The sequence below is a fragment of the Carya illinoinensis genome, chromosome 2 (assembly GCF_018687715.1).
Source record: "Carya illinoinensis cultivar Pawnee chromosome 2, C.illinoinensisPawnee_v1, whole genome shotgun sequence".
Classification (NCBI taxonomy): domain Eukaryota; kingdom Viridiplantae; phylum Streptophyta; class Magnoliopsida; order Fagales; family Juglandaceae; genus Carya; species Carya illinoinensis.
Window position 1 is genome coordinate 2201595 of NC_056753.1, and position 60948 is coordinate 2262542.

The 60948-nt window shown below is 36.0% G+C and overlaps 5 protein-coding genes across 11 annotated transcripts; 3 read left to right on the forward strand and 2 right to left on the reverse strand.

Moving 5' to 3' along the window:
• The first annotated feature begins 2681 nt into the window (after window positions 1–2681).
• LOC122296578 (autophagy-related protein 101-like) lies at window positions 2682–8511 on the forward strand. 3 transcript variants are annotated; one of them, XM_043106383.1, is made up of 7 exons: window positions 2682–2855; window positions 2994–3030; window positions 4300–4385; window positions 4893–4988; window positions 6203–6371; window positions 6467–6632; window positions 8110–8511. In XM_043106383.1, exons 1-7 carry the CDS (start codon window positions 2823–2825, stop codon window positions 8222–8224), a joined length of 702 nt encoding a protein of 233 aa, XP_042962317.1. In that variant the 5' UTR covers window positions 2682–2822; the 3' UTR covers window positions 8225–8511. The 3 variants fall into 3 exon arrangements, with proteins under 3 accessions (XP_042962317.1, XP_042962324.1, XP_042962328.1); XM_043106390.1 differs by having other exon boundaries at window positions 8193–8511; XM_043106394.1 differs by lacking the exon at window positions 4893–4988.
• A 120-nt stretch (window positions 8512–8631) lies between these two features.
• On the reverse strand, window positions 8632–15094 carry LOC122296567. Of its 2 annotated transcripts, XM_043106373.1 has the most exons (13): window positions 14807–15094; window positions 14579–14647; window positions 14429–14482; window positions 14206–14304; window positions 13622–13708; window positions 12933–13538; window positions 12224–12700; window positions 10897–10958; window positions 10698–10794; window positions 10486–10565; window positions 10058–10387; window positions 9063–9362; window positions 8632–8865 (listed from the first exon to the last, which is right to left on the reverse strand). In XM_043106373.1, the coding sequence occupies exons 1-12, from the start codon at window positions 14861–14863 to the stop codon at window positions 9314–9316; spliced, it is 2067 nt and encodes a 688-aa protein (XP_042962307.1). In that variant the 5' UTR covers window positions 14864–15094; the 3' UTR covers window positions 8632–8865; window positions 9063–9313. The 2 variants fall into 2 exon arrangements, with proteins under 2 accessions (XP_042962307.1, XP_042962314.1); XM_043106380.1 differs by lacking the exons at window positions 8632–8865; window positions 9063–9362 and having other exon boundaries at window positions 10118–10262; window positions 10375–10387.
• Window positions 15095–15131: 37 nt separating this feature from the next.
• Window positions 15132–18321, forward strand: LOC122296562 (pentatricopeptide repeat-containing protein At3g50420). Its single transcript, XM_043106366.1, has one exon. It carries the CDS (start codon window positions 15301–15303, stop codon window positions 17422–17424), a length of 2124 nt encoding a protein of 707 aa, XP_042962300.1. The 5' UTR covers window positions 15132–15300; the 3' UTR covers window positions 17425–18321.
• A 10524-nt stretch (window positions 18322–28845) lies between these two features.
• On the reverse strand, window positions 28846–30155 carry LOC122296594 (dof zinc finger protein DOF3.4-like). Its single transcript, XM_043106400.1, has one exon. The coding sequence runs from the start codon at window positions 29674–29676 to the stop codon at window positions 28987–28989; it is 690 nt and encodes a 229-aa protein (XP_042962334.1). The 5' UTR covers window positions 29677–30155; the 3' UTR covers window positions 28846–28986.
• Window positions 30156–42423: 12268 nt separating this feature from the next.
• LOC122296602 (GTP 3',8-cyclase, mitochondrial) lies at window positions 42424–60448 on the forward strand. 4 transcript variants are annotated; one of them, XM_043106410.1, is made up of 10 exons: window positions 42515–42599; window positions 42911–42971; window positions 43097–43159; window positions 52262–52341; window positions 55589–56197; window positions 57128–57295; window positions 57384–57575; window positions 59097–59165; window positions 59832–59921; window positions 60136–60448. In XM_043106410.1, exons 3-9 carry the CDS (start codon window positions 43129–43131, stop codon window positions 59913–59915), a joined length of 1233 nt encoding a protein of 410 aa, XP_042962344.1. In that variant the 5' UTR covers window positions 42515–42599; window positions 42911–42971; window positions 43097–43128; the 3' UTR covers window positions 59916–59921; window positions 60136–60448. The 4 variants fall into 4 exon arrangements, with proteins under 4 accessions (XP_042962340.1, XP_042962344.1, XP_042962350.1 ...); XM_043106414.1 differs by lacking the exon at window positions 42515–42599 and adding an exon at window positions 42677–42758; XM_043106406.1 differs by lacking the exon at window positions 52262–52341 and having other exon boundaries at window positions 42424–42599.
• The last annotated feature ends 500 nt before the right edge of the window (window positions 60449–60948 follow it).

The following is a 60948-nucleotide window of genomic DNA, read 5'->3' on the forward strand; positions in this document are numbered from 1 at the left end:
GGGGGAGCATTAGTATGTGAGAGTTATGAAGAGTGTTTGGGACTTTCTGCCATGGTGGGAAGATCAAAATACAACACATTCAGAGGTATACAAGAGAGCGTTTGGCGGAAAATAAACAAATGGAATAACAACTTTCTCTCTCAAGAAGGGAATGAAGTTTTGATAAAAGTAGTGTTACAAGCCATTTCCACTTCTACATGAGTATATTCAAACTCCCAAAAAGTTTGTGTAAAGATCTTAATGTGATATTCTCAAAATTCTAGTAGGGAAACCAACAAAAGGAGAGTATAGTGCAATGGAGCAGCTAAGAGAAGATGGGGATACAAAAGAGTAAGGGGGTGATTTAGCTTCAGGGACTTGGATATTTTTAACTCAGCACTACTAAGAAAACAAAGGTAGAGGTTTATTCGAAACCGAAACTCAATGGCTGCAGTGGTGTTTAGAGAAAAATATTACAGAACTTCCCCTTTGCCAGAGGCAAAAATGGGCTATAAACATTCTTTAATTTGGAGAAATATCTGGGCAACTTTAGATCTGTTAAATGAGGATTTGAGGTGGAGGGTGTCAAATGGGAACAAAATTCAGATTTTGGGCCACAAATGGTTATCTATACCATCTTCCTACTATGTTCAATCACCAATTTCGATTCTTAGGGAGGACTTTAGGGTAAAAGCATAGAAGGGAGTGGAATGAAGATCTAGTAAGATCCATTTTTGAAAAAGAGGAAGTAGATCAAATTTGTGGTATTCCTCCAAGCAAAGTGGGCACTGAGGATAAGCTCATCTGGGGTCCTTCCAAAAAATGTTTGTTCAGAGGAAAGAGTGTTTATTTTGTGGAGATAGAAAGGAAAAAAAAGTTAAGAGATAAACATCTATGGAGAAACTAATGGACAATAGATAGAGAAATATTTGGGATCTAAATGTACCTAGGGTGTTGAAGTTATTCCTTTGGAAAGTTGGCAATGACTTGTTAGCAGCAAAGAATAACCCATTTTACAAAAAGATTGTAGATAACCCTTATTGTCCCATCTGCCTCAAAGGAGAGGAGTCACTTATGCATGTTTTGGGGCAATGTCTAGCAACCAATGATGTATGGGCAGAAGACCCAAGTATTGTCTAGAAATGGAATAGTGCAGAAGATTACTTTCTTGATCTTTATGAAAAGATGATGGGGAAGATTAGTAAGGCACAGTTGGAGGAGATTGCTGTAGAAATGAGAAGAGTTTGGCTCGGAAGAAATGAGTTTATTTTTTAGAATAGATTATGCGATCTTAATAAAGTAATAAAGCCAGCTCAGGAAGGTCTTGAAGAATTTTAGCTAACACAAAAGTCCTGAAAGGATAAAATACCCTTAGCAGATGCAGAGAGAAATAAGCAGCAATGGAAAAAATCATATCAAAATTTTGCAAAAGCAAACTGGGATGCTTCACTAGATCTCAAGAATAGGAAAATGGGGATAGGGGTTATAATTAGAGATGAGGAAGGGGAGGTCTAGGCTTTAGTTTATGATCAAAGAAGTCATGTCTATCAACTTGAACTAGCGGAATGCTTTGCTCTATGGAAAGCCATGGAGATGTGCAGGGATCTAAATCTTAGAAAGGTGATACTAGAAGGGGATGCTCAAGTAATCATCAAGGCAGTAAAGAGTGAATATGGAGTTATGACTTATTATGGTCACATAGTTGAAGATATAAAGAAGGTTCTATCCTATAGAGATGAATGGAAAGTACAGCTTGTATATAAAGAAAACAATAGTGGCTCACGAGTTAGCAAAGGTACCTTTATGTTTAGACAATGAGATATTATGGATATATTTCATTTCTAATATTTTGGATAAGGATAATCTGTGTAATGCTTGAGTTCATAAATGGAATATGGAGGAATTATTACTTCAAAAAAAAAAAAAAAAGATTGCACCCTCTTACTTGAATTTTTGGATTTTTAAGGACAATGATATTTAACAATTATGATGAGATGAGATATAATAAAATATTAAGTTATTTTATTGTCAAATCGATATATAGAATACATCATTTAAATTACTTTAATTGTAAGATTTGATTTATAAAATTTAAATTTAAAAATTATATTTTAAATCAAATTATATTATATAACAAATTTAATAAATACGTTCTACAAATTAGCTTGAGAATAGAAATTTTCAAAGCATTTTCATATCGTCCTAATAGCTCAATCATATAATTGGGTCAAAAGGTAATATAAGAATAAGATTGTGTTTGGTTATTAAATCAAATTTAACTTATCTCAAACTAATTATTAATAGAATATATTATTTTTTTAACTTTTTATAAAAAAAAAAAAATTAAACTCATCTAAATCTATTTAATATGTTTTAACTTAAAAAGTTAAACTAATTTTAATCTAAAAAAATTAAACTCATCTTAATAAAACTTACAAAATATTACTATTTACAATTATAAGACAGCGTTTGGTTATCAAGATTAGTGTAACTCAACTCGATTCATCTCATCTAATTATTACAAATTTTCTAACTTCCAACACAAAATATAATAATAATTCAAGCTTTTCAAATTTTAAAATAATAATAATATTAAAAAATAATATTTTAAACTTTTATCTCAATTTAACCCACTATCCAAACCGGGTCAAATCTTCACCGGGTCTCGTTTATGAATCTTACCCGCATATTCCCAACCCAAATCGGATTTGCTTACGCTCAAAACTTCGAACACTCCGGTCAGGAATGCGATCAATCTCTCTGTAAACTTGGTTCGAGACGGCTAGGGTTTGCGTCTTTTAACTTCAATAAAAAAACAAAAAAACCTTTCGTTACCGGGCACCATGAACTGCGAAGTTTGCCAACTCAAAGAATTGGTAAGCTTTTCCCCCACAAGCACACACACAAAGGGTCAAAGAAAATCATTGGCTTTATTTTATCTGTCTATATCTTATAGAATTTTTGGGTGTTTTTTTATTGGTGAATTGCTATCTTTAATAAATTCTTGTTTATAGGAAGTGGAGCACTTCGAGATAGGGGAAGTTCTACGCTGTAAGATACCGTTTCAAAATTGGCCTGCCTTGTAGAGTTGTTTGTATATGTTTTATATATATATATATATATATATAAGTTTGTACTTAGAATTGTTTGTATATGTAACTACCGCTGTGCCTCTTTCGGTTACTATATTATACTTTTAGTTCTTCAATTTATAAAATTTGGGCAATTTTGCTGGATCCCAGCATCAAGTTTAATTTTATTTGTATAATAATTACGGGTGCATTACTAATTTGAAAATATGTTACCAGTTACTAGACTGTGTTATTGGATAATTTATAGTTTCTTGTAGTGCTAATATGGGCATTAAGATTATGAAGTAATTTAAGCTCAGAAGTGAGCTGAACATGGTAATTTTTTGTTTTTTTGTTTAATGCTCGTCATTTGGACTCAGTATGTGCTTTTGGCATGTGTATCAGAGTCTCAGACCCTTTTGCATTTTACTTTTAAGGATAATTTTTAGGGTGAGTTGCAGCATGATTTGTTCAACTTTGATGGGTGTGAATGGGTTTTCAAAACCAGTTTTATCAGTATGTCATACTTTCAGAGCTATTGAAGATCTGGGGATGATGTTGATAGAAACTTGTTTATAGCATCATAGAAGGATTTTATTGAACGGAACAAGTCTTCACAACTTTTATGCTACCATTCGCAGCACTTAGTTTGTAACTAGGCTCTCTTTGTATACTCCCTATGTACTCAGGCTTTGCCTATTTACGTGGATCAATAAAATCTTTTACTTATCAAAAAAAAAAAAGAAGGATGTTATATCTAAGCAGATTAAAATACAATGCATTTTTGTGTAACATTTATTTTCTTCTGCAGAATGTTCTATGATGAAACAATAGAAAAAATGAGAAGACTACTTGGAGTATTTATTTATTTTTAATAAGAAGACTACCTGGAGTATTCTGTATGTTGTACGTGAATGATGATTGATTAATTATGCACATGGCTATGTTCATGTTTGGAATTGAGGTTATTATGGTTATATGGTAACATAGCATGTCCAATTAAGATGTGTAAGAAATCTATCTTTTGTTTTTCCCTGTTACAAGAAATCTATTGTCTTTGTAAAGTTGCACGGTGCTATTTATACCGTGATAGCTTTATTTTTAGCCATGCCTTTTGCGTTCTTCAGTAAGATCTTCAATTTCTTACCCCCCACCCCCCCCCCCCCCCCCCCCCCCCCCCAAAAAAAAAAAAGAAGGAACACACTACTTGTTTTCATTTTATTTGACATATTAGTGATAATGGGTGCAGGCATACTACACACGATCGTGTTTCATCGGGCTTTAGGTCTAGTGCGGCCCAAAGATGTTGATTTGGAACTTTTTGAAATTACATATGTAAGTGGTTCAGAATTTCTTCTGTTTATTGGTTGTTTTTAGTTGTACGCATCTTCGTTTGCCATGTTTTTATAGTGGTGAAGGCTTACTGAAGCGATCAACAGTCATGCATTCCCCTTCTTATTAGATGTGTAAGAATAGCTCACTAATATTAATAATGTTGTGTTGAATGGCCTTTTTCTTTTCTTGACTGAATAATGTTGTGAAATGAGTTCGCACTGAAATATGCATTCACTTGCCTATATACTCTTAAGACATTGTTAGATGCCACTGTAAATCATGTTGCAATCTACACTGCATATTCCCACCTGTTTTGACACAAGTAACAATAAAATTTCTACATTGTCATTATGCGGTTATCTTTGAGTTGACCTTTATGCAGTTATCTTATGGCATCACATCTAATATATGGTATTTTTTTTAGAGCTATTCATACCTTGCATTTCAGTCTTTTAGCTATAGCACTTTCATTGCTTGGTTGAAGAATTAAACTTTCCTATTGTATAGGTGCAATGCGGAGATGTTGAACTTGAAAAGAAAATAGATGAGAAGATTGAACAGTTCATTAGCTGGGTAGAGAAACACCCAAACAAGAAAAGTCAGGTCCGTGGTTTTCCAGTGGCTATAAGTTTTACATATTAATACGATATGTAGGTAATTTGTGAATATCCTATGGATCTTCATTATAAATTTGTAGAATGCTTTTGAAGGGTCAGACTGTCAATATTTAAAGTTCTATTGGCCACTTAAAGTCTAATTTTTTTTTTTCATGATGGTTCAATCATGTTTTATCTACCATAGACACAGTCTGGTTTAGGTGTATAATGTATATCTAATGCTCGTTTTAGCGGAAATCCAAAATTTGGTCTCTTTCCTATAGGGGTGAAAACCGACAGCTACGGTTTAGTTTCGGTCCAAAACCAGAACTAAACCGACAACTTTTAAACATGTTTAAAACCGGCCGGTTAAGGGGAGAAAACCGGCAACATTGTCTCGGCGTGAATCCATTTGGTTTGCCGGTGTTCCTTCGGTGGTGTGATGAGAGAGAGAATGGAGATAACGTCGCGAGGAGAGAGAGAGAGAGAGAGAGAGAGAGAGAGAGAGAGAGAGAGAGAGAGAGAGAGAGAGAGAGAGAGAGAGAGGCAATGCTGCTGCGTGAGACTCAAAGAGGAGTAAGAAAATGAAGAGAGAAATGATATCAGGAGAAGAAGAGGGAGGGGAGGGGGGCCAGGGGTATTCAAACCCTAATTCCAAACTACGCCATTTGGTTTAATTTGGTTTATTAAATCAAACAACGTCGTTTCTTTTCTTTCTTTTTTTTCCTAAATGGTACATGTAAAACGACGCTGTTTTACGTAAAAATATATATATATTATATCAGCTGGTTCGGCGGTTTGAACTAGACCGAACCGGCCGACGTCAGTTTCACCAAATTCCTACCGCCTACCCACCGGTTCTGGCCGGTTCTTGACACCGCGTCTGGTTCCAGTCGGTGACGGCCGGTTCGATCAGTTCCTATACACCCCTACTTTCCTAGGATTTGGGATTTTTTGCTTCCGAAAATTCTATTATCACTTCATTTCATGTTGCATACTGTCATAATTTTTTTTATCTTGCTTTTTGGCATTTAGGCTAGTACGTTAAAGAATTTTTGTGATGTGCAAATAGATTCTATAACTGAAAGTGACTTATGTGGGACTTTGCATCACACATTTTATTCTGTGCCAGAGCTTGTCATATTTTATGTTTTCAAGATGTTGTCGTTTCTGCATTTTCCCAACAATCTCACCAATTTTACCACTTTAACAATGATGCAGATATGCTTATCTTTCTATGAAGAGAAGAAAAATAAACAACCTTCTTGGTTCAGTAATAAAATTGAACGCATACATTGGGAACAGTGGTATATCAGTTTGAATGTGGCCCAACACACCAAAGCACATTCTAGCAAGTCTCATCATTCCAAACTTGCGTTTGATCCAGCAGGTACAATTCCTATTGTTCATGAATTAGAGATTTTCTAGTGCTTTGCACTCCTAAGGTATCTGATATCCTTTTTTCCTCATTCTATCTGAGTGCAGAGAGTGCAGTAGAGGAGAGAAGTGTTCGCAGAGCAGCACTTGAAGCATCTCTCCGTGAGGTAATGTTTCAAATCATAAAATTTGCGAATGAGAAGAAGGATCATGTTCCTCCTATACCAAATCGTGAAGGCATTGTCTCATTTCCCTATGAAATCACTATCCCAAGGTGAGTTGCCTTTTTGTCTCATCTCATTTCAGTGGTGTCCCTATTAATTTAGTTTTCTAATGTCTTTATTTGAAGTCTACTTATTTTAACATTTTCATGCTTGCCTTTTAGCCTTTCCTAGTTCCTAGCTTGTATTTAGGTGTTCTCTCTTATATACTTCCTGTGTACTTGGGCTATGCCTATTTACTTGGCAATAAAATTATCTTATTTAACTTTCAAAAAAAAAAACAAAAAAAAGACTTTATTTTTGGTTCAGTATCTGAGCCTGTATTTTGTTTCAGATAGTTTAATTCCTACAACAAGGAGGATAGGGGTAAGATGTTTTTTTTTTTTTTTAATAAGTAGGGGTAAGATGTTTTGAAGGCATGAAATTGTGATTTATGTGTGAGGGCGTCCAGGAAGAAGAGTGGCTACAGGAAATTTTTGTGCATCAAACGAAAGATGGAATTGTATCATAGTGATAAAGTGGCTGTACATATGTGGTTGTGATAATCTGAACGGAATTTCAGGGAAATTGTGGACACAGTCCATTTTTTGTCAGTATAATAAATTATATGATTAATATAATAGGTCATGGACGTAGATCCAGCTTGAGGAGTAGTTTTTTTTTCTATTCTTGGGTGTCCGGGCCAGCTTGCGCGCACCTCGATTAATCCCATGGGGCTTTGAAGTTAACGGCCAGGTAAACCTCCAGTGGCCCTGAGATGACTCGAACTAGTGACCATTGGGGAGCAAACCCAAGGCCTAACCAATTGAGTTACCCCTCAGGGTTTTGAGGAGTAGTTGTCACCCCCTCCCCTCCCTCCCCCCACCCCACCAAGGACAAAAACAAAACTCTTTTTTTTTTTTTTGGCTTTTCTTTTTTAAATTCCTTCATAGTTGGTTATGAAGCCTGATAGTTTGTCGTTACAATTACTAGAAACATGAAATAACATATTTACCAGAGAAAGGCCATTAGAAGGCAGATATCGATGGCTATGTTATGGTCTCTGATCCTTGGTCCAGTTGGTCATGCCTACAATAGTAGTTTATTAAATTATGAATTGAGATGCATAGATAGATGCTTTAGAACTCAAACATAGTTTCCCTCCTAAACTAGGGCCAATATGCATTTACTGAATTTAGTGAAGTTGTGAATTGAGATGCATGTCGTACAAATCAATGAACAAAAAGATTTCATGTGATGACGTTGTTGCATCACTCTCTGTCTACTCGACCTAAACGCCATCCATTCTTCAATGCCCACAGATTGGCTCTTGGCAAGCTATTCTTTAGTTGATTACGAGTTTGTTCTGTTTCTTTAACTTCTTTTTTCTATTTATTGTTCTTCTGAACTAAAAACTGCATCCTTGTAAAGGGGTATTTAAACTTATGTGCTTGGAGTTACATATCAAAGCCTTAAAAAATGAAAATCTATGGGCTTTAGTTGGAGATTTGTTGACTTCCTTTCATGCTTTGCTCTTGCTTTCTTAATTAGGTGCTGTTTCTTAGAAGTATCTCTGATGGTAGTTTCTGTTCATAATTGGAATTTTGAGTTTATGTTCTGCCTGAATTGGCCAGTTCATCAGATTCTGCATTTGGAATGGACATGATCAAAAGGATGCTCCAATCCGGGCATCCAACCATGCTCAGCTGATTATCAAAAGTGCATAAGCTCGACCACTTGTTCCTGTTATGTTCCAGAAGTAAGATGGATTCTTATGTTCATGATATCTCAAGACATGTATATATGAGGTGGTTAAGCTGATGGGCCCAGAAAAGTTCTGATTTTCTGAACAGAAGTTGATCCTACGAGCATTTACATTTTAAAGTTTAGTCATCTTTGTAAAATTAATTTTCTGGTATAAACCTACTTATCAAAAAAAATTTCTGGTATAAACCGGCCTGTCTCCTTTGCATCTCTTTTCCCTATCTTTTCCTGTTGCTCATATAAGTTAGTCTCTTTGTATGGTGAAATGGTACCGGCTTGTCGGAATTGAAGAGCTTTGGTCATGCATAATGCCTCACGAATCACGAATCATCATTGATATCTCTCTCTCTCTCTCTCTCTCTACTCAGTTCACATCGTGTCGTTAAAAACACAACAGAAGCAGCCTCGAAGAATATGCCAAATCCCACACTTCACAAGAATCCATCGGGGGGAATACAATCATACATCCATTTGCCTAAAAGACTTTCTTAAAGTTGAAACTCCGTGGAAAGACTTGCAAAAAGTTGTAACTCCGCGGTCATGCTACACATAAAAAAAGAGTGGAGAAACGCAGTTTCAAATAACCAGAAGTTGAGAGAGAAGCAAGTTCTAACATGCATGCAGACATTTTTCGCTTCGTGATGCAACATTTAACGTCTCTTCCTTTACACATTTTTTTAAAAAGCAAATCTGTATATCAAATTAAATAAATCAAACAAAATTATTTTAATTTAAAATACCTCAATTGCCTGTTTCTGTAACAACACTGTGGAAGGACTCGAGACAAGCTTTTGAGCACAGGGCATTTGCAACTATTGCTGTCACACTTTGCCTTGATCTGTTTCCATCACCAGTAACCATATTCATCTGAAAAATCTAGAACAGCTAAAGCCTCTCCGGCTGCTGATATGGTCTTATTGACACCCTGTACTCCAAAGAAACAAACGACACTCTGCATTCTTTGTCGGGGTTGAAGCTCCTAAATAATTCCTCAAAAAAATCTCTCTTTCTTCAAGCAGAGCTCCTGAAATCTTGTCAAACTGCAAGAAAAGAGTAAGCAGTTGGGATAACTTGGTTTCACCAAGATTTTTTTTTTTTTGATAAGTTGGTCTCACCAAGATCTCCAAGTTCTTTATCAATAGGCCAGTCCATTAGTTCATAAGAGAATAGACATTCAAGAACCAAGGATACATTAAATATTTCCTTTCGTGGGAAAAAAGAGCAAAAAGTATTCCCTCAAACCCCCTCTGCATGAAGTAATGCACAACAATATATTCATACATGAAGCACCACATAGGTGATACAAAGGGATACTTAAATTCAACACCCATCTATTCATCTAACAAACAGAGTTTTAAATTTTAATGTCATTGCGTAAAGGTGTAAGTTGGGTATAAATTGTAGTTATTAATACTCGTAAAAAACAGACTACCACTTCTATATTCTATAATTATTCCTAAAGAGCACAAACATGTATTCACATTGATAAGAGTGTGTCGCTATTGAAGGGGTGGGTATGTTGACAAATACATTAGACATTTCCTTCATATTGTAGACACTAGAAAGAGCATGAGCCAGTTTTAGGTACCTGACTTCAGCAACTTACCATATATTAATTTACAAATTACTTTTTTCATGTAAGTGCAAAATAACTAAAATTAAATTAAATTAAACTAAAATAATAACGATAAAAGATTTACCAGAAGCAAAATGACATAATGGTTATGAAACCCACCGTTTCAGAAGCACTTTTGGATTATACGGAAACAGATTCTTCTCGTGAAGACCTTCAACAGAATTTCTCAACGAAAGCAAACACTCCTTGGCTTCTTCAAATGGCTGTGCTATATACTTTTTATGGCCATATTGATGGTCTCGCTTACATTCCTTCTCAACTGACGTACAAGTTTCGTTGTTTTTCACAAGTCTAGGCATCACATCTGCCAAAACTTTGGAGCCGCCGAGTGTCACTTTTCTTTTTTTGTAAGATGATTGATTTATACCTTTCCCATCCAATGAAAATTCCACAAATAAGCACCATGAGTCACATACCATACGTAAGCACCTATGAAGGAACATGTAAAACAAGAGCAAGTAAATGTCAAAGCCATGCCTGAATCAGAGAGAGATTGCGAAGTGAGCCAAAGCAACCAGTGTGAATACCTTAAAAGATATTCTGCACAACTGATTCCTGTGTCTTTTGAAATAAGGTAATCAAGAAGGACTTGGTGATCATAGTGTAACTACAAGTAATAACGAGAAGAACATTACAACTCCATTTAATGCAACGTGACTTTAGTTCAATTTAAAAGAAAAATACACATAAAAGGAGGAGGGTGTGTCTAGATGTTCCAATTTCTGGATGCAAAACTTGCCTCTAAAAGAAATAGATGGAATAAGTGGATAGGATTAAAAAGGTTTGAAAGATGAAAAAGAGTATCCTCCTCCACATCCTGAAAATTCCCTTTTCCTCTGCGAAGCATAAGTAAAATCCAAGAACTTGTTAAAAATGGTTCCCAGCCACTGAATTACCAACAAGCAACAAGTAAAATGACCAGCATGTTAATTGCTTACTGTTGCTCTGGTAAGAAGGGTACACCAAGCAGTTGCAAGAGCATTTTAAACAGCATATCGTCCTACAGTTTAAGAGAGACGGGAAATTAGATATAGACAGTCTTCAAGAAAAACAGAAAATATAAGTGTTAAGAAGAACGAATAGAATTTGGAAGAATGGTACATTGCAGTGAACCAAAAGTAAAATTCTAAAACAGTAAAAGAAATTCCAATGGCCTTCATATATGACTTTTGTTTTGCTAATGCTTTTGTACATTGATAAAATGATCAATCTCAAGTAGCCAAAAATAATTTCATGGCTTCCGAGTTCATAAACAATATGCCACTGCAACAACTTAACAACCATGACTCCAGTAACCTGTTGGAGATTTTCTTCCTTGCATAGCACAATTTTTTTATCCTATCAACACCTATGCTATTAAAGGTCCAGCATCATCTCAAATGTACCCAAGATTAGAATTCAAGTTTCATTCTGAGCCTGATGACCCTGATTACCCCTTTGCCAACCTAAAGAAGAGAATAGATATACATCATATTAAAAATAGTTTTGGGACATGTCCTCTTCCATTCAAAATTATAACAGCTACCTGGTTGCTTACCACATACGAATACATAGAAAGACATGTGGAAATAGAATGGAAAGGATCCACTTTGAATGATCATCTGGTTTTTTATTGGAAAATGTTCAAAGCCCCTATAATTTGTTGTGTTTCTTGAAAACATGAACCTCTAAAACACCAAGTTGAAGTAGCGTTAAAGGGAAATGGAATTAGCACCCCCCATCCCATATAAATGCCAAACGAAGCAGCTGATCAAAACATACAAGAATACTGAAGCCTCTGAAATCCTTCCTCGCCAGAGGTCAAGAATTTCCTTCTACTACTAAATGCAATGATGGAAATTACACCAGATTTTGTGTGTGCTCACGCGGCCACGCCTGCATGTGTGTGATCACTTACACATTTTGCTACACACACATGAAACTGACCCAAATAAATGGGATGATGGAAAATCCAAAACCAACAAGTGTATATATATATTAAAGTAATAAGAGATTTTTTTTTTTTTTTATAAGTTTATTAATGCAAGTAAATAAGCATAGCCCAAGTACACAGGAAGTATACAAGCTGAAATACCTAAATACAAGCTAAGGACTAGGAACTAGGAAAGGCTAAAAGTATATAAAAGGAAGAAATACAAAATTTCATCATGCACAAAATTCAAGTTGAAAATATGTGAAAATGCAGGATTTCTGTTTAGATTTGACCTTAAAAAATGTAACATGATACCCCCTAAGAATAATTTCAAAGAGTTAGGAGAGACAAACCTCATGCAAGAATAACTGGAGGAAAGATGAGGTAAAGGTTATACATCTTTCAAAATACAATTCATGGTCCAGAAATGTTTCAGCTAGAAGATGCCCTTGAAACCACTTATAGAGCGCTAATAAACCCTCCTTTCTACAGCAACAGTCCAGGTCAGAAGTTAAGGTTAAGCCTGAGTTTGGAGTTATGCATTCACATTGCTTGTCATTGTCTGCTTTCGGACTGATCAAACTGAAGGAATACTTTATGAAAAGAAAAATAGCCTGCCTCTGTATATGGCGTGAGTGCAGGGCACGCATTTCTACATCAGAAACACTCAATAAAAATGGAGAACCTTCTAGACACTGATCCTGACAAGACTCAGGTTGAGTTATGGGCTGCCACAAAAGCTCTTGAAAGTAGGTATAGAGTAGTTGCAACCATGAAACAAGAATGGAACATTTCAGATGTATTTGAGAACTAAGCCTGATCATTAGGACCTGCAGAATACATTTTAATTTATTTAGTTAGACAGGACTTCTTACAAAGAGAGGTTGGACCTATAAAAGTGACAACATATATTTATGGTCCTTGTCCATATACAGGTAATAAGTACAACCATCTTTCCTATAAACTTGAGTAACAATGATTAATTTTGCTATCCTCGTTGAGATTTATGAAGTTCATTGAATTTCTAAGTTTATCAAGCAAAAAAACAAGGTCAAGCCATACCAACAACTTGTGTCTAAAGTACCGAGGGATGCATGCATCGGCATACTCTCCTTGCTTACCAAGGCACCAGTGTAAAAATTTGGGCACGAGGTTCACGATTTTAAGATGAATTGGATGCTTATCTATGGAAACACTTGCGGCTTCCATGAAATCAAGTTGGTCAACCAAGGAACAGAGTAGTTGAAGAAACATTCCAAGAAACATGACACGCGGCTCCAATCCATTGATGTTTCTGAGATATGAAGCATCCGCAGAAGAACTCTTCTGAGTGCCCCTGTTCCTACCCTCATAAATCTCATCCAATAGATCCCAACGCACATTTGAAAGACACGAATCTACAGAATCTAAAAACATCTCAAGAAGGTGATCATCAGCATCTTGCTTCAAATACTTCAAGATATTACGTAGAACTTGAATAATGCCAGCCACTGTAGACAAGTCAGCCTTTTTCAGTCTAGGATTTACAGCAGCATATAAGTTTAATGAATCATGATTTGAGTCTTCAGCTTCAGTGGTTGATGTTACAGAAGGATATGATAGTGCATTGGCAATGGCCAATTCCATGCAAACGCATAGGAAATGGATGAATCTGTCCCATTCACCTTCCTGTAAAACATACATAGCCATGAAGATAATGCACGGCACAAAGTGCATGAACTGAATTTTTACAACTGCAAATTGTAACTTACAGATGCTGCTAAAAACTTTGAAACGAAACTAATAGCATTTCCTGCCAGATGTCGAACATACTGGCTATCAAAAGTTAGCAACACTACCTGCCAGGAAAAATGTGAAATCAAGAAGTCAAATGCGGTAATCCAAACACTGGCAAGAGAGGATTTCCAACTTGGCTAATTTGAATATAAAGAAAACAGAAAGCAACAAGATTTTCAGAAATAACAAATATAAGGGCATTCCTGGAAGGCTTAAGACTTCTGTCCTTCTTAACAGAGTAACATCGTTGGACATACAAACTTTTCCTATCAATATTAGCATGTTACACGGGTGTTGACACAACTTCCTCACCCGTCTCCTTTCAACAATGCCTTAGACTGCATAAATGGATGAAAACAAGACATTGTTGGGCTGAATAGCATCGACCAAGAAGAGAGCGGAAAGAACCATCAAAGAGGAAAATGTTTAATTTTAGTGCTACGATTTTGAACTAAGGTCAAACTCAAATAACAAAAGAAACCTAAAGAATATAATCAATGTAGCTAAAAGAATCACACCGCACAAGGTCAAATTCAGCAAGATAAAAAAGAAATGATACCAAGTTAGCTACGATCTTAGCCAAACAGTGGTCATTCTCGGAATGTGCGCTGCAGCTACATGAGCATGCACTGCTATAGGGCGATTCCACTTTCTTGCCCTGCCCAGACAACAATATTAGGATATTGTTGGATTAAGCTCACCATTTATATTTGTTATTGAGAGAGAGAGAGAGAGAGAGAGAGAGAGAGAGAGAGAGAGAGAGAGAGAGAGAGAGCAGAGACATCATCAGAAAAGCGATCAATTTTTCGAGTCCAAAGCTGAATTTCTTTCACGACCTAAAACAGAAAGGAATTGGGTTACGCTGAATGACAGAAATTAGGGTTGAATGGAGGACGCATGGCAAAGAGTAGTATTTTGAGAAGAGACAGAACCTTAGAAAGAGCTATCAGAATCGCTTTCTCATTCTCTTTGGTTAATGAAACCACCGCCGCCTGTGGTTCCTGCAAACCGTCGTAGAAAGTTCAAGAAACGATGGTCGAAAAATTCGAAGAAAATTTTTTTAAAAAGAAAAAAGGAACAAAACAAAACAAAGAAAAAAAAGTAAAAAGGAAAGTTTATGAAACGAAACCCCCGAAGTGAGTGAGAATCGTAAAAACAACCGTGTATGGACGGAGATACTCGTCGATCAGACTACAAAGACGAGAGGCATCGGACATTTTTCTCAGACTGCAAAGTTTTGCCGGGGAATAAGCTTTGCCGATCGGCTTCTCTACCCGTCCGTTTCGAACGACGTGTTTCGATGCATCTTCCCAGTGTTCAAAACGATGGCGTTTTCGCCTTCGTTTTAGTTGACTAGCACTTGTAAAGGCGACAATGCACAAGTCGTATTTATATTTTGCACTCGGAAAAATCGCACCATTACCATGTCCTTCGTGTTTTAGTTTACTAGCACTTGTAAAGGCGACAATGCACAAGTCGTATTTATATATTGCTCTCGGGAAAACGGCACCATTACCATGTCCTACCCTGAAACCGTAAAACTCAGAGTCACATGCCCGCTTAACCTTTCTTTCTTCCCTTTCAGATTGCAAAAATATATACAAACTCAGCAGTTCTGCTGGGTGAAGTTCACCTAATTATATCTCATCTTTTGATGCCACCATTGTATGAGACATCCACCTTGGCCGTCCTCATACAAAAATGCATAACTATAACCTCATTGAGAAAATGTCGTCAACTCCACGCCCTCATCCTAACTTCTGCCACAACTTTCGATGCCCAAACTCCCTATCTGAACAACAATCTCCTCTCCATGTATGCGCGGTGTGGCTCACTCGAGGAGTCTCGGTTGGTGTTCGACAAAATGCCTCACAGAAGTCTTGTTTCCTTCAATGCACTCATCGCGGCTTACTCTCGAGTCCCAGACCATGCGGTTTCAACCTTCGAATTGTATGGGCGAATGGGAGTTGAGTGCCTGAGGCCAAACGGTTTTACTTTCACGAGCTTGCTACAAGCATCTTCTTCTCTGGAGGATTGGTTGGCTGGCTCTTTGCTTCATTCCCAAGTTGTAAAGTTTGGATTCTTGAATGATGTTTGCGTTCAAACCTCCCTACTTGGGATGTACTCGAATTGTGGGGATTTGGAATCTGCGAAAAGAGTTTTCGAGTTTATAAACGATAAAGATGTCGTGGCTTGGAATTCTGTAATATATGGGTACTTAAAGAATGATAAAGTGAAGGATGGGCTTGAGCTCTTTGGTGGGTTGGTAAGGACGGGTGTTATTCCAACCGAGTTTACGTATTCAATGGTTTTAAATGCATGTAGTAGATTGGGAGATTATCGTTGTGGGCAAGTTATTCATGCCCAAGTTATCATTTCAAATGCACTAGTTGATTTGCCTTTGCAAAATGCCCTGCTTGACATGTATTGTAATGTTGGTGATACCCAAAAAGCATTCCGTGTCTTTCTTAGAATGGAAAATCCAGATTTAGTTTCATGGAACTCGATGATTGCTGGGTACTCAGAGAATGAGGAAGGAGAAGAGGCCATGGCCCTTTTTGTCAAGTTGCAAGAATTGTCTCTTCCTAAGCCAGATGAGTATACTTACGCAGCCATCATATCAGCGACTGCTTCATTCCTAGCCTCAAATAATGGAAAACCTCTCCATGCCCAAGTTACAAAAGCAGGATTTGATACGAGTGTCTTTATAGGAAGTACCCTAGTGTCCATGTATTTCTCCAATGCTGAAGTTCAATCCGCAGAAAAGGTCTTTAATATGATTTTAGAGAAGGATGCTGTTCTCTGGACTGAAATGATTGCAGGTCATTCTAGAATGGCTAATGGGGAGAGCGCAATTAAATTCTTCAATGGAATGTGTCGGGATGGCCATAAGATTGATAGTTTTCCTCTCAGTGGAGCATTGGGCGCATGTGCAGGCCTTGCAATACTGAAACAAGGTGAAATGATTCACTCCCAAGTAGTCAAAAGGGGATGTGATGCTGAAATGTCTGTATGTGGTAGTTTGGTAGACATGTATGTCAAAAATGGTGACCTTCATTCTGCTAAATCAATATTTTCCCAAGTTTCAAACCCTGATTTGAAGTGCTGGAACTCGATGGTTGGAGGATATAGTCACCATGGAATGGCAATGGAGGCATTGCAGCTCTTCGAAGAGATTCTAAATTGTGGTTTAAGACCGGATCAAATAACATTTCTGTCTCTTCTCTCTGCTTGTAACCACAGTGGGTTGGTGGAGAGAGGAAAGTTCCTGTGGAATTTAATGAAGGAAAGTTGTTTATCACCGGGCCTTAAGCACTACTCTTGCATGGTAAGTTTGCTGGGTCGAGCTGGACTATTGGAGGAGGCAGAGGAAATGATAGTCAAATCACCTTACAGAGAAGATAATCTGGAACTGTGGAGAAATTTGCTAAGCTCATGTGTCATCAAAAGAAATATGAGAGTAGGAGTTCATGCAGCAGAACAAGTTCTAAGATTAGATGCAGAAGACAGTGCAACCCATATCCTTCTTTCTAATCTTTATGCTGCAGTAGGGAGATGGGATTGTGTAGCAGAAATGAGACGAAAGATACGAGGATTGGTGTTGGAAAAGGATCCGGGGCTAAGCTGGATTGAGGCCAAGAATGATATTCATGCATTTTCCTCTGGGGACAGTGCACATCCCAAGGTCGAAGAAACCCAAGATGAACTGCTCAGGCTACAGCAGAACATGAGAAGGTCGGAAACTGAAGATTTTGATTCGAGAATCTATTCTACGTAGATTAAAGAGACTGAAACAAGAGAGATTTGGAATTTTATTGAGCATTGGTGACAACAGACCTCTACATTTCGGTTTCCAGCTCAAAACAAATGCTGTTGAAGATTTGGAAATTGATACGAATTCTATCCACTTTAGGTACTCTAAGCACTGCTACTGCTGCTACTGCAGCAGGTATAGTCAGCAGCCATTGATGAGGCAGGACTAAAGCGCAGCAGCCAATTTGTCATAATCCTTTGTTATGCAAATCTTCCATGACAATATCGCTTTTTTAGGACTTACATTCAATGAAAATCATTGCAAGTGTTACAGATGAGATCGATTACTTTTCTTCTGGTAGCCTTGCCGTTTCCAGAATCTGGCCAACCAAGTAAGATAACCATCTCCACAGACTCCACTTCAGCTGGAGCATCACTCTGAGCAAATCAACCATCTTAGTATCTTACCACTTTTATTACCAAGCAAACGAAAAATAAAAAGTTCAATCCCACTTGGAAGAACCTTGGCTAACTCTCCCATAACTTCAACCCAGTAATAATCCCTCTATAAATTAGCAATATGTCTTGACATTTCCATGCCACAACTCTAAGCTGGGTTGGAGACCTAGCTGGCAATGAGTGCTCCAGGGAAGCCAATAAAGCAACAGATTATCTAACAAAACAGGGCGCATGTGGAATAAGAATTAAGGATAGAGTATGACAGCTACATGACCTCATTGCCAATAGAAGTCAGAGGACTGATGGCTTTGGATCGAGCTGGAATATCCTTAAGTCGTGATAAATAACTCTCAATATGAAGTGGAAATATAGTTCACACAATTGCTGTTTTTAGTTCCTGGGTTGTACATATATATTCTTGCTTATGTTTCAGATGATATTGAGTCCAAGATGGGATATTTTAGCACCTTGTTTTTGGGAGGTTATATTCTACAAGATGTTCTATAGATGTAAGCGCATGCAGTATTCCCCCCATGATGAGTGAATCTTTTAAATAAACTACGGATTCTTAATTCCTCTTGACAAAAAATGTGCAAGTGCAACAAATGGTAGACTTCTTAATTATGGTTTAGAAAAATCTGTATTTCAAAAAATGGTGGGTTATCCCACCTAGCTAGTCCTGATTCTCATCGCATGGTTTTATAGTAAATTCCATCTCTTGCACACTGACACTGGACGAGGAGGGGCAAATCTCCTGAATGCTGGTTGGCTTTTACATGAGATATGCGATGGAATACTTGATTGAAAAGCTTCTGTTTCGATCTTCTTTTAAACACAATTGTAGGTTACATGTAGCTATCAAAATCCTCCCGTCCGAAAATGGAGACTCAAACGGATTGTGGACATATTAGTAGCATTAGAATGACATATAATTGTAGGATCAACCAATGGTACTGTATGCAACAGAACTAGTGGCCGCGAGGTACTAATTACTAACATGATGCAGACATGAAATCCTGGCCGGATTCACCATTCATGTACATCTGCATGCAATTGATCGAGACCCGACATTTTTACTTATATAAGGTACACGCTGCCAATAATTAATCGTTTCTGTTTACTACCGGACAAGTTGCAGGTACCTTGGCACGTACAAGACTTGACGTGGAACACAGCAGATCAGTTAATGTAGATCATAAACATCATGCAAGACCAAAGGCAGCTTAAAGACGAAGACGAAGTTGACAGTACTTTGAATTCTGTCGTTGCCATATATACTCAAATCTGTTTTTTTACATGAGTTCCTCTAATTTGACTCGCATTATTCACGTACTATCGTGTAGTATGAAGACCTCGATCTGTGTGCATAGTGCATATATGCAGGCCGATACCACCTTAGCCAATTTTTATAATTAAACCGGACAGCTATCAAAGTGGTCATCATGAATAATATGGATACATAGTACTACTTTCGTCTTATATATCATAGAATACTTTGTTAATTGAAACTGATATTTACGTAAATAATTTTAATTAAATAGAATATCACATCATTGCGCGGTGATCTCTTATAACAGCTAGCTAGCAAAGCTAATAAGTTGTCGATAAGATAATGTTTTGACAGCATTTAATGCATTTTTTAAGGTTTTGTATGGCTGGTAGCAGACATGGGCTGCAAATTGGTACTACTCATCGACTCATGCACGCTGCATAACGAAAATTCACGGAGAAGTCATGCAATGCAATAAGCATCATGAGTTGGACCGAATGCGTGATCATTGATCAGGCTTGGGATCAATATTTACTCCGGCCGCTACCTGCATTGAATTACATCCCACTATGCCAGTACCTCCAGATCCTTGCAATGGCGGCTCTAGAAAGGGTAAGACAAGGGCTTTGGTAAAAAATTCAATTCTTTGAACGAACGCGCGTCTTTGCATTTTGCCTCGTTGGCTAGCTAATATGTCGTGTTTGACACAGTTTTCGATTCCTACCAAGATATTAAGCTTCCTCCTTATTTTTGGCCTCTTTAACCTGTCGATGGAGCTAACTGTACATCATGCTCCAGTTCCTGGATATATTAAAACATAGGCAGATAGAAAAGTAGATGAGAATCCACTGAATCAACCCATTAGAGCACTCACACTGGATTAGTTATCTTCAAATCAAAATTTGGCTAATATGATGACTTTTTGGCTTTTGGTTAATTACTCAAAACTCTCACTTTACATTAGATTAGTCATCTCATTCTCCATCTATAATAATAAAATAGTATTATTTTTTAAATATTCTTTTTAATACAATTTTTTTAGTTCTTTAATTTTTTTTATTTTCATTTTCATAATAGCAGCTCATAGTTGCTAACCACATACAACAACCCCGAAAATACAACAACAGAAGCATATAGTTGCTGCCTAAAATTTACAAAAATTAGCACAAAACCAAGAAGCTTCTTTCACATAGTTGTTACCCACAAAATATAACAACAGTAGTGCCCAAATTATAGCCCAAATATAGCTCTTCGTCTTGCACATAGTGGCTGCCCAGCCACTAAAACCAGCCAAAAAGTGTTCTATTACAATATTAATTAGATAAAACAGCTCAAAATATAGATAAGAAATGGCTACACATCCAATGGCAGAACTAGCAATTGTATTGAGGGTAGGCCAACTTTTTTATTATATGACACATTTATGTAAAAAGTAATGCTAAATACAGGATATGTGTAACAGCCTACTAGAAATTCAATTGTGAAATTTCTATTAACTTTAGGAATCTCGTGAAAAACCCATAAGTTTTCACGAATCCATTAATTGTATAGGTTTTTGTCTAACTACATAGTTAGTGTTATTATTTACTATGGTATCAGAAGTGTATTTTTTATTATTGGAGATAGTTAGAAGTGTCAAAATGTATTATGATTTGTGTCATTAGACTCGGAGGGTTATTTAAAGTCTTATGGCGCAATAACATTTTTTCATATTTTCGGACAAAACGTCTGTTCAAAACTGTAGATATTATTGGATAAAAAGAAATATCTTGAGGTAATTTTCGTGAATATTATTGGGTAAAAATATTTTGAGTTGACTTTTATAGATATTATTAGATAAAAATATCTTAAGTTGATTTTTGTAGATATTATTAGATAGAATATTATGAGATAATCTTTTATAGATATTTTGGGTAGGAGAAAACCACACTCAACTCTCAACTCCAGCCTTATCACCTCCCTTATCTCGTCCATAAATGTGTCCAGCCAGTACCCATGAACTTATCTTCAATTACTCCTTCTAATAAAAGATTATCAAACACTCTCTCTCGGACAGATTTTAGGAGATCTTTTGCACGCCCATTTCGAAGCTGTTGTAAGTGTTTTATCATAAAGTCTCCTTCATATAAGTTGTTCCTTTTTTAGTCTAGTTTACATGGATATCTTATTTGCCCCATTTGAAGATCATTTGGTCAATAAAATATTGTGTAAACTATAGAAAGGTCATTCTGGGAGATAAACTGGAGAATATGTTATAGTTTGGAGTTTTTGACCAAGCTAATGGATAGATATTGGTCCGAAATTTTTATGGAGTATTGTTAACATGTATATGTGACTATTGGTTGAGGATTTTTGCATGATTAAAGGTTTTGATGAAAGATTTTCTTAGATTTAGAAACTTAGAAACTGGAAGAGGAAAAACAGTTTCTGTTTTGAGAAAGTTTAACTCTTTGGTGGTCTAAACCTATTATAATGACTTTGATAATTTTATTGGAGGATCCTAAATATCTTATATACATGTTATATTATTATTTTGAAGATATTTGATGTTAGTTTCAAAAATATGAAATTTTATGCAAAGAGATATTCAGATAAGCCAAAGTGTGGATATTCTTGGCTAAATTTATGTTTTGGTTAATTTCTAACCATGTGATCTTGAATTAGAAGCTTGTATATGTTTTAGGACATCTTTTTAAACCATGTAATGGTTTGGTTTGAAGATCATATATTTATAAGTCATAGATCAAGAGATTTATCAAAACTAGTTGAGGAAAAAGTTTCTGTTTTTGGACTAAGTGTAAAACCAAAAACTCCAAATGTTATTTTGTGATTTTGGTGACTTTAGTTTGATGATTTAAAGCATGGTTGATGTTAGGATGATATTATGAATATGTTAGAAGTAAGATTTGATTTTTGAAATTCTTGGAGATGTTTTGATTTAAGGTCAAAACTTGTGATTCAAGTGCTTGGATCTTTTTACAAAAAAGTTTGGTGTTGATTATTAGCTTTTTCTAAATGGATGTTTTAAGTATGGTTTTGAACTTAGGATTGGAAGATGTTTGTTGCAAAATTTTGGTTTAAACATGAGTTTTGAAGTTGGAATGAATTGCAACAAAGATAAAGGGAAATGGCCTATGGATGTTTCGACCATAGTGTGTTCTTCATAGTTGTGTTTTGTTTTAAAATTTTTCTGAGTTGATATTTAATTTTAGGACAAAATTTACATGAGGAATGTAAATTTTGGAAACTTTTGGAGTTAGTATGCAAAATCCTTAAGTTATGGGTAAAACGGTCATTTTTCCACATGTAGAGAATAAAATGAAATTTTACTCTTTAAGTTAGTATTTTCCATATTTCAAATTATTAGTGATTTAATTCTAACTTTTAGAATCACTAATTACAGTTCCTCGTGATCGCACTTAAAGTTTTATAAGAAACGCGGAGATCGAGGTAAGTTAGCTTTTAACTTACTAGCAGTCTACTGTGTATGTGTGCTAAGTAAAGGAACTATAGTGTATGTATGTATGTTATCATATATGTCATGCCATGCCAAGTTATCACGTAATTATCTATTATACAGAATTTATTATGTCATCAATTTTTATCTGTTACATAATATATTCTGTCATGTATTACTGTACATTACAAGTATGTCATGTTAAATGTGTTGTCTATTATATGTTATGCCATGTTACGAAATGTTTCTATCTCAAGTTGGTCATGTATTTCAAGTTATATTCAAATCAAGTTATGTTACGTCAGGGCTCCAGTCCTTTAGTTTTCTAGTCACGTTTCATCTTGAGTACATTCAGTTTGTGTAGAATACATGGGGCCACAACAACTGTGGAGTATGTATTTAACAGCATTGTGATGTGTAGAATACATGGGGCCACAACAACTGTGGAGTATGTATTTACACGTAGAATACATGGGGCCACAACAACTGTGGAGTATGTATTTTTCATGTTAAGTCAAGTTTGCGTAGAATACATGGGGCCACAACAACTGTGGAGTATGTATTTTTCATGTTAATTCAAGTTTCAGAGTAAGTTCATACTAAGTCAAGTTTCAGATTAAGTTCATGTCAAGTCAAGTTCAGTTCATGTTTCAATTTAAGTTATGTCAATTATGCTATGTTGTACGCTAAATTATGCTTTAATTATTTATGAATTTGATTATACATTTATGCTTTTACTGTCATCCATGCATCATTAGCATGTGTGGAAGTTTTTTATTAACTTGCTGAGATTTGAAATCAAATCTCACTGTGGTAGTCCCAACTACCATTCACCTCGAATGGTAGATCTTGTTACAGGACCTGAAGGAGGATCAGGAGCTGACCAACTAGACACAGTCAATTGAACGACAGTGCGTCGTTAATGTTAATATAGTAGTTAAATTACTACTTGTACGATGGAGTTGCATCTCCAGTACTTTTGGATCATAACTATTTTGGACTAGTGTTGTGATTTTAGTTGTTCAATAGGTTTTTATGTATGGAGTATGTTTTAAGCATTTGGGATATTTTCAATTTGGTGCATAGTATTGCTAAAAAAAAAAAAAAAATTATCCGCTGATAATATTGCATATTGTTAGATGCATGTTAGGAACATTGCATCTTATATGTCATGAACGGGGGCAGGTAACCTTGTGTTGCATGTCTCGACGCTTCAAATTTCTGTTCGATCCCAAATGGAATTTGGGGGGCGTCACAATATGCAAGCTCTACGCACTTATTTTAGGGAAGAAAAAAAAAGTGGAGTTCACTATTAAAAAATAAATTTTTATTATTTCTCCTAAATTTAATTTTAATTTTAATTTTAGAAAAGCCACATCTTTAAAAATAGATAATATATAGATATTAAACAAAATTTTGTAACTATAAAAAAAATTAGAAAGAGACATTTCTACATATATTGAAATTTTTAAAAAAAAAAAAAAAAAGTTAGAGAGCATATGGAGATTATAATTGTTTTAGGGGGGAAGGGGGCATTTTCTATATTTGTAGAATTATGTATAGAATCTAGGAGTTATTATATGATTTCAAAAAATTGCGGGGGTACAACGTGGTTCCGTCACTGTACACAACCCCAAAAGGTTGAGATGAATATGTAGATGTAAATGTTGATGAAAACCACCTCTTAGATTCCTCAAAAATTTCTTTTTGAAGATTTTGAAAATACTCTCACTGCGTTGCATTCATACCAACAAGATCCAATTTCATTATCTCCATATCAGTCTTCCTCTTCTTTTAGGCTATTAATTCAGACCTATCAGAGTCCACGTTGCTAACCACTTGTCTTCTCTCCACCATGCACATAGTTCTTGCCTGGAGATCTCTCAATCAATGTTCTTACCTACTAGATCATCTACTAGTGGAGTCGAGTCCACAATAGCCAAACATTTCTCAGACTATTTCCTTCTCATTGACAACATTTGACATATGTTACTACCATTTTGGTTGGACCAACAAGGTCTCATAGTGTAGCTGGATTTCTCAACCTCTCTATTCATGATTTTGGCAATCTCAATCTAAATATGCCAAGGGAGGAGGTGAGAATGTAATTTTTCCAAATAATTTCATATTTGAAACAATTTAAAATTTATACATCATCTTGCTTCGTTGCACTACTTAGAAGCAATGATTCTACTTGAGCTACAGTAATAAAAAATTTATTTGTGTATTTTTTTATCACCAATCACCAATTGGTTAGTGACACAACAAAACATTCTCAATTGTTAGGTCTTTTATACTCATTGTAATAATAAAAAATTCTATTCCACATTTGTGTAGATTTTTTGTCAGTTCCCCGAATATCATTAATGCTAATGTTGAGCCAAGACGACACGAAAAGGTTGTCCCCTCTATGATGAAAGGCATACATCATGTCAATTTCTTACTAGATGGCCTTTTTTCACCTTCGTCGTGTTGGTTGAAGAACAACATTATCATGATTGCTATCCATTAGGGTGTTAGAGATACCTTGTTCACCACTTTCCAATAGGGTGATGAAGAATTGATCTTCATCAAATGTGATGTCCATCCTTAACGAGAGTATTATTGTACAGAGTGGTGCATTCAAGCCAAATGGAAAATATTACACCAGTCCATTACCCAAATATCGAGTGTGTGATATAGGGTGATATATAGTGTTTTAATTGAAGTGTATGATACAGGTTTGCAAACAAATGGTTTTCAATTTTGTTTTGCAATGAAATATCCTTACAACCATATTGAAAAACCATTTTCACAAAATCACAAAATTACTTGTTTTGTCTTAAGGATAATAACCATTTTCACAAAATATAACAATAACAGTTCAGAAAGCTAAGTAGCAGATGATGAATTTTTACAAGACAACTCTCTCTCATATACACAAGACCACTTGGAAAACAAAGGCAAACTTTTAGCTCATGGATACATATAGTTGTTGCCCACATTATCACAGCCTGTGTAATCACTAATCTAAAAATATATGCAGTAATCTTAAAACATGTGCAGTAGGATAGTTTTGTGTCCAATAATATAATGTCAATGTGTCCAACAGACCAATGTGAACATCTACATATGAATACATTATGCACAATATAATGGTGATTTAAAGCCTCTCAATAATTCATGAGAGCATGATAATGCTCAGGATTGATGCAGCAAAACTATATAAGATAAACAAACAACAACATCAATCAACGAAAATAGCTCAAACAAGAACCATTTAGACCTATCATATTTATTCCACAGTGCAGCAACATGAACCAAATCAAAGCAAAGCAACACCAATCAACAAAAATAGCTCAAATAAGAACCATTCTACTATCATCTTGATTTCACAGTGATGCAACACCAACGAAAATAGCTCAAACAAAAATAGATCCACTATCATTTTGATTCAACAGTGAAGCAACACCAACCAAACGAAAGCAAAAAAAATTTTTGATCACACTACCATAATCCAAAAAATGGAGGAGAAGAAATTAGATCTGACCGGAAAAAAAAAAAAAAACTATTGATTAGAACCCAAACAAATCGAGTGAAATAATATTTGAGATTGAGTGCTAGGAAAGATAATTTTACCCTATTGCAGGATCAATCTGGACCTCGTCAATGGAGATAGAGTTGCAAAAAGAGATAACTAAAATTGCTAAGGTGAAGTAATGGATGCCAGAAAGAGACGTGCAGGAGAAGACAACCGTGTGGGAGAGAGGGCGGGAAGAAGGAGAAAAGTCGCATAAAGGAGAAAGGGAGCAAGCCGTGTGGGACTAGGAAGAGAGAAAATGATTAAAATATATATATATATATATATATTTTGACTTAGCTACAGTTGCCTTCATATATAACTTGAAAGATAGATACGCGGTAGCAAATATATTAGATAACTTTTATTTGACTAATCTAATGTAGATTAAATTTGAGGGCCATTAGTTAAATTATAACTTTCACTGGCATTTAGCTAAGTCAATGCCAATACTCTTAGGATTAGGGTGATATTTATAGACTTTTCAAACGATTGCATGGAACTTAGATAATTATCTCTTGCGACTCCTTACATGGAAGAGACAACATTAATTGCTCCCATGTCATGAAAAATGGGGCTTCTGGTGTCTAGTCTCTTATGCCAATTCTTGACGTGGAGATAACAACATTAAGTCTCATTTTTTTTTCACGGATGAGATTAGATAAGATGAGTCGAGATAAAAGTTAAAAATTAAATAAAATATTGTTAGAATGTATTTTTTTTCAAAATTATGATTTTTTTGGGATTTGAAAAAGTTGAATTGTTTATTTTATTTTTTGAAAATTTAAAAATTTTGTAATGATTAGATGAGATGAGATAAGATGTGTTGTGAAAACAAACGAGACAAATTATTCCTTAATCAGAGAAAATAGGGCTTCTATCGTCTGGTCTCTTATGTCTTGAGTGACTCTGTCATCCCTCGTTCCATTTCTATCAAGTTGTGAGTCGTTGTATGTTAAACGTGCTATCATGTCATTTTTGCATTGGATGCTCCCTTTCCGTTAAGGATTTCACGGACAACTTTGTCGCCACTTCCTAGTCTGATGCCAACCGGGTTGAATCGACCTTGTTTGGATAGTAAAAATGTTTCATCTCATCTCATCTTATCATTTCAATTTTATTAAATTATGATATAAAATATAATGAACAATTCAACTTTTTCAAATAAAATTTTTTAACTTTTATCTAAATTTATCTCATCTCAACTTACCATCTAAACACACCTAAGGAAGCACCAAAGAAACGAAGCAAAACAGTCAAAAGCTAGCACATGTTTGATGTTAGAATGCAGGTTGTATCGCGGAGAATCTAAGGTATGGAAAATGCTTAGTAGACAAAGTGTTCGTATTTTCCTTTCTGAAAAGCATTTATGTGTGTTTATTATTTAATATTTTTAAAAAAGATACATAAATACTTTTTAGAAAAAAAGACATAATTTGATTGGTAAGGTAGGGATACTCAGTAATATTAGGGATAAGCTCCTTTAAAAAAATAGATTCCACTTAAAAAAGTGAATTTTTTACATTTTTTGTGGTAACATTTCTAAAATTTTATATACCATATTTTTATTATATTATTTAAAATGTGTTATATCAGAATAAAAATAAAATAAAATAAAAATATAACGTATGGCGTTACTTTTTATAAGAAGACGCTTACAAAATTTGTATATTTGTTACTTGGGAAAAGCTCTTGGGGATCTCGCTGGAGCATACTGCTACCTTTTTTTCTTCTTAATAATTAAGAATTTTTTTTTAATATTATTATAAATTTTTTATATTTTTTTTAAATATTAAAAAATAATTTAAAAAAATATGAATATAAATTATTTATTTTTTACCTAGCGGTGACTCTCAACCGGAGCCGCCACCAACGGTGCCTGTAGCACCGTCCTTTTTTACTTATATATATATCATAAGGATAGTGCTAGGGCCACTGCTGGACTCTCGCTAGGCCAAAATTTTTTTTTTTATTTTTGTGTTTTTTCTTTCACATCATTTTTTTAATGATTTTAAATATTTAAAAAAATATAAAAAATTCACAATAATATTAAAAAAATTTACATTTTCCTATATCATTATTCATATTAATATTTTATCGATCAGATCAATCTTTGCAGGAGCATCTTTGCCTAAAATAAAGGAGAACCACGAGGAGAGATAAAATGAGAAGTCCTCAGCTTTTGGAAGGTCCTTGTGCCGCAATAACTTTTTGCTTTTGGCCCTAATCGATGTCTTATCCTTCCTCATATATAGAAAAATCAGCCAACGAATAAAAAAACAGAAACTACAACAATAAAGAAAACCAAAACAAAATTAAAAGATAATTTGTAAGAAATCTTCTTTGTTATTTGGAAGATTAGAAGTCATTAAAGAAAGCAAAGATGATGTGCATCATGCATGACTCCAATCTCTTTCTTGATTCCAAAGAGGTAGGATGACCTTTTGAAAATACTCATATGAATAATGCTATTAATCTTGGCCTCAAATCTCCCAAGATTTGTGACTCAAAACAGATCCACAATTATGAAATTTTTTAAGGAACTTCTTATGATCATAAGTGGTACTAATTAAGCAACTGGTAACTATTATGGCTCATCAGCAACTAGTAGAATTACAAGGCAAAGTCACTAATCAAAATGGATATTAAAAAAAAAAAATACATGTCACAGAGAGTTGAAAGAGAAGGGAAAAAAAAAAAAAAAAAAAAGTCTACTTTCTTCTTCTAAATCTCATACCACAGTTTGCCCTCAACACTAACAAGTCCACAGTTTCCATTAACACCAAGAACCAAAATTAAAAAATTAAAAAAAAAAAAAAAAACAGAAGGGGGGAAGAACTGTTCATTTCAGACCATTTCCCGGGGTCGAAATTGCCAAATCCGGCCAAGAAAAGCAATCTCCTCCAACAAACCCGGACTGATCACCGTTCTCGAACTGCCACGCGTTTCCCATTCCCGTAGCACCACCATTAGCACCAAAGAAAACACCCGCACCGCCACCATCTCCGACTCCGTTAAAAGGCCAGACCCCTCTGCCGAGCCCGAATCCCATTTCCTCAAACCCGGGACATGAAAGACCAAGTCCGAACCCACCCACCGCCAAAAAAGCAGGCCCCTGAGTGTTCAGCAGCGAAGTGAAACTCCCACAAACGCTCACATTACCCTTCCCGTCACCCCCAAACTGTACTGACGAGCTCTGGTTGGGCGTGAGGGGCAGCAGGAAAGGGGAGGCAGGTAAGGGGTCTACCTGGGAAGTAGCGGTGGAGGCCGTGACGGTGCGAGAGCGCTTGGCGTTCTTGCGGGAGCCGCCGCCAACGGGTATGTCTCGGAGGGTGCCGCCGTGAGTCCAGTAGCGGCGGCAGGACTTGCAGAAGTGGCGGGGCTGAGAGAAGTTGTAGTTGTTGTAGTAACAGAACTTGGTGTTGGTGGAGTCGCAGCGCGGGCACGGAAGTTGTTCTTGTTCCGGTGGTGGGGCTCCGGGGATGTGGGTTGCCTTGGTTTGCCTACGGTGCTCGCCGGAGTCGGAAGACATTTTGGGTGGTTGTGATCAGTTTGTCTGGGTAGCTACGAAAGGTTGCTTTTTTTTTTTTTTGGACAAGAACGTTGAAGAAGATCAAAAGGATGAGGATGAAGATGGAGAGTAGGATGGCTGGCTTTGGTACTTGCGAGTTTGATGGATGGGAGGGATTTTATGGAGAGAGGGATCAGAGAGAGAGAGAGTATATGTTGGTGGAGATGGTGCAGGAGCAGCAGCTGTAAACAGGGGACATAATTGAGACGAATAGGAGCTCAGAGTGAGTAGCTTTTACAGTGTTCTGTTAAGCACGACATTTCAGTCGGCTTCAGAAATGTGGTACTGTTTTGGTCGGCTACACAGCTAGATAACAGAGCGGCTCTTGCCCATTTCCTTTATGATTCTCTATTATTATACCCTTTTTGTTTTTTTCATTCTTCGTTGGTAGGAATTAGGGAATGCATGCATAGATTCTTCCTTAAATATTTAGCCCCTGAACTACTAGATCCCATAATTTTATAACCAGTATCTGTACTCTGCACTTATTTAAGAATATCTTCTATGTTTTTTTTTTCTAATTTTAGAATATTTATTATTATTTATTCATGTAAAAAATTTTAATATTATTAAATGCTTAATGAATTTAATTAATGCGTTTAGCTAAGAATTGAATGTAATTTTATAAAAAAATAAAAAATAACAAATATATAAATATATGATTAGTAGCTGTGTGTGTGTTTTTTCTTCTTGCATGTGTCTTTTACTTTTTCGGCAGATGGAATCTACATTTTCTATTCAAGCGGGCTATATGAGCCAGTTTGTATATGGGAGGTCTAGACTTGTGCACAATTTTCTTCTCTGCCAAAGGAAAATCTAACTAATTCCACGAAGAAAATCTCGTGGCTGATGCAAATTACCAGAGAAGAAATGCTCCCGCCTATATATGTAGCTGCAAAATGGAAATCATGTAGTAGATAAATAGCAACGTGCGCATGCTCAACGACTAAGGCCTGATCATTATCCTATATATGATGCCATCCATACATTCCAATGGAAATATATATATATTAAAAATAAAATTCTATAAAATTATTCTCATCAGTCATTATTTATCATTATACATCACATATTTTATAAAAAATATTTATATATTTTATGAAAAACATCTCTATATTTTATAAAAAATTTATAAGTATATGATATGAAAATACATAGTGGTTGATATATATCACTCCTCTATTTATTATTATTAAATAATTATTTATTATTTAATAATAATAAATATGTTATAATAAAATAAAAATAATATTAAAATAAGTAGAGTAATTATTCAACAGAAGAACCAATTAGAATAAGTAGAATCTGTGGGTGATATTTTGAGTGGATCCCACTTTGAAATGATTACTTTTGACTGCAAGGATATTACCACTAAGTCTTGTCACCTTACATATTGACAAAATTAGCAAGTATACAGGCAATTTGACCTGTTTCAGTTTATCTACCAAAGAATAAGAATAAAAATTAAAAATTAAATAAATAAAAATAAAAGAGCAAACACCACATGACCCAATAGAGATCCAAACATAAAAGGAAAATTAGGTGCATGCATGCAAGAGGAAAGGGGATATTTTGGATCTTGTAGCATTGGTTTTCTGTTCTTTATTCTCTCGCTTTTTTCTGCAAGAAAGAGAGAATTTGATCCAATAATGGTACATGTTGTTCATCCATCAATGAATGCATGGATCGATGGAAAGGAAGAATTGAAAGGAGGTAGGCGGGCAGAGGGCAACACCTCGTGAAAGAAGAAGAAGAAGAAGAAGAAAATGGGTGGTGGTGGGGGGAAGTTGAATCAGTTGATAGGGATTGATGGAGTGCGAAGGTTGGTAGGGACAAGACCGACAAAATCATGAATGTCGAGCAGCGTGGAGGTGCAATTATTGGAATTAAGGGTCTCTCGGCCTCTGATTTCGGACGCGTCATGTCCGCATCAGATTCCTCCTCCTCCATCCTCCGTACTCAATCTCTTCTCCTTTTCTTTTTGGCCTTTTCTGATCGGACATGATTCCCCACCCGACATTGTTTGGTTTGTCATTTGCTGTACTTTGTCCAATGCGTTGAAATTGCATCCCATGTTGTTTCATTCAGTTCAGCCCCTCCCTTATCCCCTTAGATTATAAATATATATATATATATATGTACATGTGTTTAATTAGTTTGTGGGTGTGTAAATCCGTAAATGTGTGTTTGTTTTCTATCATGTGCTATGTTAGGAACTAATTAATGTTTAAATATTTCTCTCAACAGTTAGACATGTTAGTTGAAAGAAATTTACTTGAGGAAAAAGCACCCCAATGCAAACATAGGTTACTATTTTGAGAGAGTAAGATCTAATGTTGAGATGAGATAAAAAAAATTGTGAAAAATAATGAAATGGTTCGTAAATAATAGTGAAATAATTTGAATTAAGATGTTTTATAGATTTTTAAAAATTAAGAAAGAAAAAGTTGAATAGAAATACTATAAAGTTAAAATATTATTAGAATATAATTTTTTAATGTTATTTTTATTTAAAAATTAAAAAAATTAAACTATTTTTTGTGTTTTTTTTTTAAGTCTAAAAAAGTTATAATAATTATATGAAAATGTTGAAAATTTAAAAATAAAAAATATGTATTTGAGAGATATTTGTATATTGAGATAAGATAAAACCATCTCAACATCCAAACGGCAAGGCGTAAGAAAAAAGTGTTGTTTCTCTATTCAAATTGTGCTTGTTTGTGCATTGGAAGTCAATATATTCTCATATATTAAAAACCAGACGAGAGGAAAATGAGATTCAACTGGTTGGCTATCTACTCTTCTCCAAGAATTGTTTTTCTCTCAATTGAAAACTAGTTTTGTAAGTCCAAAGACGCCTATAAATAATGCAAGTCCAAAAGATGATTTTCCTCTTCCTCACATTGATGTTCTGGTGGACAACACTGCTGGACATGGGATGCTATCTTTTATAAATACTTTCTCTTGATATAAGGGGGTTAAGATGGTTGAGGAAGTACGGAGAGATCATGTGTTTATTACCATATCAGGTAGGTAGGAGGGCAGGTTCTATTACAAGATCATGATGCTTTTAGCTTATAAGTTAGATATGAGAAAAGTGAGTTGCAAGAAAGAAAGAAACCAATTACAACAATACCAAATTAAGAAGGGAGGAAAAAGGCTAGAGAGAGGGTAGTTGAAGTAGTTGAGCATTACTTGTTAGTGAGAAAGGTGACTAGTGAGGGATGACCTAACATAACCACCAAAATCTATGACTGTGCTTTATATTATATAACCCTAAGTATCTTAATTATCATATAAGTATATTTGCATGTACATTTGTAGGATTAAACATGGCGCTGGAGAGGTAATTTTGTCTAGTTCAATGAGCAAATCCTTCAACCGGCCGGCATTATATTGAACTGCTAGCTTATAAGGTGATTCCACACGCTCAACCCAATGGATGTTCCCAATGACAAACTTCTGAGCATTACGGCCTATCGGCCACATTTCCGACGATAAACTTCCGAGTATCGAGCTGCATGGCCGGTGAAGTTGGCGGCGTCTGCCATCAAACATATACGTACATGCACGTTGCAAATTTTGCACTATTTATTTAACTAGGCTTGAAGATGCATGGTTGGTTAATTCAATTTACGTACTGCATATGTATTAGTTGGGCCCTCAAGTGGTAGATGATCATTCTAACATCAGTGATACAAAGTCATCTGGGCTTTCAGAAAATCTTTGCTCCAATGGATAGGATTAATGCATGGAAGCGATGATTATAAGTTTGGAGGGCCCGATGCTTTTAGGTCTGAAATAAATAATTGAATTGAGATTTTTTAAGAATACCTTTAATTTTTAATGAAGTGATAAGAAAATGTGTAAAAATTAATAAAAAACCATATAAATTTTAAATTTGCATTTTTCCATTAAAATTGATAATTTTACAACTTAACTTTTCATATATTAGCTAGAATTAAAAGGTGAGGTTAAACTATGGAAACGATCTATATGAGAATTATAAATAATAATAAAACAAGACGTATTAATATATTAGCTCCTTCACAATCTCACATTTATGTTAAGATATATTGAGTCTCTCTCTAAATTTTCATTTGAGTTAGTTCTAACGAGTCAAAACCACCTCCCACACTTCCTAAGGATTATAATTTTGGTATTTTTAATGTTTGGATTGTAATTTTAGACTTATGTAATTATTTTTATATTTTTGGGAGATATTGTGATTTTAACTTTTATGTGAAATTATGTTAATCAGGTCAAATGGATTATTTAGGTCAATTCAATCAATTTACATAAACGAATTGAAACAGGTCGTGCCATGTCGATGTTTTTAATTAATTCATAACGGGTTGTGTCATGTCAATCCGTTATTTTTAATTGGTTGTGTAAGAGTTTGAAAATCTGACCCATTAAGCTTAATGAGTTGTATTTGGATTGACTATTATCATATAATATATATACACAACTTGAGAAGATATGAACAATATCCGTTAACACGATTTACCACCTCAAGTGAGAAAATGCAAATATAGATATGTGTGTATGGGAAAGTAAATCTTTGGTTCTTCTAAATTATGAATTTTTATAAATTTACATCTCCAATTATCAACAATTTGGCAATTCAGATTATTAATTTATATAAAAATAAATAAAACATGATATAGTCTTAGCGATCAAATCATAATCAATTACACAAATTGTATACTATTTTGAAGATGCAAAATGTACTGCCCCTATATATGCATACTTACCTAATTTGGATTTTTATATATAGCACTATATTTTGGGATTTGTCATGTATATGCATAATAATAATAATTTTGATTTTATATAAATCCCTCTATTTGGGAATTTGTTATGTATATGCATAATATATATATACATATAACACATACGGGTGGCATTTCGTGTTTGCTGATCATGTTCGTGTTGTGTCATGTCAAGTTATAGACATTTGATTATATGGATCAACCACCCGACTTGTTAAGCTAAATATGTTAAAGTTTCAAACATTAACCCGACCCATTAAAATAGGTCAACATGAAACGACTCATTTCAAACCGTTTCATGTAAATGAGTTGAACTAACATGCTCAATCCATTTGACTCAATTAACATAATTTCACATAAAAATTAAAATATATTTATTAGTTTATTAGTAGCCACAATATCTAAAAAAACAATAAGAGTACATACTAACAAAAAAAATATTAATAGTTTTAAAATTTTAATCAATAATAAAACTAATATTACAAACCATGCAATAACAAATATGAGCATAGGTCCAAAATTACAATCCCAATAATAAAAACATTAGTATATTAAGAAATATCAATATTACAGCTCAACAATAATAAAATTGTAATTTTGAAATAAAATTTAAACGGGTTATTGCGAGATAATTTAGAGTTAAGCAGATTGACCTGTTATTGTCCATTTATTAATTATATCTTAACGAGTCAACCAGTTTTGACCTGAACCCATTTATATCAAACTCAAACTAGCTAATTTGATAACAACTAGTAATTCAAATGAAATGTAAACATGTAATGGAAAGGAAGTTGATACTATGATAAATCTAGAAATAATAATTACTCTCTTTGAGGGGAGCTACCCTACATGAATAATAGAACAGGATCTTGAGAATTTTTTGGATGATTTCCTCCAATCCCCCCTCAGAGTGTATATAACCACTTAAAAACTCATGCATGACTTTTTTTTTTATCATAACTGATCTTGAATTATCTAAATTATTTGACTAATTTGAATTATTTGACTGGTCAACATACTTAACTATGTGCGTAAGGTTATGTACTAGTCTCACATCCTACTCTAAGAATGGGGAACCATTGTGGTAGATCACATTTGAGTCTATAACTTGCACATCCACATTAATTGCATTGGCACCATACATCTGAATGGTCATATGATTAATCTTAATTTGTGTTTTATACTTGTCTTGTGAAAACTTACATGTTTACACAATGTAGAATGCATGATATGCATAATTGATAAATAACTATAAAATACGGAATTAAACATGATCATGAGTTGTGATGAATGATGCGCTTGCAGATATCATAACATGCATGATACATAAGCATTGGCTTCCAAAGAACTAGTTTTAATAATTATATATCTAACTAGTTAACGTGTGTTAATCCTAATTTTATGATCAAGCTAGTTACATGGCAACGCTAATCTAATAATATTTCTAACACGTAATCGATCACCTATAAAATAGGCATGTAATATATGTCAATTTTTAATCAATCCAATACTTTGTAATAAAACCTAAAATACTATAACAATATATGTTTTCTTAAAGCCTAAAACCTCATAATCCTAAAATATCATCACTCACCAAATATCCACATGATTAAATCCTAAAAATATTTCCATGTCCAAACGTTTATTTTCTCTTGATTTTATCATAAAAATATCATCATAAATAATAAACTCTATGGTCAATACTAAACTGGGAAATGTATTTTTGTAATCTGGCTTTTTCAAAGATGGAGAGAGAGAGAGAGAGAGAGAGAGAGAGAGAGAGAGAGAGAACTAACATGAGAAAGAGAGAATAAGTGAGAGGTGAGAGAGAGAGTGTAAGGAGAAGAAGAAGAAGAAGAAGAAGATGATGATGATGATGGGTACTTTCTACAACCAGACAATGACGATGACACTCTTCTTGGTTCTCCTCCTTGCTCCTCAGCTTGCTCCTTCTACCTTCTTGGCATCGCTCATTGCAATTTCCAAACTGGTGATTTCCTGTTTGTTAAGTTGTTTACTAAGACACAAATTTCATATAACTACTATTTCTTTAGTTATTACAAGCCCAATTGGCAAAGTTCGCTTGCATTTCTCGATTGGATCAACAAAGAAGTTTTGTATTCTCCTGTGGTGTTTGCATACAATGTTGTTATCCACAATGTTATCAGCACGAAGTAGTGGTATATTGCGCATGGACTATTTGAGGAAATGTGCCAAGAGCGCTCGTGCCTGATAGATACATTGATTCAACACATATTGTTTATTTTAGGAAAAAGAGTATTTGTGATTCTGCGCTTCCTTGGCTCCAGCAAATGGAGCAAGATCGTGTGTCTGGAGACCTTATTTTGTATAATAATTGGATTGAGCCTTCATGGAAGCTACGTGATTACTCCAATGCCATATCGATATTTTCACTACTAAAACTTCGTTTTGTTATCGTAATGGATGCACTTAGTCATATGTTGGAGCTTGTGGTTGGTAGTGATTTGTTATCAGGTTTCATGGTGGGAGGGCCTTAAGAAGGCTTGTTACAATTTCTCATCTTTTGTTCGCAGATGATACTCTATTATTTTGTGATATAAATCCAGGCCATGTGCAAACTTTGTGAGCACTTTTTCTTTGTTTTGAGGATATGTCGGGCCATAAAATAGATCCAGGAAAGTCTATGATGGTACCGATAGGCCATGTGAGAAATATGAGCGGGTTGGCAAGTATTGTAGATTGTCAGGTTTCCTCTTTGCTGATTAGTTACCTTATGCTTATTTTGGGGGCTACCTTCAAGGCTAATATGATTTGGGATTGGGTGTTGGAGAAAGTAGTGAGAAGATTGGAAGGGATTATCTTTGTCAAAAGGGGAAAAATTTACCCTTATCAAAAGTATGTTGTTTAATCTTCCAATATATTTTTTGTCTTTATTCCCCATTTTGATTGGTGTTGTACATCAGTTGGAGAAGTTATTTCAAGACTTTTTGTAGGGAGGTATAGGGGAGGAAGCTACGTTTCATTTGGTTAATTAGGATAAGATTTGTACTCATTTGTCGTGTGGTGGGTTGGGGTTTCAGACGTTGAGTATCTTTATGAAAGCATTACTAGGGAAGTGTTTGCCGAGGTATCATCAGAAGTGTATTTTTTGTGGAGAGCTATTGTTAATTCTAAATATGGGAGTGCTTAGTGGGTGGGAGGGTAGAGTTCTAAGATGCAAGAGGTACTTATGGTGTAGGCGTGTGGAAAAATAGTAGAAGAGGTTGGGATGTTTTTGTAAAACATGCCATGTTTGTGGTTAGGAACGGCTTTAGAATTTGTTTTTGGCATGATCCATGGTGTGGTGGTAGGGCTCTTTGTATTGTTTTTCTAGATCTTTTTCATATTTCTTAGAATCTATATGCTTCGTTGCTAAATTTTTGGATTGTTATGGTGGCTATTCTCATTGGAATGATCTATTTTTTTAAAACTGTGAATGATTGAAAAATTGGGACTGTTTCTTAATTGTTGGGTTTATTGTATGCTACTCAGCTAAGGGGGGATATGAGGGATAAGATGATTTGGATGCATACTAGTAACAAGCAGTTTTCAGTCCGTTCTTGGTATAAGATGCGGTGTAGACCAAATGGAGTTCAATCATTTCCTTGGAAGAGTATTTGTAAGAGAAAGTGCCTTTAAAGGTTGCATTCTTTGACTGTTTTGCCTCTTTAAGGAAGATTTTGACATTGGATAATCTCAAGAAGTGTGGATTAATTGTTTTGGATTTGGTGTTTCTTATGCAAGAAATCTAGTGAATTAGTGGATTATCTATTATTACATTGTGAAGTGACCAGATTGTTATAGAATGAAATATTTGATAGGTGTGGTATGGCTTGGGGGATGCCTAGGAGGGTGGTAATTCATTTTGCTTGTTAGAGATGTGGTTTAAGGGGTAATATGCAAATAGTCGCTGTTTGGAATATGATCCATTTATGCCTTGTGTGGTGTATTTGGGTTGAGAGGAATGGTTGATGCTTTGAAGATAATAAATGCCTGGTAGATGAACTTAGATGTTTTCTCTTTAATTTCTTATTTCAGTGGGTTTCAGCTATTGTATTTAATGGAACTAGTGTCTATGATTTTCTTATGTTTTTTTTTTTAGTTCTTGACATGTAATAGGTTTAATTTTGTATACTTCTTGTGTATTTGGCATGCCTTGTTATTTGTCTCAATAAAAGTTTTTTTTGTTTTTGTGAAAAAAAAAAATTCACACGCTGGCAACTACCTAGAAGTTGTGCAGTGTAAGAGTCTGCATGTAGCATAACTCTTTATGATAGAAGAAATGATTTGTATAAATTTCAAATAGACAAGTTTCATATAAGCTCTTGTAAAAAGGTAGACTCACATAAAAAAAAGTGGAAACAAATTATTCTTTATTAGTGGGACCTTTTTTTTTTTTTTTAACAAAAGATTTGTATGAAATTTGTTTATTTGAAATTTGTAAAATTACTTTTTTCATAATAAAACATTGGAGTGCTTTGGCCATATCCAAACAAAGATCAATAAGCTTAGTATTCAACTTTCTATATTTCAATCTCAAGACCCCACTGATTAATCTATGAGTTTTGCTATATATAAGCACAGTCGCGTACTAATCTGTGTACCAATACTGATTCATTCATACTTAAAATTTAAATTAATATTGTTTGCAATAAAATCTACTTTTTGATCAATCACATCACATTGGTGCACAGATTAGTTCACAATTGTGCTTGCAACTATATTTTTCCTTAATCTATCAGTTTAGATGAAATCATAATTATTTGTCTTATTAAACAGTTTATGAGAGAGGAAATTTTGTGGAGACAGAAAACTAGGTTACAATGGCTCACCACCGTTGATTTAAATACTAAATTTTTTCATATATCATCCACCATGAAAAGAATAAGGAACAACATCTATCTCCTAAATAATCAAAATAATCAGTGGACAACTGAGCCCACCAACATTCAGAACATGTTTTTAGACCACTTTCCATAAGATTTACTCTTCCACTTAACTTAGCTTCCCTAAGGACCTCGAAAATTTGTTCACTGAGAGGATCTTCAGCATGGATAATGAGAACTTGTTCAGAATACCAACCGATAAAGAAATTCTCAATACCATAAAACAAACTCATTCTTTTAAGTCCCCTGGCCCTCAAGGATTCACAAGCTTTCTCTACAAAACTTACTAAGACACAATCAAATATGACCTGTCAAAGTCTATCTAGAATTTCTTCACCAATGGTCATCTTTTAAAGAAAATGAATTACACTCACATTATCCTCATTCTTAAGACTGAATTACCAAACACAATCCACTGGTATAGACCAATAAGATTTCAAACATGTGTTGCAAAATCATTGCCAAGATCCTTGCAAAAAGACTGAAACGCATCCTCCACAAATTTATCTCTCCTGAACAATCAGCCTTCATTCCTATAAAAGCGTTCCAGGAAAATACCATTGTAATTCAAGAAACATTCTATCATTTAAACCATAAAAGAAGGAAAATGGGAAAACGGGTCAAATGACAATCAAGATTGACATGGAAAAATTATCTGACTACATGGAATGGAACTTTTTGATTACTGTCCTGAGATGTCTAGACTTTTTGAATAAGTAGATGAAGTGGATAAAGGAATGCGTAACCATAATGTCATCACTAGAGAAGTGAGGCAAAGGGATCCTCTATCCCCTTTCCTCCTTATAATTAGAAGTAAGGTACTCTAAACTCATCACTAGAGAAGAACAAAATGGTACTATTAGAGGCATAAAAATCAGCAAAAATAGATCCTATCTAACCCACCTGTTGTTTGCTAACGATCTTATTCTTTTTGGATCCTCTATCCAAAATGCTAAAGGATTCCAAGATTGCCTTGAAACTTACTCATCCTGGTTTGGCTAAGTCATCAACAAAAACAAATCTTCTATTCAATTTAACAAAAACGTACTTCACCCCATTGTCAGAGCAATTCACAACACATTAAACTTCAAAGCCTCATCTTCGAGACTTAAATACCTAGGTCTCTCTCTAAGTTATGGCAGGCTTAAGGTGATCTTTTTAATGAAATATTGGATAAGATTCAATGAAAACTAGCATGATAGAAAGACAAACTCCTATCCCAAGCTAGAAGGGATCAAATATATGGTTAGCTCCATACCAACTTCCATGGTATCTATCACATTGATCCCAAAAACTGTATTGCAAAAAGTAGACAAAATGTGCATGAGATTTTTGTGGGGTTTTGACACAAGTAAATCCCATAACTTTACTCCTAGGTCATGAAAATCAATTTGTCAACCAAAATTCATGGGGGTTCAGGGCTAACACTTACTTTGAAAATCAATTTGTCAACCAAAATTCATGGGGGTTCAGGGCTAACACTTACTTCTACTTTCAACAAAGCTCTTTCGAGTAAGTTTGGATGAACATTTCTTAGCAATAACAAAAATGTGTAGAAAAACCTGCTCTTTGATAAGTATGTCAAAGATTCATCTTGGCTAGCCATCCTTTCTAAACCTACCAAATCAAGATTATGAAAAGGTCTATTGAAACAAAGAGATTTCATTGCTTGCATCTTCTGGTTTCAAATCAATAATGGAGTTGAAAGTAAATCTTGGATTACCCTGGATACCCAAGCTTTTACCCCCTATCCCAAAGTCTTCTTCAAACATCATAAGGATAGACCCCCATATGATAATGTTTAAGCTAGTTCTTGAGGAACCTAGGCGATGGAATACAATCCTCCTCCAAACTCTCTTCTCTCAACAAATTGTCATTGAGATAGAGAAAACTCCATTAGCACAGCGCCAATGTTCCTAAAAAACCAAGATAGGCTAAAACTTTTTCTGTGGAAAGTGCTTAGCGATATCCTACCCTCTAGATATCTGTTTAAGATTTGCATCATACTTGATGAAGATCACATCCTTTGCCCTCTCTACAACACAGATGAAGGAACCACTTCCAATCTCTTCCCTAAGTGTTCTTGTTCTAAAATCCTATGGAGAAAATCACCATGGCCTTTAGACATTTCTATTGCAAGAGGGAATGACATCTCAACCTGGATATTGTCAATTCTAGATCCTATAAATAGATTACATATCACACTGGAAGATTCTCACAAATTCCAACTATATGCAACTATTGCAATAGACACTTTGTGGTATTGTAGAAATAGGAGCATCCATGAGTCCAAAACCACTTCCCGTTAACCAATTTGTGACACAAGGTCCTTAAAACATTGATCAACCTCCCTAAAAGGTCCCTCCCATTACAAAAGCATTTCTCAATCACATTTGACATGGCAGTAAGATCAAGTGGCAACACCTCAGCAGCTGTTTGTAAGGCACACAATGGCTCATTTCAGTTTGTAATAATAGAATTTTCAACTAAACTAGCTATAATCCAAGAAGTACATTCAAGACAACTAAAAAAAGATTATTATAGAAGGAGGCTCACAAAAAGTCACAACAGCTTTGCAATAGCCGCACCAGAATACTGATTGGATAATTAAAGACATCATTTATGATAGTTTATTTTGCAAAGCTTTGAGGAATGAACAATAGCAAAATTACATTGTTCTCAAAATTGATTCGTGCATTCCATTGTACAATAAGAAGCAACCAACATCATGTTAGGTAGCATATTCCCGAATATGATCCCTCAATGTCTATTAGAATTTCATAATGAGAAAAATCTACCTTTCTAATTTATTTACATATGTTAAACTGCACCTTTAATTCCCTGCACCAAGAAGAACTGTTCCTAATATTTTAAAAGTTGGTTATTATTTACTTATGTTAAACTGCACCTTTAATTCCCTGCACCAAGAAGAACTGTTTCAAATATTTCTAAAGTTTGTAACGAAGTCTACTTGTCGAAGGTAAAAGAAATAAAATAATAATAATAATAACATTGGAGCATGCGGCAGTTATTTTGGACTTATGCTTCCCAGTTTCGTTCTTTCCAAGATACCCGCTTCGCTTCTCTTCATTTTACTTTGCAACCTTCAAACCCTTTCTAGCCACACACAAAAGTCAGCCTGCGGCCGCTCCGCAGCAGCTCGCCACCCACCCTGGGTCCAGCGGTGCAATCACCATACACGGTTATCTCTCTCTCTCTCTCTCTCTCTCTCTCTCTCTCTCTCTCTCTATAATATTTGTTTCCACTCTAATTATTATTCTTGGCTATCACCTATCGGAATACGTTCCCTTTCTCCGATTCCCAAATTTGTTATTCCTCACAAATATTCAACTATTTTTCTGTATGGGTTTTCGCTTTTAGCAAATCATCTGTCTCTGATTTCTCGCCACTTCCCTTAACCATATCATTTTTTATTCATGTATTTTTTGTTATTTCGGCGATATATTTTTATATGAGTCTTCATGCAAATATTTTGAATTATTTTGGGTGCAGATTAGGTGAGAGAGCAATGTTCAGAAGCGTGCCTTTGCTTTCTAAACTGCACGCTCGAATTGTAAGTTTCGTTTGTTTTATTTGCCGCGACGAGAGATGGAGATTTGTGATTGAATTTCTTGTATGGTGGAAACACTTATTTGAATTTGATTGAAATGGAAGTTAAAAATGACTAAAATTATGCAGGGCAAGCCGTACCATCTCAATAATTCCATTAGATGGTTTCATGTACTGAGTTCCTCGAATCTAGTAATCTCTCTCTCTCCCTCTCAAAACTTTTCCTGCTAAGAAGTATTGCCAGTTGTATTTTGAATCTTTCATTCTATTTCTTGGTATTTCGTACCGTATAGATTTGAGACTGAATCGACTGTTATTGCCCTTAGTTGATGTATTTTGGCAACCAGGTGATTATATTCAGTCCGTTGTCATATACCATCATCTGCACGTACAGTATTACAGCAATTGATTTCTCCTTGCATTACTTCCGAGCCCATTTTGATAGTATTCTGCTTGTTGTAGCTGTTCTTGTACCATCTTATATTTCATTTGTTTCTTCCGCTGCCTTACAAAAACTGTTCTAACCATACATGTATCTACATGTCAAGGTATCAAAGTGGTGAAGTTTTCCAAGTATGTCTTTTTTTTTTTGATTGGCACCTGGGGTCTAGAAATAACGTCCCGACTAATTCCGGGGGTGCATAAGCCCTCGGCAAGGAGTTTCCTGCAAGTGTACATTAGATAATTCAATGAGAAAATCCCTTAGTCCGATAGCCTCTAGAGATTGTTTCACCCAAAGATATTTGAACCCTAGACCTGGAGGGAGCATACCCTTAAGCCCAAGGCCTTTACCACTTGAGCCAACCTATAGGGGTTATTGATTGACAGTTGCTGGTACTTTGAAGTGATAGCTTATTCTGAAACTTTTTCTACATAAGCTTGCTCAATTTAACATCCCAGTTGCGTGCTACTCATTTTACACTTACAATAATAATGAAAATAAATAAGAAATTTTCATTGAATTACCATGATGCTGATTATGAATCTTTTTTTATAGGTTTCAATTTTATTTTTGGCAACTACAGAATATATAAAACATGGTGCTGAGTATGAATCTAATACATCTAAAATAGAATACCAAGTTTGCTACATACTGAACCTCCTAAATACTACTACAACTATGGTCAATAAAACACTAAAAACAACAACTAACATCCCAACAAGCTTCTAATTGCACCATTGAAACACTGATGACTTTTAACCCCAAGCGAGTCTATTCTTGAACCAGAACTTCTACTCAAATTGTTCTTCCTCGATGCTGTATGTAAAATTGAGAATTAGAGTGTTGAGTTCAAACAACTACTTTAGTAGAGTTGATTAAACTAGTGAATGTCATGACCCATAGTTATTTTTATCTAAACATGCAAAATATATACAAGATAATTCATTTGAAATATATGTGATCCCATAGGACTGGTGGCCCTTACCCAACCTAGTAAAGGAGCAAAAGATAACGTAAATAATATTCTTGCATTTATTGCAACTGCATTGTTCAGTCTAGTTCTTTTTTTTTTAATGAAAGAGGACAAAACCCAAATTTTATTGATAAACCCTTACCTAAAGGAGAGGAATACCATGATAACAACATTCTAGTTCCTACTGTTTTTTCACTTATAACATACGTAAAAAGGGTCAACCAAAATGATTCATTTGAATGAAACTTGACTGTTTAGCTCTTTCAAAAAGCTTTCCTTATATTAAATATAAGTTCTAAAAATGGGCACCCCTACTATACCCCTCAACTATAAGCTAGCACAACAGCTTTTCAGCCGTTGTTGCTCGAAAATCTCTTTTTTGCCTCTCCTCCCCATCTCCATTATGATTGATTCGCTTTTTCCTTCGCACAAGCGCTTGGTTCACCCCTTGTTGTGCATCTTCTTCTAAAAACCCTAGCTATTCTTAGCATGATATTTGGGAATCTCATTGCTAGTACTCAAACTAGGCAACCCAATCTTTGGGATCTATTTCACACAATCACACCTTTGAGATTGACTTACATTGGATGATCAAACCTTTGGGGATCATCCTTACTTGATCACACCTTTGGAATCTTTTTTAATTCAATCAAACCTTTGGGATCAACTTTGACCACCCAAGTTCTAATTAATCATTCATTTTATTACTAGACACAAGCATAACATTAAATCCATGATATCTTGCCTTGTCCATAAAATAATTGTTATGTTTCATGAGATCATAGTAGTTATCATTGAAGCATTCATTGGACATGTAAGCATTTGTAGTGTCACATGTAAGGATTTCCTGCACATTTATGCGTTCATGCTAACTAATGCAATTCATCCATAACATTAGATAAGTACAAGGTTCCAAACTAACATGTATTATACAATACCTTTTTTGAATCAATAGAAATAGCTTGATCTTTATCTTTTCGTGCAATACTCATATTCTGTTTCATAACATTCAATCATCAATCTTAACAAAGAATGAACTTTTTTTCTCTTTCTATTTTCTCTCCGTACAGTCTTCTTTTCTCACTCCCTCATGCTTGCAAATAATCTTTTCTCCAACACTTCTCTCCAGAGTTGATACCCTGCTTTTTCATCCCTTCTTTCTTTTTGTTTCTTTTCTCCATTTTCTTGCTTCTGTTTTAATATGGATGTTGATGGGAGCTTTATGGTAGAGTCTAAAACCTTCAGCTTCATGAAGGTGGCTGCTAACAGTTTTCATATCACCACGAGGAGCAGAAGAATGGTTTTGTTTCTCTTCATTAAAGGGATGTCAGCTCCATGGGTGGTATGGATGGTGGAGGAAGCTCTTGCTTCGCATCGTTGTGAAGAGTTTTTTTGAAAGTTGAGGGTGCGCAATGGGTTTCTCATACTCCAACGTCATAGAAACAGTAGGGGATGCTTTTTGCTCTTGGAGGAGGTTTTGAATGGCAGGAGTAGTTCTTTGATTGTCTCTTATGCCTCTGTTTTGAGGTCACCAGCAACTTCACTGGCAGGAGGCAACAGTGTCGAGGGGCAAGGAAGTTGGTGTTGCAGGTGACCCTCATTGCCTTGTGGGTAGTGGGAGGTCCTCTGTTGAGTGTACGAAATTGGGGAAGGTGGAAGGTATTTTGTGGGCTATTAGAGCACAGTTGTCTAGGGTATTTGAGGAAGTTTCAATGTTGATGAATAAAGTGGATGCAGGACTTAGCTTGTTAATGGAGGTGGGAAAGGGAGAGGGAGTTTATGGTCTAGGTCAAGGCTTGAGGGGGCCTGTGTGCTCACAACCTGTGCAAGGGGGGGCTTGTGAGCCTTTGGGCCTTAGGCCTGAGACCGCTAGGCCCATCAGGCCTGATCCCTTCAGAAGATCCAAGGGGCTCGCTCGAGCCCAAGACACCCAGAGCTTGGGCCGCAAAGATCCCTCCCCCCGGCAATTGTCCTAGCCGCCTTTTCAGCGGCACAGAACCCACCAACGGTCACCGGCGCACCCATGGCAACCTCGAGGGTGCACCCTAATACCCTTGCAGAGAAGCACAACTCCTTGAAGCAAAAGGCGTCAGCTAAGATAGGTGTCGCCACTTTCTCCCAGGCCTTAGGAACCTCGCCGGCGACACAAAAAGAGCCGGTGAGCTTGCCTGGGTCACAGAAAGTGCTGATGGCCTCCTCCAGGCCTTTGGCTAATAGCTTGGGCTTGTCCCCGACTTCAGCTGGGAGAAATATTTGCATGGAGGCTTTGACCTCCATTGGGCTGCCTTGGGTCGAGAGCTATGAGCACTTTTCTGGTCCCTCTCGAGGATTGCCTTCTCCTTTTAGTGTTTTGGAGACTCCTTCAATGGTTCTATGCATTGTGGAAGAAGGGGATGATGAGCTATTGATTGAAGGGACTCTCACAGATGGTGAGTCTTCACACGGGTCTAATCTACAATTAGTTTGCAAGGAGCTTGGAGTTGACATGGATTTGGGGAACCCGGAGACGCACCTATTCCTCTATCAGAGGGGTTGCTGGAAATGGAAGGGGGGCTAGATGGGGGTATTGATGAGATCGATAGCCCTATCCTGCTATGTATTATCTCTCAAAAGCTAGTGTACAATTTAACAACGGATTGGGTGTTAAAAGAAGTAGAGAAACTTCATGAGTGTGTGGGTATATCGTGTGTTGGGTTTGAAGATCAGTTTAAGGCCCTTCTAATTGCGATAGAGGCAGGGAGAACTACAGTCCTGAAATCAGCAATGAAACAAGACAAGGAGTTGAAATGCCCAAAAAGCTCTATTAACTACGATAACAAGGAGGGAAGTGTGGGGAGGGAGAGGTTGAAGGGATGGAGGACATCGTCTTTTAATGAAGCCTAAAATCCTTTATTGGAATGTAAGGGGGATTAATGATGTGAATAAATGTCTTTGCATTAGATCCCTTCTCCATAGCTGGAAGGTTGACATTGTTTGCCTTCAAGAGACTAAGTTGTGTGGTATTGATAATAATTCGTAGCTGTGGGGTTGCTCCTTTCTGGGTGGTGTTATTTAGCTTCATTGGGGCCTTCGGGAAGTGTTGGTGATGTGGGATAAGAGAGTGGTGGAGATGGTTGAAAATTGTATCGGGTTGTTTTCAATGGCTGTACCTTTTAAAAACATTGAGGATGGGTGGATGTGGGCTTTAGCAGGTGTGTATGGGCCCAATGTGTATAGAGAGAGAAGTTTTTTGTGGAAGGAATTGGTGGGTCTATATTCCTTATGGGATTTACCTTGGGTTTTTTGTGGAGATATTAATATTGTTCGGTTCCCTAGTGAAAGGGCGGGGGCTTCTAGGTCGACATATGCAATGGAAGCTTTTTCCGAGCTGATATTTGACTTGAATCTTGTGGATATTCCATTGATAGGGAGGGCCTATACTTGGTCCAATAGTCGAGGGGGGTCCCGGTTGGATAGATTTCTAGTCTCTTCTTCTTGGGAGATGCACTTTCTAGATCTATGTCAGAAAAGGTTGCCACGTGTATGCTTTGATCACTTCCCAATTTTGCTTGATTGTGGTGGCATTCATGGGGGTAGGTGTTCCTTCAAATTTGAAAATATGTGTCTGAAAATTAAAGGATTTGTGGAGAAGGTAAGCGCTTGGTGGGATGGTTATTCTTTTGATGGTATCCCTAGCTTCATAGTGGCGGGTAAACTTAAAGCCCTTAAGTCCGATGTAAGGAATGAAGAAGTATCTAGACATATGGAAGTGCAGAAAAATATCCTTTGGGATGAGTTGCATGCATTGGAGGAAGGAGAAGTTAATGAGGTCTCTTTGTTAAGGAAGAATGAGGTGGTGACCAAAATTGAGAAAGATTTGTTGATGGAAGAAATATCTTGGAGGCAAAAATCAAGGGCGCTTTGGTTGAAGGAGGGGGATAAATGCACTAAATTCTTTCACAAGGTGGCTAATTCACATAGGTGTAACAATGCTATTGAAGTCCTCCATTCCAGCTCAAATGTGTTGCATTCTCCCGAAGAAATCCAAGATCATATAGTGCAGTATTATGAGGAGCTCCTTGCTGAAAAAGTAGAATGGCGCCCCAAACTTGATGGTTTAATTTTTGACCAGCTGGATTCGGATGTAGCAGGTTGGTTGGAGAGGTCGTTTGATGAAGAGGAGGTGCATCTTGTGGTGAAAGGTATGTGCAAAGATAACGCCCCGAGCCCGGACGGTTTTCTATAACTTTCTTTTAAGTGTGTTGGGATATAGTGAAGGAGGAGGTGATGCAGATTTTCATGCTTTTCATTCTAGTCATAAGTTTGAGAAGTCACTAAACGCTACTTTCATTGCTCTTATTCTGAAGATAGTTGGTGCCTAAGAATTGAAAGACTTCCGGCCTATCAGTTTGGTAGGTGGGATTTTGTAAAATCATATCTAAGGTGTTACCTAATCGTATGAGTTTGGTGATGGACAATCTTATTTCCAAACCTCAAAATGCTTTCATTAGGGGCCGACAAATTTTGGATTCAGTTTTGATAGCAAATGAGTGTTTGGACAGCCGTTAAGAGAAGGCATCCCGGAGGTCCTTTGCAAGCTAGATATGGAAAGGGCTTATGACCATGTGTACTTTCTTCTCTACATGCTTAGAAGATGTGGTTTCGGGGATAGGTGGTGTGAATGGATTTAAACATTATGTCTCGACTGCTTGGTTTTCAGTTTTAGTCAATGGAAGATCATGTGGATTTTTTTAGACTTCTAGGGGTTTGAGACAAGGAGACCCGCTCTCCCCTTTCCTTTTTGTTGTTGTAATGGAGGCATTGAGTCGCACAAGTATGGTTGTGCGTGGGGGGGGGATGGTGTTATAAAGAGGGTAGGGGGTCTTATGGAGTAAGTCTATGGAAATTCATAAGAAAGCGGTGGACCACTTTTGAAAAATATCTCAAGTTTGAGGTGGGTGATGGAGCACGAATGTGCTTTTGGTTCGACGTATGGAGTGGGGAGAGCCCTCTTTGCACTATTTTTTCAATTGTTTATAACTTGGCTGAAAATAAGCAGGTCCCAATTTTAGAAGTACTTTGTTGTGCCAATGGGACGGGAACTTTTACAGGAAACGCCCAGGAATGGGAACTTGAAGAGCTCGTAGATTTTTATAGTTATTTGTATTCGGCAAAGTTAGGAGGCAATGGGGGTGACCGTATGTTGTGGACTCACACAGGGAGAAAAGAGTTTACTGTTAAATCTTTTTACAAGGTTTTGACAATCCAACAGCCCACTTTCTTTATGTGGAAGAGTATATGCAAGGTTTTAGTACCGTCTAAAGTTGCTTTCTTTGCCTGGATAGCTGCACATGGGAAGATTTTAACGGTTGATAATCTAAGAAAGCCAGGTATGATTATCATGGAGTGGTGCTATATGTATAAAAGGAGTGGGGAATCGATAGATCATTTGCTTTTACATTGTGAGGTGGCTGGGGAGTTATGGTTTGGTATCCGTAGTAGAGCTGGGCTGAGTTGGGTTATGCCTAAGAGTGTGGTGGATCTACTAGCATGCTGGAATAGGCCCCACAATAGCACTCAACTGGCAGGAGTGTGGTGGATGATACCTTTGTACTTAATGTGGTGTCTATGGTAGGAAAGGAATGATTGGTGCTTTAACAACAAGGAGCGAGTAGTTGGGGAAATATGGAATTTTTTTGTATTCTCTCTTTTCCAATGGTTTTCTGCTATTGTATTAAAGGGTGGGAATGTTCATGAGTTTTAATCTTCTTTCCAGTTTACTAGAATGTAACCAGGTATCTCACTTTCTATATTTCCAGTGTACTTGGGCATTGCCTAGTTTCTTTCTATTCAATAAAGATTATTAGTTATACAAAAAAAAAATTCAATCATCATATCATAATGCAAATGAAATAAAAAATAAAGTAACCGTAATATAAAGCTTCAAATAACATTTCTCAAAAGTTATCTGGGCGTTTTGCAAAGTCTAGGTTAATCAAATCCACTTAACTTGTCTCCTTCATGCTTGGGAATTCTTGATGATCTTAAACTCAAATCAGATTGAGGAGAATAGATTTTGGAAATGACACAAAGTGGTAACACAAGATGAGGTTTGACTCGAGTGAAGGCAAGTTGCGATTGTGAGGGAGGGAAAAATGAAGGGGAGCTTGAAAATTTTGGAGACTTAATTAGGGCTGGGCAGCGGGGGTCCACTTGCAAATTCTGCCCTACTCGTTGGGCAATGAGCGGGCCCCTGCTCCTTACTCCCTAGCGGGGTAGGCAGGTTTAGTCTAAAATTTGGAGTGGGTGAGCGGGGCCCAGGTGAAAGCTTTTCACCCACCTGCCCATATATCTACTATAAATTAAAAAAAAAAAAAACCCTAGAATCACCCATTTTAGCTGCACGCTTCTTGTAATCTCCTTCTTCTACTCTCTTCTCTTCCTTCTCACCTCTTCCTCTTCCTCTTCCTCTCTTCTATCTTCTTCTCTCTTAGAACCTCTTGAGAAGGAGAGACCCACGGCCATGACCATGGGTGTGTGGAGGTGGAAAGACCCATGACCATGTTCGTGGGTTTGTGGAGGTGGGGAGACCCACAACCATGTCATGGGTCCATGAACTCCAAGAGACGAAGAAGATTTGATATGAAGTGGCAGAGGTTTTTGGATCTCCAATTTTTTTGATTGTTGGATTTTCTATATGAAAGACGGAAGAGGTTTGATCTGAGATGTTTTTGGTCTGTGGAGCCATTGTTAGAAATGAGTATGATGAGAGAAATTCACCCGCTTGTTCATCAGGAATGGGTGGAGCTGGGCTGGGGTTGCGCCACCATATGGCTACCCATACCATTTGAAGCTTTCAGGTATTGTAACTGTCCATCAAACTGAGCGTGGGAGTGGCTATGTAAGAAATGGGCAGAGAATATAGAGAGGGAGAGGTGTGAGATTGGAAGCGCAGGTTTTTTTGGGGTGAACTTTCTGGAATTAGGCTTGGAGTGAAATGAAAAGCTCTCTCTCTCTCTCTCTCTCTCTCTCTCTCAGCCTAGGCTGGGTATTACATACTAGTCATTTTTACCTCACATGATCTTCATTCTCTGTTAAAAGAGTTGATTTTGGAGCAGTAAGTGCCTGTTTAGGTTGGAGTTTAGAAGCTTAAAATGTGCTTTTGACACTCTAAAAGCTCTTTTAAAGAAAAAATGGTATGCTTGGTAAATTTATAAAAAGTGTTTTAAGCACTTTAAAAAAGTTGGAAGTCCACTTTTTTAAAAAGTATTAAAATTGAAGTTTCTGTTGGAAAGCTCTAGCGGACAATGCTACCTTTTTAAAAAACCATCGTAACTAACTTTAAAAGCGCTTTAGGGGCATGTTTACCAAATAGTAAACAACTTTTTAGTAGTAGTTTTTTTCAGTAAAGCTCTACAATTAAAAACAACCTCACTTATTGAAAACTAATTCATAAAACCTAACATAGAATTTTCCTTGAAAATTTTAAATAAAAATAATCCAAGCATGGAAATCTAAATCTAATCCTATTGTGTAAAAACACTCATTCTTGGACAGTAGGTTCTGATGTGTAAGTTTTACCTGCCTGCTCATCTTCCTTATTCTATTCACTTGGAGGGTTAGTTAACATAAAAACAAACAGAAGTGAATCAAAGACTGGAATACTCAATAAGCTACATATCATACAGTAAACATATTTAAATCTAGTTTTTTTTCTTGAATAACGTTTATACTTCTAAACATAATCATACAACATGTACTATGCATGAAAACTTGACATCCAACATGTTTGACGTGATTTGACTTATTGAGCATGGTAAACTAACTACTATGTTCATGCATGTCTAACAACTTGTGTTTCACTTTTCTTATGGCCAAACACCTAAACCCCTGTATGCAGAGTGGTGCACTGGTCCCACTGCCTGTGGCCACTATGGACATCGCTTAAAATATCATAAATATGGTGGACCACACCTTCACGTAAGTGTCCTTCAATACGGCTTCACATCCATCCATAACTTGCATTAGTACCATCTCTTATGAACATTCTTTAAAGCTTTTCTTATTTCTTGTCATTTATATTTCTTATTACGATGCAGGTAAACAAGTCATGTGACATGTCATAACATCATAAATGGTAACATAGCATAGTAGAGATAACCTCATCGCATCCTTGAATTACTTCTATGGTAAAAGGGCTCCCAAACGAAGGGCTTTAGCGCTTCAATAATCCCCTACTTGAAGTTGCTGTAAAAGGTTTGAATTTGATGGGGTTGAGGCTGGTTTTTTAATATCCTAAAATTGCAGCTACTTTCCTTGGGTTTTCTTTAAAAACATTAAACATTAAACCTAACCTCAAGAAAACAAGTTTGTAGCAGGCTGCGAGAGGGGCTTCTTTCCTTTGGGTTATCGCAGTGTAGTATGCATAGAAAAAGTTGACTTTTCTCTATCTAGGGCCGGCAGCAACATGGCAGATTTTCCTTGCTGTTTGCTGCAGTTGTCTAGGGCTAGGGATTTGTTTTCTTGAAGAACTTCACATGGAATTGCTATAGAAACTTTCTAGACTTACATCAAAGGGATTGCAATTCATGCTCGTGGGCCGTTTCAAGTCCTGAGTATTCCAACTATATCACCCCAATATGACTAGTTTAATTAAATGGGTCAGACCCTAAAACCTTAACACGACCCATATAAATAACAGTTGACATGACACAATCTGCATAACCCTTTTAATAATTAACTCTCATTGGGTTAAACTGAACACAACCCATTTCAACCTTTTTATTCCGTTTTATATAAATGAATTGAGTTGACCTGTATATTTATTTTGACCCAATTAACATAATTTCATATATAATTCAACGATGAATATATAATTAATTCACAATTACAACTTGATTCATGCTATCTCCAAAGAATAAAATTATATATTTTCGTTGGAGATATTTTCTTATGATCAATATCCAAACCAATAGTATATAAGAAAATTAATATTTCCAAAGAATAAAATTCCATATAAACAAAAGCAAATACTATAATAGTTTTGAGATATTAAGTAGTCCAATACTAAAATGAATATTGCATCCCAGCAACAACAAAGGCATAGAAAATGAAACATGTATAGAAGTTGACTTGAAAAGAGAATTTATTCGGGTTTTACGGGTTGATTGCGGGTTTTGCAATTGACCTTAATCAAACTGAGAAACACGCAAGTCCGATGGACCGACCAACCCATGCTACATGATTGGATCCGACCCGATAAAATTGGGTTGAAATCAAGAGTCGGTTTCAATATTGTTGGACCTGATGAATGTCGAGCCATCATTTGCAACCTATCTATTTTAACTTCTCTTTCACTTCTACGCGAACCCTAGCCCCTGCCCATTCATACTATGTTCCCCCTCTGTATGATTTGGATCTATGAAGCAAGCCAAAGACCGATATATAGTACAATAGCGAGATGGTGTAGATGAGGATGGTGGTGATCAAGGGCCATCTCCACATGTGAGCTTAAAACACAGATACACTAGGTAACCTCCGAGTATGGTGAATCTGAAGCCCATTGGAGGAGGCGGGTTCAATGCTTATGATGTGTTAATGTTCTCAGCTGGGTGAGCTCGTCCAAAAAAGAAAGAGAGAGTGAAAAAAGAAAAAAATTCGGATCAAGAGCTCATGAAAGGAAGATACAAGAGAAAGAGGAAATTGAAGTACTTTTTTCAGAGGCTTGCAAAGGAGCTGATAAACAAGCAAGAGAAGCTGAGGCAGGAATTCTTAGAAACCATCAAGAAGCATGAAAATGAATAAATGGTTCGAGAAGAAGCTTGGAGGATGCAAGAAATGGCAAGAATCAATAGAGAACACGAAATCTAGTACAAGAATGATCCACGACAGTAGAAAAGGATGTAGCAGTCGTTGCATTCTTGCAAAAGATATCTAGAAAAGAAAAAAGTTTTGGGGCGGTGGAAATGAAGATGGTTTGGATTGGGAAGTGGTTTCACTTCATCTCAACTCATCTCATCTCATTTTATCTCATCATTACAACTTTTCCAAATTTCCACACAAAATATAATAAATAATTCAACTTTTACAAATCCCAATTCAACTTTTTCAAATTTCAAAATAATAATAATAATATTTTATTTAACTTTTATCTTTCATCTAAAACCATCTCATCTACCAATCCAAACCGGGCCAAAGAAGTTGCAGAGGCATTTCATATCATCATTGCTACTAGTCTACTCTATGAGTCAGGTTATTGTCATTGCTACTAGCCTACTTTATGAGTTGGGTTCCTTGACCGTTGGATTGACGTGGGCAAAGGAACTTGTGCCTCTCAAGGCATAAGCAACGGTTAGAATGGGTTCGACCTGATCCTAATTTTACGGGTCGGGTTCAGTTGGGTTGGATCAGCTCGGATTCAAATATACTCCGGACGGGTCACTGAGCAGGCCTAGTTATAGGGCAAATATGTTTCTTTTCCTTGGATCCATTAAGGAGTCGTACATGGGGCTCATTTCTACTTCCCCAGATCTGGAACAGCTCAAATCTTATCTCAAAAGAGTCCTAACAGCTTCAAGAAACCTAGTACTGGCCCCCTTTATAATATGTTTTCCTTTGATTTCTAACACAAAAAGTTTAAAATGAATAAACAATTCAAAAGGAACTTATTGATACCCATATCAAAACTTACTTTATAAAAGTGGAAACCCTAGATTTAAAACGAAATTTAGTTTCCTAAAATATAACCCTGAAATTTCAGGTGTGACATTATACTTCTGTGTTGAGTTTTGTACTTTCCAGTATAAGTCAGTCTAACTGACCCAGTCGTGATGGAACTTGGGTTCATGATTGTTCCTAGTTTTGAATTTTTTTGCACTGCATTTTAAATGGGATGTGCATTGGATTGAATGGCTTGTTAAGACTCCTTACGCTTTCCATAGTCAAGTATTCAACCTGCATCAATCTAGAGCTTGCTTTGTTATTACATTTCTAGACTAGTTGTATATGCCACAAATAATAAGACTCTTGATTATAGATGGTAAAGTATGTGATTAAACATCCTGATTAGGGATCGATTTCTTGGTCTCTAACTTAGGGTTGGATTTGTTCCCAAACATGGGCTGCGAATGCTAAGTTGATTATTTCTACTTTTTTCCACTTAATAATTGTATTTTAAGCTTGGGGTGAGTGTTGCTAATGGCTATCTATATTCTCACTTTATGATCAGGTCAATTGTGAAATTGCATCATATTCTGAACCCATATATAACAATTGCCGAGAATTAACCAGTGGATTCTTGCCAAAGACGTATTCTACATCCTGTGCTGCCTTGTCACATGATACTCTGAAAGATAATCCTGTTTCCGATATGTTAGTTGATTCATTTGGGAGGCTGCACACTTATTTGAGGATCTCCTTGACAGAACGTTGCAATCTGCGATGTCAGTACTGTATGCCAGCAGAGGGTGTGGAGCTCACTCCTGGTCCTCGGCTACTCTCCCAGAATGAAATTGTTCGACTGGCAAATCTGTTTGTAAGTTCTGGAGTGGACAAAATTCGTTTGACAGGGGGGGAGCCAACCATTAGGAAGGATATTGAAGAAATTTGTCTGCAGCTATCTAACTTGAAGGGACTGAAAACGTTGGCCATGACGACAAATGGAATTACTCTCTCGAAAAAACTTTCAAAACTGAAAGAATGTGGGCTTTCTGCCTTAAATATCAGTTTAGATACATTAGTCCCATCAAAGTTTGAATTCATGACTCGGCGCAAAGGGCATGAAAGGGTTATGGAATCAATTAATACTGCTATAGCCCTTGGATACAATCCTGTGAAGGTACGTTTCATCCTTGAAACTTTGTGCTTGTATGCCTTTACATCGGAAATCCTTTTTTTGGACATTCATTCTTTTTAATGATTTTATTGTTGTGTTCTTAAAATGTTTAACATTTTGCTTGCTTTTTGGGGAGGTGGATTTGGTTTCTTCTCTTTTTAAAAAAATGTACAAATTTAGAGTAAGACAAGGAGGTGTAGATAGTATTAGCTGAATCCCATCCAAGAGACGTAAGTTTGAAGTGAATTCAAACAATGAGGTTTTAACACTACCTGTGGATTCTCCATTTTCTTGGAAGAACACTTGGAGAGTGAAGGCTCTATTGAGAGTGGTTTCTTTTATTTATTTATTTATTTATTTTTTCTTGTGAATGAGTGCATGGAGAAAGATATTTACATTAGATTGGTGTACTTGGAGAGAGTGGAATGTATGGACCTTTGAAGATAGGGAAGCTTCGGTTGCTGATGATATTTGTTTAATTCTTTTTTACTGATTTAAAAAAAAAATAAGAAGAAGAAGAAGAAGAAGAAGAAGAAGAAGAAGAAGAAGAAGAAGAAGAAGATAGGGAAGCTTTGGTTGTAGAGCTGAAAAGAGGTCCCCGATTCCATTTATACATGGATAGTAATACATGTAGTCCCCCCACCCCGTGTTGCTTTTCATATTTTTTCAGTAGTTCTCTTTTTCTTCTGATCTGGGATTCTCTTGTATACTTCCTATGATTATAATTTTATTTTAATCAAGAAAAATTTCCATGATTTATTTGTATTGGTTGTGATCCTACGGAGGTGTTTCTCTTGTATACATTCTGTTTGTATGGGCTAATGCCTATTGATTTCATCCATAAAATTCTTGATTACTTGTGACAAAAATCTCCTCTGTTTAGTGCTGTTAGTTCTTGTTCCGGGTTTCTTACAGTAAACTTTTGTTATTCAGGTCAATTGTGTTGTAATGCGTGGATTCAATGATGATGAGATTTTGGATTTCATAGAGTTAACACGTGAAAGGCCAATTAATATTAGATTCATTGAGTTCATGCCTTTTGATGGGAATGTTTGGAATGTCAAGAAACTTGTACCCTATTCTGAAATGCTGGATAGAGTGGTAAGGTAGAATTCTGACAGGTGACCCACTTCAAGAAGCCTGAATTCTCAGTTATACATGCCCTAAATCCCTCATTATTACTAAACAGGTAAAGGAGTACCCAGACTTAAAGAGACTTCAGGACCACCCAACAGATACAGCAAAGAATTTCAGAATAGAGGGGCATTGTGGTACGATTTCTTTTATAACCTCAATGACTGAGCATTTTTGTGCTGGATGCAATAGATTACGACTTTTGGCAGATGGGAACTTCAAAGTTTGCTTGTTTGGTCCTTCAGAGGTGACGTTTCTCCTGGATTGTTATACTTCCAATATTTGTGACATGGATTTAATTTGTCTGCTATTTGGACCAAAGGGCATCTCTGTGTACTAAAAAAAAAAAAAAAAAAAAAAAGAGGTGGAGGTGAAGTGTTTAATTCAATCACAGGTGGATAAAAGAGAAATAACTGTTGTGAGAACTTATTCATGTTTGCAGGTCATATGATTTTGTTATCTTTTATTAATCACGTAGCTTTCATGTAAGCTGATGCTTTTCTTGCAATAACTTATCTGACATGATATGCTGTGAATACTGTTATGGCTATGCATGAGAGTGCACGGTACTCCAACATCTGTCTATCAATACAAAGGGGGGGGAGGGGGGTTTAAGCAGGTTTATATATCTTAGTTGAGATAGTTTTGTTGAGTGGATTTAAAGCCAAAGCCAGCTTTGTGAAGTCTTGAGTTCTTAATTTTAGTTGGAAGTTAAATGCTTACAGCTCTACATTATGAGGTAGGTCTCATACCTTGTTGAGGCATCTTCATGCAAAAACTGATAGAGTTTGTTATCTGATAAACTATTATTGTAACAAGAAAAATGTTAATCGTATTTAAAGAAAAACTTGCTTCTCCACGTGTCAATATGATGAAAATTATAAAATTTGAAATTCAAAATTTGAATTTCAAAAGAAAATTGGCAAAATAAGTCTTTGTAAGTTTATTGTAAGTAAAATTGTTAGTACACAGAGCACTACTCTTGTAACAATACAAGGATGACCTAAGCCATATCTGAGCCCATACTCCTAAAAGACAAGTCAAGATTACAATTAAAGTCCTTTGGAATCATTATTAAACGCTTAAAAACTTCTCCCTCCCAAACAATGTAGGATCACATTCACTACTGTTCTATACAAGATCTGGGATATTACAATCCCCACTTAAATTCTTGACGTTCTCATCGGGTTATTCCCTTATCAGTAGTTCAATTCAAATCTCACATGTCTAGTTGGGATTGTATTTGATTCTAATTTTAACAACCTATGAAAAGCCCAAGCCGCATATGAGCCTATATTCCAAAAGAACTGGTCAAGATTACAAATGAAATCCCTTGGGATCATTATAAAGGGCTCGAACTTCTCTCTTTTAAGCAATGCGCAATCCCATTCGCCACTTTCCTATATACAATCCGTGTATTATAATCATAGTCACGATTAAACTATTGTGAATGGTTTATATGTTTGTGTGATTGTAAATGAAACTGGGTGGAATAACTTTCTGCAGCGAGCTAACTTCTGATTAAGGTAAGAGGTGAATTATGATTTTTCTGTGCCTATTAAATATACAGGAGTACATTGGACTTCTTTCCTATATGCACCTAATGAAGTAATAGATTACTGAAGTTGCATGTTTTAGTGAGCTACTCAGTGCTAGTGTGTAATAATTAGGCAAACCTTTTCTTTTTCTCATGATGGAAGTTTTAGCTGAATTATTTTGCATTTTATTTACAATACAAATCTAGAATGCAGTTTACTTGTTATAATAGGTTGGCTTAAGAGATCCTCTTCGCCGTGGTGCTGATGATCATGAGCTCAAGGAAATAATTGGGGCAGCGGTATGCATTTTTTCGTATCTCGTGACCCTGAACTTCAAGTCGTAACCTTTTCTTTTCCTCATGTTCTCGGTGATAGTGGATGTGCTAGGATATTTGTCTGCTTTTGATCTAATAGGTATATTAAAAAGAAAAAGTAAAATAATTGGGCATATGGCTATGACTTGAAGTAGAGCAACTTGAACATTATGAACAGTTGAGACATACCCAATGTATGATACTCTTCTGGAGATTTATTAAAACAGAATACTTATAAAAAAGAGATTTATTAAAACAGTCAATTTTCATTTACCCAAGTAGGTAGGGTTTATGTATACTGTTTTTCTTTGACATGGGAAAAAAAAAAAAAACGCTTGAACTTAGACAAATGCATATCTTATGATAGAAGAAGACCCATTTCGCATTATATCTTATGGATTCCTTATTTTGGCTGAATAAGCAATGTTACTTGATCATAATCAAACTGACTGAAGTCTTTCTGTTCAATAAGATCGCACTAAATTTGAATCATCTTTCTGTCAAGAGTTATAGAAAATGACGAAATGAAGGGCCTCGGTAGTTTAGTTGAATATTGCATTGTTGGTTGTTCAATTAGATCTGCTCTCAAACTTTCTAAATGCTATATTTAGTGAATACGGTACAGTACAGATTATTATACTTTTGCTTCAGGTGAAGAAAAAGAAAGCTTCACATGCTGGAATGTATGACATTGCAAGAACAGCAAATAGGCCTATGATACATATTGGAGGCTAAATTTTGGTATGCTCGTTTTCAGAAAATATATTCATTTTTATTTTGTACTTCTAATGATACAAAATTTTCATGCCATAGACGGCGATGCTCTGGTGAGTAGTTCCTTCTAGGTCCTATTAGGCTTGACTTGCTGAATACGGAACTGTTTATTCTTTTATTTGGTTGATCTTTGCCCAGAGAGGCCAAAAATAATTTAGTACATATTTGGTACTTGCCTCAGGACTGTGCATCCTAGCAAATTAACATCCAAGCAAATTCAGTGAGTCATTTGCTGATGAAGAACTCGACATCTAACGTGTTACCTTTTGAAGGCCCTGGTCCCTTTCTTAGCATTACACCATACCTCTCTTCTGTAATTTATCTTCATGTTTGTTTTTTATTGTAAGAAGGAACACTGCACTAATTCTGTCGTCTGTTATTTTAAATTATGCATACAAAATACGTTATTATCATGTTCATAATACTCTTCAAGGTAAGAGAGTGCAACTTCAAAGTCCGATAGAAAGAAGCAAATCAAAAGTAATTAATCCTAATGAATTTTGTTGACTGCATGCATGCAATCAGATTATCTGATATATTTCTGGTTTGAAACAACACCAGAAATCAGGTAACAAAAAGGAATCAGTTGGAAGGATTCTTTTAGCATGATTTTCTTTCATAAATCCAAGCAAGCCACCAACAGAAAACTACCAAGAGACTGAAAAAAATATACTAAACACTCACGATATTAAATAAAATATTAAACAAACAATGCAGTTTCATACCTCCCATCCATTCCAACAATGACAGCATTTTGAGATCCAAACGCTGCAATGAATTGTATGTCTTCTGGCAAGTGGAACTCAGCAAATGACCATTCCGAGCTGAAATATTTTGGTAGGACTCCTAGGAAGCATCAGAGAATTTAAAAGGTTAGATGTAAGGGGAAAGAAACCAAGAGACCATTCCAACACCATGACATTTTGGAAAACTATCCAGTTAAAGTTCATAATTAAAGATGAGTTCCAATACAGGGTAAAGTGTTTGACACAGT

What these genes read in the sequence shown, in the direction of transcription:
- LOC122296578 (XM_043106383.1), top strand. Translation starts at nt 2,823, where the DNA reads ATGAACTGCGAAGTTTGCCAACTCAAAGAATTG. An exon ending in TTTGCCAACTCAAAGAATTG is followed by an intron (nt 2,856 to 2,993) that starts GTAAGCTTTTCC and finishes TCTTGTTTATAG; the next exon opens with GAAGTGGAGCACTTCGAGAT. An exon ending in ACCCAAACAAGAAAAGTCAG is followed by an intron (nt 4,989 to 6,202) that starts GTCCGTGGTTTT and finishes ACAATGATGCAG; the next exon opens with ATATGCTTATCTTTCTATGA.
- LOC122296567 (XM_043106373.1), bottom strand. Translation starts at nt 14,863, where the DNA reads ATGTCCGATGCCTCTCGTCTTTGTAGTCTGATCGACGAGTATCTCCGT. An exon ending in TTGATCGCTTTTCTGATGAT is followed by an intron (nt 14,305 to 14,428) that starts GTCTCTGCTCTC and finishes TTGTCTGGGCAG; the next exon opens with GGCAAGAAAGTGGAATCGCC. An exon ending in TGTGCAGAATATCTTTTAAG is followed by an intron (nt 10,388 to 10,485) that starts GTATTCACACTG and finishes GTTCCTTCATAG; the next exon opens with GTGCTTACGTATGGTATGTG.
- LOC122296562 (XM_043106366.1), top strand. Translation starts at nt 15,301, where the DNA reads ATGCCACCATTGTATGAGACATCCACCTTGGCCGTCCTCATACAAAAA.
- LOC122296594 (XM_043106400.1), bottom strand. Translation starts at nt 29,676, where the DNA reads ATGTCTTCCGACTCCGGCGAGCACCGTAGGCAAACCAAGGCAACCCAC.
- LOC122296602 (XM_043106406.1), top strand. Translation starts at nt 42,439, where the DNA reads ATGCTTCCCAGTTTCGTTCTTTCCAAGATACCCGCTTCGCTTCTCTTC. An exon ending in CGGTGCAATCACCATACACG is followed by an intron (nt 42,600 to 42,910) that starts GTTATCTCTCTC and finishes TTTTGGGTGCAG; the next exon opens with ATTAGGTGAGAGAGCAATGT. An exon ending in TTGGATACAATCCTGTGAAG is followed by an intron (nt 56,198 to 57,127) that starts GTACGTTTCATC and finishes TTTGTTATTCAG; the next exon opens with GTCAATTGTGTTGTAATGCG.